This window comes from Aegilops tauschii, chromosome 2 (assembly GCF_002575655.3).
Source record: "Aegilops tauschii subsp. strangulata cultivar AL8/78 chromosome 2, Aet v6.0, whole genome shotgun sequence".
NCBI lineage: Eukaryota > Viridiplantae > Streptophyta > Magnoliopsida > Poales > Poaceae > Aegilops > Aegilops tauschii.
In genome coordinates, this window is record NC_053036.3 from 85,680,598 (window position 1) to 85,752,686 (window position 72,089).

General features: G+C 46.0%; 2 protein-coding genes and 1 long non-coding RNA gene across 3 annotated transcripts; 2 read left to right on the forward strand and 1 right to left on the reverse strand.

Annotated features, from left to right (window-relative positions):
• The first annotated feature begins 25,061 nt into the window (after window positions 1–25,061).
• On the forward strand, window positions 25,062–27,992 carry LOC109744567 (probable glycerol-3-phosphate acyltransferase 3). The gene is made up of 2 exons (XM_020303733.4): window positions 25,062–25,833; window positions 26,863–27,992. Exons 1-2 carry the CDS (start codon window positions 25,081–25,083, stop codon window positions 27,769–27,771), a joined length of 1,662 nt encoding a protein of 553 aa, XP_020159322.2. The 5' UTR covers window positions 25,062–25,080; the 3' UTR covers window positions 27,772–27,992.
• A 20,764-nt stretch (window positions 27,993–48,756) lies between these two features.
• LOC120974972 (uncharacterized) lies at window positions 48,757–52,116 on the reverse strand. Its single transcript, XR_006669466.2, has 3 exons — window positions 51,409–52,116; window positions 49,831–50,825; window positions 48,757–49,681 (listed from the first exon to the last, which is right to left on the reverse strand). It is a non-coding gene; the product is annotated as an uncharacterized lncRNA (long non-coding RNA).
• Window positions 52,117–52,573: 457 nt separating this feature from the next.
• On the forward strand, window positions 52,574–53,401 carry LOC109744583 (uncharacterized). The gene is made up of 2 exons (XM_040399335.1): window positions 52,574–52,603; window positions 52,811–53,401. The coding sequence occupies exons 1-2, from the start codon at window positions 52,574–52,576 to the stop codon at window positions 53,399–53,401; spliced, it is 621 nt and encodes a 206-aa protein (XP_040255269.1).
• Window positions 53,402–72,089: the final 18,688 nt, after the last annotated feature.

The following is a 72,089-nucleotide window of genomic DNA, read 5'->3' on the forward strand; positions in this document are numbered from 1 at the left end:
GTGATCGAGCCGCCGGTCCCCACCTCTTTATATGTAGTGCAGGTGACAGGGACCCGTCACCCATTGTGGGTTGAGCGCCCCCGATCAGGGCGGGGATCTAAGGGCCCGGTGGGCCGTTGGGCCCACATGGTGGAGATCATCCTAACATTCTCCTCCTTGATCTCAACTTTTACTTTTGACCTTATACTTTTAATTTACTCGTTTCATAACAGATCAATGCATAGAACATGTTTCATCGTCACAGCTCAATTGCCGATAGAATCAGACAGCCACAACGTACCTCTCTGTTTTGAAACAAATTCTTTAACCTTGGGCCCTTTTATTGTCCGGAAATGTTACACTATACCATAAAACCCATGTCGACTGTGTGTTCTCCGAACACACTGGGCGGTAAGCCTTTAATAAGCAAATCTGCAAACACTTGTCTGTTGCTTTTATGCTTCAAGCATTTCTACATAATTCCGGATTTTCTCCTTTACAACGCATAACTCTGTGTGAGTGTGTTTGGCATCAACACTTGACTCGTTGTCATAGGAGCGAAAAACTTAACATGGTTATCGCTGTTGTCAACCATTATCAACTCTGGGTACAGGTCTCCTTAACCATTTTTCCTGTCCCTCAGCCTCATATCAAGCTATAAATGTTTTTGCATCACATTGATGATAATTGTTTCATTCTTTGGAGCTTTTCCACACCAAAACTCCAAGTGTGAAAGTTAGCGACAATTGTGGATTTCACTATACATTTCACAAGTCCTGTCTTTGTACTCATAATCTTTTGAGAGCACTTATTTCTTTCAGCATGAGGCCGATATCTTTGACTCCATTCCAGTGGTCTATATATGGACTGGACATTGCCAAAACAACCCGGATATGTGGAATGTGTCAGGGTAATATATTGACCTTCCAATAGCTGAAGCATATGGTACCATATCCGTTTTCAATCTTTTCTCATCAACTTTTGGAACACCATAGTTTTCAGTTCCATTACCCTTGACTATAAGAACAGACATAGGTTATCTCGCATGTACTTTAGAGACCTTTGTTAGCATGTCCATGCGACATTCCTAATATCCCATTTTATTATTTTCTTGGTGAATCTCAATATTTATAACGAGAGACACTCTACTGAGAAATGTAATTTTGAACTTTGAGGACAAGAACTTCTTTTCTCTTCCTGCAGTAGATTGACATCACCACTAGCAAGTAGGACGTCATCCACATGCACAGGATTGGGAAATGAATTTCCCATTCTATAACTTTGCATGAATACAATTGTCCTCCCATTTTCTTTAACCCAAAATAACATCTGATTCTTTTAACTTTAAATGCCATTCTCTAGAGACTTGCTCTAGTCCATAAAAAAACTTCTTGAAGCAGCATCCCTTGTGTTTTTTACTTTCATCTGATGTAACTCAGATCATGATGTCGGCCATGATGTGCCACTAACACTCATTGTAATTTGTTCATTCTCTTTGCACAAAATCTTTCGATTTAAGTCGCGCTTTACACCTTTACATATTTCCTTTGGAGTCACATTGACCTTGTAGACCTTTTACAGCCTACTGTTTATGCTCCATTGGAAATTACTTATGAGTCCCAAACATCGTCGAGATTCACCAATTTTTATTTCCTCTCACATAGTCTCTTATCATTTAGACAAATAGACACTTCTCTAAGCTCGATTGAGCGCTTTAAATGAGGTGGGATCAACCTCCATTTGAATTTCACTAACATAGACTTTATAGTAATCAGAAGTATCTGATTTTCTCATTCCTTGAAACCATCTGTGTCTCAGGTACTGGCACTTCTTTCATATGGGGCTGTTGTTGCTCTATCATTGCCAAGAGGCAAATTAATTGTATAGTCTTTCATTTCCAAGAGGCAATAGGTTTTACAGGGACCTTTATCACAAGATCCATGTTTACTCATTCCTCCTTTATAGAGCTAACAACAGGTGTTGTATAGTTCATACAACATGCTCCCCCAGATACAATCTATTCGAGTCTTAGGTATTTTCATACCATGCTCCCCCAGATTACTCCATCTTCACTAAAATTGGGGTATCTTTAAACTTTATTATTTGGGTTTATTATGTTAAAAACTTTCTTCTTTATGGCACTTTAAGCACTGTCTTAGTATTCCTTAGTCTGCTTTCGGAACTGTAAAAGATCCAGAAATACAACCATTTCTTTTCTTTACGGGTATTATTATGACCGTCGTACTCCCCCAGACGATCACATTCTTCATTAATGTCACTTTAGATGCATAATGTGCATCACATTATCTAAAGTATAGGGGAGTTTTATCGTTCCTAATTTATCTCATATTTCTTTCTCCCCCTCAAAATGTGGCAAGAACTCTTCTGCCACAATTTCGAAAAACCATTCATAACTCTTGTGAATTAAGGAAACTTCGATTATCAACTTCATTTATCTGATTGCTTCATACAAAATGAAGTTATTTGTTAACTGGTATGGGAGTACTTTTTCCTCATTCCATTTCAGAAACTCAACAGAGTTCTTTATCATGAGTACTTTTGCAAGTCACACTTGCATACCATTCTTATCTTTAGGTTCATCTGTAACTTTTATTCTCTTTGGATTTATTGAGTGCTTAATGACCGTTACACATAAGGTGTACATTCGATACTAGGAAAGCATAATAGCTACTCCATACTTTTCTCCTAGAGTGGGACACATTAAAAGCACGTGAGTCATCATGTCTTTCTCCTATCATACAGGATAAGTCCTTTGCCAAAATTTCTCCCGCCATACAGGATTTTTTTTGATATAATACTATGTCAACTTTACCCCGTTACGCAGGTATTTTCCCAGACTTTTCCCGCCATGCGGGTTTTATCATAATCATCTTTTCCCGCTATGCGGGTAATTCCCTGTAAGGGACATAAATGCCAGAAGTGGCTCTTTTGACTGCATATTCAATCATCAAATTCAAAAATAAATCCGAATGCTCTTTGACACACATGCTTGATCCGACGTTGGTCAAATTAAACACGCATGTTGCTTGTGTCATTTCATATCATGTTGACTGAAAAAACCTTCTTCATAGAGAGTACATGAAAGACATTCGTCAACCAAGACTCTCAATGATCTATCTCTTTTCTTTTGAAGCAATTCTTTAGAGAGAACATACTCCCTCATGTTATGACCTTTCTTGGTCATCCTTCGGGTCACAAGTACCCAGCCATTCGCTTTCACGAATGAAACATGGAAAACTTTTAGTTTGGGAAAAATTAGCCAATAATCAACAATAATGAGCATAAAAATAACCCCATGTTGGTCTGGTTAAAAAATATGCACATTAAACTTTAAAATTTTCTTTTATATTCTAAATCATCATTGGGCAGAATTAGAATAAAACATCATCCTTCTACATTAATTCCATATCACCGTTGGGCGGAAATGGAAATAATGCATATAAATCGTAAACAATGTGATGATAGTATTTCTATTAAACAACTTTGCTAAGAAATAATCATCATCGTAAACTTTATTGCATCGGGAACAAGAAATATACATTTCTCTAGTTCAAGAGCATTTCTTGATCTTTATCTGTTCTCTGAAAATTGATCACTTTGATACAAAATTTATTAGAGATTTAAGCTTTGAACATAAGACTCATAGAATTATAGTATTGTTATCATCAACGTTGGTAAGAAAATAACAATACCCTATTTTAACTTTAAAACAAATATCTTTCTTTTGTCATAGCAAAAACTATCTGAATCTGATTTCACCCACAGGGAAAAAACATTGCTAAGAACAGTTCTTCAAATTAAATTTTTCCTGTTGGTTCCAATTTAATTGGAGGATAATTTATTTTTTACTTTGCAGCGGAAACTTTCTCAATCCATCCAGAAACAATTTTGTACTCTTTTACTCTCTAAGTAATTTTAACCGGTTGGTTCAAAATTGCATTAGAGAAGCAACAATTTAATATTTTACTTTAGTTCTATTTTAAAAGAGTACTTTTATTTTTGTTAGTAGCGGAAAAACATGAATAAAAAATTCATGAACTTTATTATTTTCTTTGTAAAAATTCATGAACATTTCTTTTTCTGAAAATTTTCTATTTTCATTTTCAAAAACTTCTATTTTACTTTTCGGAAACTTTTATATTTTCTGAAAAAGCAAAAAATATCATAAACTTTTCTATTTACTTTTCAAGACATTTCTGTTTTTTTAGAAAAATATGGCAGTGCCCAGCGCGCGCGGCAGCAGGCCTCAGCCCAGCGCGCGCAGTTGCGCCCGCGAGGCTGCGCCCGCGCGGCTCTTTCGTCCCAGTGGGCCAGTTGGCCTGATTCCTTTCCGGCCCAGCAGCCTGCAGCGGGTTAGCGCGCGTTTGGATCTGGGTGGTTGATCTGATCGGACGGTCGCCCGATGTTCTCACTGGATCAAAACCAGCTGGCGACGAAACCCTCGTTCATTCCCCTTCCCCCCGCACGCGCCGCTCTCATCCCTCTCTCGCTCTCGGCATCTTTCTCTCCCACCCGGCCACCGCGCTGGGCCAGAGTGCCGGCGTCGGCGTCGACCGGCCACCGCGACTTTTCTTTTACTTTCCCCTCCTGATCTCCCTTCGTCCACCGCATCTAGTGCCATAGAGGCACGCGGCTACGCCCCGGTCGCCGGTGATGGCGGCGAGCCGCGCCAGCGCAAGCCCCCTTCCCTTTCCCCTTCGTTTCCATTCCTCCATCTCCAGAAGGCAGCGAGAGAGAGAGATACGGCGGCTTTCCGATGCGGCGCCCCCGCTGACCCCTTTGCCGGCGTGCGCGAGCACCTCTAGGGTGAACGCGCCGCCGTCAAACGGCTCGGTGGTGGTGCCCTTTGCCCCGTGGGGTTCTTCTTCTTCCCTGCACCTCGGCTTGCCGATGCGTGTGGGGATCGAGAGGAACGGCACGACCATGACGACGGCGCTACTTTCTCCAGTGAGGAAACTTTCTTTGCCCTGTCAATTAGGGTTCTTTGGGGAGGGAAGGATTTCTGTTGCTACCGAAAATCCACAACGCCAACCTAGGCTGACACCATTGATAGAACCTGTTGATCCAGTAGGCATGGGGATTCCAGTAGTGCTGATAGGTATTACCTTCTCCTTGGTCTCGAGGAGGTCCGGTGCCAGCTATGGTGACTGTGGCCGGTGACGGCAGAGAGTAGTGGTGGCGGTGCTTCGCGTCAGCACTGCACTAACCCTAGATCAATAGGGGATGTAGGTGGGGTGTACGGCGTGGCGACGAACCTCGTGATCGAGCCGCCGACCCCCACCTCTTTATATATAGTGCAGGTGACAGGGGCCCGTCACCCATAGTGGGTTGAGCGTCCCCGATCAGGGCGCGGATCTAAGGGCCCGATGGGCCGTTGGGCCCACACGGTGGAGATCATCCTAACACCCCTCTGCATCCAGCAGGTAACCGCGCACCGCCCTAACCAGTGTGTAAAGCTCGGGAAAAGCCTCTGTCAGCATCAGATGGCAGCGCTCGCGCCCCAAAGGTTGAAACGGAGAGCAGGTTTTGCAAAGTGGAAAGAGGAGATGAGATTCATCGGGTGGCTCAGTAGAGCATGGTGATGGTCTCATGGACCGCGTTTCCTGTATCGGGAAAGGCGCGTAAAAAGGTGCTGAGGTTGCAATTTAGCTCAGACTAGCAACTTCTCAAAACAGAAACCGGAGGGTGAAGCATGTGCAATGGGCCGGTAGATGAGAGGGGTAGCACGCGGTAGGAGGAAAAGCATTGTTCTGCCTATGTCGTCGTCCTCCTCGGAGTGGTTCTTCCACCGGCGGAATGGCGAGGGGTCCGATCTCCCTGCCGGCCCACCACATGGCACTCGTGAATGAGCCGCCCGGCTTCCTCCTGCGCCGTACGGAGGGCCACCTCGACCAACGTCAACCCAAGTCGGGAGCCCTGCCCTTCCCCCTGCCGGCAACGACAGAGGTGTTGCTTAGTGACCACTCCTCCTCGATCTTGGTGAGCTCCCCATCGAGAAGGAGCAGTCACCATGCAGACGTCTCCGCGGGGGTCACACACCAGTCAAGGGCCCAGCCTCCGTGAGGTCAGTTTTCATGAAGACCCAAGCAGGCGCAGCACCGTACTTCTCGAATGCCGCCTGGCGCGTGATACGTCTCCAACGTATCTATAATTTTTGATTGCTCCATGCTATATTATATTCTGTTTTGGACATTATTGGGCTTTATTATACACTTTTATATTATTTTTGGGACTAACCTATTAACCGGAGGCCCAGCCCAGAATTGCTGTTTTTTGCCTATTTTAGAGTTTCATAGAAAAAGAATATCAAACGGAGTCCAAACGGAATGAAACCTTCGGGAACGTGATTTTCGGAACGAACATGATCCAGAGGACTTGGACCCAACGTCAAGAAACAAAAGAGGAAGCCACGAGGTAGGGGGCACGCCTACCCCCCCCCCCCCCAGGCGCGCCATCCACCCTCGTGGGCCCCCTGTTGCTCCACCGACGTACTCCTTCCTCCTATATATACCTACGTACCCCCAAACGATCAGATACGGAGCCAAAAACCTAATTCCACCGCCGCAACCTTCTGTACCCACGAGATCCCATCTTGGGGCCTGTTCCGGAGCTCCGCCGGAGGGGCCATCGGTCACGGAGGGCTTCTACATCAACACCATAGCCTCTCCGATGATGTGTGAGTAGTTTACCTCAGACCTTCGGGTCCATAGTTATTAGCTAGATGGCTTCTTCTCTCTTTTTGGATCTCAATACAATGTTCTCCCCCTCTCTCGTGGAGATCTATTCGATGTAATCTTCTTTTGCGGTGTGTTTGTTGAGACCGATGAATTGTGGGTTTATGATCAAGTTTATCTATGAACAATATTTGAATCTTCTCTGAATTCTTTTATGTATGATTGTTTATCTTTGCAAGTCTCTTCGAATTATCAGTTTGGTTTGGCCTACTAGATTGGTTTTTCTTGCAATGGGAGAAGTGCTTAGCTTTGGGTTCAATCTTGCGGTGTCCTTTCCCAGTGACAGTAGGGGCAGCAAGGCACGTATTGTATTGTTGCCATCGAGGATAACAAGATGGTTTTTTTATCATATTGCATGAATTTATCCCTCTACATCATGTCATCTTGCTTATGGCGTTACTCTGTTCTTATGAACTTAATACTCTAGATGCATGCTGGATAGCGGTCGATGTGTGGAGTAATAGTAGTAGATGCAGGCAGGAGTCGGTCTACTTGTCTCGGACATGATGCCTATATACATGATCATACCTAGATATTCTCATAACTATGCTCAATTCTGTCAATTGCTCAACAGTAATTTGTTCACCCACCGTAAAATACTTATGCTCTTGAGAGAAGCCACTAGTGAAACCTATGGCCCCCGGGTCTATCTTCCATCATATTAATCTTTCAATACTTAGTTATTTTCATTGCCTTTTATTTTACTTTGCATCTTTATCATAAAAATACCAAAAATATTATCCTATCATATCTATCAGATCTCACTCTCGTAAGTGACCGTGTAGGGATTGACAACCCCTTATCGCGTTGGTTGCGAGGATTTATTTGTTTTGTGTAGGTGCGAGGGACTCGCGCGTAGCCTCGTACCGGATTGATACCTTGGTTCTAAAAAACTGAGGGAAATACTTACGCTACTTTGCTGCATCACCCTTTCCTCTTCAAGGGAAAACCAACGCAGTGCTCAAGAGGTAGTAGCGCGCCGCTTCGTCCACGTTGTCTTCTCCTACACCGAAACGATGCTTCGTGACAATGTGCCGCGGCCACCGAGGTAGTGGAGGAGGCGCCCACACACCTTCGAGATTGGCTGGGGAAACTCCTCCGTCACGGGCTTGTCGAGACTACAACGAGGCAGCAACGCCGACTCCTTCACGCGGCGTCCGATTTGGACGTCGTGGTTGTGCACACGAGTGGGGGGGGGGGGGGCGGCTCCGCCTTGACGCAGTGGTGACGTGGCAACGCCGACTCCTCCTGGACCCGGGTTTGCGGCAGCAAGGGCGGCATTGGAACACGTTACCAGAGGGACTGCTCGATCATGACGTTCATCTCCACCTTGTACTCCTCGTCTGTGATCGCCACCTCCTCCTCCTCGTCGTCGAAGGAGGCGATCATCGTGGAGTCGATCGACCCAAAGAGTGATGGGTAGAGAGGAGTGCATGTACGATGATCGGAGAGGAGAGGATGTGCGGTGATTGGAGACGAGAGTATGTGGTGTGATGTGGGTGCCGGAGCCATGTTTAAGTAGGCACGACCAAGCGATTAGACGGGCAGCCGGCTTCAACGCGGCAGCGAGGGCTTCTCATTCGCCACGTCGGCATTGAAACGCCCTGATCGACATCAATGCCGTGTGGAGTCACGTCCGTTCTGGAGCGGCCTAACCGCCATGAATGCACAACGTTGCTTCACGGGGAGAAGGTTTGGGGGTGGAGCGTGGAGATCAGGCGCATACGTAACAACAATCGGACATCCACATAGCTCCCCCCGGATTGTGTCCGGTTTGTAGGATTTCGGGGACATGCCTACCGCTCGGTCGGTAGATTAGCAGATAGGAGCTTGTCTCAAGCAGTCTGGGCAATTCCAGAAAAAAGGGAAAAGGGCACATGATGGACATTGTATTACGGTTTGATTTCGCGGATGATTGATTTCATTTGTTTTGAGCAAACAATATATTTATGTTTTGTCTTATGATTGGTTCTAAGTCCAACGACTGTGTTGACAATTGAGGCACACGATTTGTGAACCATGAAGTTTGCACTTTATTCTACAATGGCTTCCGGTTGATATTTAGCTAATTACCTTGACGTGTTTTCTCTCTCTTGCCAATGGTACATCTACTCCTATTGATTTAATATATCGAGGTTAATCATATTTTCACTTCCATAAATAAATTATTTGCATGACCATTGTTACAAAAGAAATTGCCAACAAAAATTATTGATAAATTTGGCATACCAATTATTATGATTCCGTTTGCTTAAAAACAAAATAATGTTAATTGAGCTTATAATTTAGACATACATGATCATGGAAGCATGTAGCGAGAGGAGGAAGTCAACAATTATACTTGCAATTGTGGTAAGTTTCCAATTGAACTACTTGTTTGATTGTTCATTTTATAGGTTCGGCATGCATGTAGGATCGTGAAGGGTTCATGTTTATTTTTTGTCTTACAGTTTTTGAATCTAATGGGTACACGTGCATGCGGTTAATGATTTTATTAGAAGTGAAAACAAAGCATCCAGTTGACCAATGTTTTAGGATGCCAATGAACTTTTGATTTATGAAGTAGTACAAATTTTTAACCTTTAATTCTAACGCATTAAATTTATCTAGGCCGAATCACTTCTCCTGAATATACCACAAAAATTGCCATGACCAAGAAAAGTGATTGTGGTTGATTCATCGACCGTATTCATCTGGGTTATCTCCGACATCGTTTTAAATAAATTTACTGAGCTAGGGACATGGAAGAATTTTTGTCTTGCAACGCACGGACAATTTTTCTAGTTTAACTAAAGGGTAATTTGGGAATTGTAGTCAATATCCGATGTAACTATCCAGAACTCCAGATCCACGGCCACCGTGGGCGTGGCCGGAACTGCAGCCACACGAAGGAGACGTAGGGTCGTAGGTATAGTGGTATACTCCTCCACAGACGATAATTACGGCCTTGTAGAATTCAATTTACATATGCGCTTGCTCGCAGGGGATGGACGCCACGGCGAGATATCATATCTTGACATTAAACACGCAGCAGCAGCAGCAGCAAATGACCAAATTAAACGTAGAGATCATACTATCCTCATCAACGAGTCAACCAAGTCACACGCTGCTTATTAAGTTCATTACAAGTAAACTTCGGTTTCCAAACACACGCGCCACCAACAGAGCCGCACACGCCCGCGATCTCGCAACAAACCCAACAAGGAAACGACGACGTACTGGCTGAACTGATGAACTGATGGAGTCGCTCGCCGGGGAGGTAGCGCGCCGCTCAGACCGCCGCGCCACCTGCGCCCTCCGCCTGGCCGCCGCCGCCGCCGGCGGCTCCGGCCTGCGCCTGCGGGTTCCCGCGCGCCTGGATCTTGGCCAGAATGCACTGGCCGATGTCGTCGATGGCGCCCTTCGCGAACAGGAAAAGGATGATGCTCGCCACACCGTCAAGGAAACCCCATCCGTACTCGTCCATGGACTAGAGGACTAGCTTCGCGTGCGTGCGTGATTGGATGGGCAGAAGAGGGGAGGGTGCGATGGGTCGATGAAGAGCAGAAGAGTGAGGAGTGGTGGAAGAAAGTGACTACACAGGAGGGGTTTAAAAGGAACACGCTCTCTCTGCGCTCTGGCCGGTACATGGGTCATTTTGCTGCAGACGCGGTGCCAAGGCGTAGCAAAGTGCTGTGAGACCCAGCTGGGTCGACGCGGTAGGTCGTCTTGGACGCACACCCGATGTGTCGAAACAAGGTAGGTAGCTGGCCCCTGTGGCCTGTGCTGCATACGGAAATGGTGGCTAGGCGCCCGTCGACCAGCCACGCACCTCAATAATTTCACGGTGCCCGCCAAGACATGACCATCATCTCATGAGCTTTTGTGCCACATACCGTGCCTTTCAGAAATGTGCCGATTTGAAGAGAACACGGAGATTGAAGGGTTTTTTTTTTCTTCGAAAAAGAGGTTGGAACCCTTGGCCTCTGCATCAGTTGATCCCATGAACACACCTAGGTGAGTCTTCTGCTGCGGCGCAGGGAGTCACAACCAGTAGCAATCAAGCAGCCCGAATAACCTAATTTTGGGTTCAATAGCTGCTCATCGCGGCACCATATATATTGCTGAGATCTTCTTCCTCAGTCCCAAGTGAAGTACATAACCAAAGCAATTACGGTAGAAACATTACAATACATGAATGTAATACATAGGACTATGTCGACTTCTTCCGCGGCAACGCTTCAGGAAGGGATGTGCATCGATGCCGTCGTCGTCACCGCGGCAACGTCTTCAATAAGATAACTCCGCAACTTACTGCTACTGTGTTCGACCAATAAAGGCCAGAACGAGGGTTTTCACACCGGACATGAAGTGTGTTCCAAACACCGTCTTGGCAACAAATCTTCCGACCGTCACGCTTACTAGTCCTGCACACTAGGCCAGGGTGTGGCACTAATAGATGAGTGGGATGTAAGGCCAACAAAGACCATCACCATGGCCGTCAGGAGGCCGGCCATGCCATGATGCAGAAGTAGCCGCTGCCACCTCATACCGACGTGATCCCTGAGGTCATTGCCCCAACGTCCTTCGTGTGAACAAAGGAGCCTTCGATCCATCCATGTTCCATCATGGATCGAGAGCCTGCCTGCCGACGGCATTCAAACTTGTACACAGAGAGATTGAAGTGAATGGAGCAATCTATATTGTAGGATTTGTTCAGATATTTATAGATCCTAAATGGGTGCTTACAATGTCGGTGTACAACGTTTGGACAACCCCAAGATTCCAATTGTCAGATAGGATATTCTAAAGAATCAACTAAACTGCCTTGGTTCCTTGACACATGCACTTGGACAACGTTGTTTTCTTAGCTTCATTATCTTGATAATCTTCTTATATCTTGACTGCCAGAAAGTCTTGCATTTTCTTGATAGTCTTTGATCTTGAAACTTTCGATAATCTTTGATCTAGTATTGTTTATGTTCTTCAAAATTCACGCAGGTAAAATATAAGGAGAACTATAGGAATTTAATATACTAATCATTTATCTCATTAAAACCTACGCGAGAAACCAATTTTTGAAGAAAAACTCATAATTAAAGAGTAAAATATTTATTATCGGATGATAATTAGTAAGTTTAGTTCTAGGAAATTGCTCCTGCTAAGCTTTGGAAATTTTGTAATCGTCTTATACCAATGCCCTGAATGCATTTCTGAAATGAAGCTATTGGTAAAGACTTAGTGAACAAATCTGCAAGATTATTACAAGATTTTGTTTGCAAAATATGAATTCCTCCAGAAGAAAATGTAATACATGACGAAAAATAAGTTTTGGAGCAATATGTTTAGCGATATTACTTCAAATCTAGGCATATGCATCTGAGCAACATATGCATCATTATCCTCGTAGATAATGGTTGGTGATTCTAATGAACCAATACCACATGATGTTTGAATATGGCTAATCAGTCTGTCAAGCCATACACACTCTCGTGAGGCTTCATAGCTATTTTAGACTGGTTAGTGGAATTTGCTACTAAAGTTTGCTTTGTTGCTTTCATGGAATAGCAGTTCCATCATATAAAATACAAACCCCGGTTTTGACCTGGCATTACGAGGACCAAAAAGTTATCCAAGGCCAATATAACCAATTAGGGTCATTTCTTGATTTTCTTGATAATATAAACCAAGTTATTTAGTACCATGCAAATATCTTAAGATATTCTTTACTCTTACCCAATAAATCATGTTGGAGTTGCACTATGTCTAGCCAATACATTTATTACAAAGACAATGTCAGCTCCAACAATTTTGTGTTGCAAATCTAATATTCTCGGAACTTCACATTCAGATTCACTCATACGTGGATCTAAGGACCGAATGCCTGTAACATTCCAATGTATTTCCTGTCATTTTTTATGGTTTGTTTTTCCCCCTGATGCCAGGAAATGTTCCTCGTCAAAATTTTAATCAGCATATTGGATTATGAACAGGTCCATGTTAGCGGTTCTAAGTATTTTACAATTGGCATTGAATTGGTACGTATACAACACAATCAAATTTTCCCGGATGAAAAATACTTTGCTGATTGCTACATACTATTTGAAACGTGGAAGTTTCATCATTTGCAGCTTGGTCTTGCTTGTATCAACCCTTGGGCGTGTAAAACCGCATGTCCATAACAGCTAAATTCCAATTCTGCAATAGTGGCCTAGTAATTAGTCTCACTCTTTTAATTAAATATTCAGCCATTTCATTTTGTGTATATGACCATAGGGTGTCGAATGTTCTAGACGGATACCTATAGCTGTAAAACAATCATTAAATGTGCATGAACTAAATTTTGTGGCATTATCCATTCTTACTGTTTTTATTGCATGTTCAAGGTTGACTTGCTGACAATTCGATAATTTGGCAAAGACATGTTGACGAGTGGATAATAAACAGATACGTGACCATCTAATGGATGCATATATTAGCACCATGAAGTACCCAAACTGTCCATAGTGTACTGGACCACATATATCACCTCTAATTCTTTCAAGAAAGCTAAGTGACTCCTTTTAAAATTTGAGGTATGATGGCTTAATATTTAATTTCCCAGTAGCACATGCGGTGCATATAAAATCGGATGATTTGGGAAATCTTCTAATTGGTAAATTATGACGAAAATAATTAATTATAATTGTTCTCATCACACCCTATTCCAGGATGACCAAGGCGATCATGCCATGTTTTGTTATCAAGATTTTGAAAGAAAATAAATTGTACGCAATATAAGGTACGGATTCTTCCTACATTGGATTGTTTCACCTAAAATTTATTTCTTCCTTTATGTAGTCTATTCACTTGGGTTCGACCGGTGCCTGATAATTTGAACAGAATAGACCGGTTGTGAATGAGATAATGTTTATTGCAGGATTCGTTGAAGCATTTATATGTTCTGAAGGGGGTGCTTACAAATTTTCTTTTTAACTCGGTGCTCACATTGTTTTTTTTAAACCGGTGCTTATAAAGACGGTTCGCTATGTACAACGTCAAGATTCTAACTGCCGGAGGTGATTATAGTACGAGTTACCGAGGCCGGCCCTTCTGCAATCCCTCCGGCACGCATGGCTGCCTATAGTTCGGGGACCGAGAGGGGTTAGGGGAAGCCCGTATGTTCTCTCTAATCGCACGAGGAATGTCCCCTTAATAATTTGGTGGAATCAGGGGCATGTGAGTGTGATCGCGCGCAGGAGATGGGCAGTTAGATAGACATCAACCGGTCAATTAACATTGCAGCAGCAGCAGCAGCAGTAGAAACTGCTCCTGTAATTGTCGCCAAAGAAAGCAAGATCAGGGGAGAAACACAAACATAAGTAGGAGTACTGTATTAATTTTAGTCTTTTGATTAAATATTCAGCCATTTCATTTTGAGTATGAACATAGGGTACTGAATGTTCTAGATGGATATCTAAAGTCAAAAAATAATCATTAAATGTTTGCGAACTAAATTTAGCTGCATTATCCATTCTTATTGTTTTTATCGTGTGTTCAGGATGATTTGCTCACAAGTTGATAATTTGAGCAATTAATTTTGCAAAGACATGGTTATGTGTAGATAACAAACGCGGATGCATCTATTAGCACCATGCAGTACCTAAATTGACCATAGAGGTTGTATTGGACCACATATATTTCCTTGAATTATGTCAAGAAAATTAAGTTAGTCATTTGTAAGTTTGAGGCATACAAAATCCATTGATTTGGGAACATCTAATTGGTAAATTATGGCCAAAAAATTACGTACAGTTTTTCTCATCATACGTCTTCCAGAAATGACCAAGGCTTTCATGTCAAGTCTTATCATCATGAAGGAGTCAACGACAACGTTCTGCTATGACTTTTGCCACAACGTAAAAGCGATCATTTTTTTTAGACTAATAACGAATTACCGAGGCAATCTCACTGGCAGTGGCAGGCTTGGCTGACTGCAGTTATGACCATGCATGCCCCTGCTAATGAGTACCAGGCCACCAGCTGCCAATTAACTCCATTATTACAACTAAACTCTGATGCTGATCGAGTGACGAAACGCACGCAAGGCGACACTGAACTTGCATGCCTCTCACCTCTGGGCTATCGAGCATGCGCCAGCTCAGGCTGCCGCGCCTGCGCCTCCCGCCTGGCCGCCGCCGGCTCCACCATGCGCCTGCGGCTTCCGGATCAACGCCAGGATGATCCGGCCGGTGTAGGCGAGGATCCTCACCGCGAGCAGGAAGCCGGCGGTGCACTGTACACCGCCAATGAAACCCGCTTCATACTCCCCCATGACCGCCACCGCCCGCCCACGGGTGTGTTTGTGTGTGAGAGAGCTCGCTGGAAGGGAGAGGAAGTGAGGATGGGGTGAGGAGTGGTGGAAGAAGTAGGCAGGAGCACACACACACGCTCTCTCCGCTCCAGGTTCCGGGGTTTTAATGGCTTCTGCACGCCATTTACTTGAGTAATTTAACTGCACTGACAAGACGCGGTGCCAAGAGCCAGCTGGGTCGACGCGGTAGGCCCTGGACGCACGCCCGATGTGTCCAAGCTAGCTAGCCGGTTGGCTGGCTCCTGTGTTGTGCTGTATACGGAAACGGAAACGGATGCATGCACTTCCCTGGTGACCGTTGAAAAAAGATCAGCCACACACTTCAATAATTTCACTGCCCATCTCGTGAGCTTTTGTGCCACAGAGTGGGTTATGCACCATGACCAATTGCATGAATATGTACCGTTGCATGAACATGTACAGTTGCATGATCGATGCGGTTGGATCGACCTACTTTGTTCCAATTACTCCCAAGGCGAGCTTACAAGCCCTATAATGTGTAGGCTCGCCCACCTACTCATGCAGACCTTCGTCCATGGATCATGAGATGTTTCTCTCAAGCAAAGGACGAAGAGGAAGAAGCACAAAAGCAATGTATGTTTGATGTTGTACATGGCACTTAAACGAGGTCCTGTTTATGTGGTGCATGTTTCTTCTATTGTTATCTTGGAAGTTTTGCAATTTGTAATTATCATGGTTGTTATGTGCACTGATAGGGGGCAGCCAACCATAGCCATTCGAATCAAGGATATACGATCTTATTAGGTAGGAAAATTGGAACTATGATATCGATAAACCAAACAACTAATAAGGAAGTTCTAATACATAATCCATTGTTGTCACCTCTCTGCACCGATTGCCTTTCTATTCTTTCTGTAACCAAGTCCCATCTAGAAGTCAATATCCATAGCCAAATTAAAATGAAAATGGCGAGGAAATATTCAGATTGATTAAAATACAAATGTGGTGTTGATTTTGAAGTAAATCTGGATGTGTAAGTGGATATATCCATATCCCAACAGAATTATGTTATCCAATATAAAAAAATATGGACTCATGGCCCCCATTATCCAATGTAAAAACCTAACAAGTGGTGAAATTTTAATTTTGTGTGATCAAATCTTAGAAAATATTGTGAGTATTATAGTAGTACTTATCTGCTAATTAGTCCATCACTGACTTACTGTCTATCATGAGTCTAATTTTATGTCACATATTTACTGGCTTATTTATTATGCGCAATGTGTCGCTAATAAAATTTTAAGATCTGCTTTGCGTTCATTTCTGATACCATCCAGATTCATATTCATATTCAAGTAACATTCGCTTTGCATTCATATCTGATAACATCTGGGTTCAGATTCATATTTGCTTTGAAAATATGAAAAATGATGTGGGAAGGGCACGGTTCAATTTGCATTTGATTTGTTCCGTCCCTACATCAATCATATGATATAATGACCATCACATACTAGTAAAAGTTTGGTCTTTTACTACACCATGTAACATCATGAGGTATCACTCGTTCATCCTAGAATACTTTCTGTGACAAAGCTATGCTGAAACCGGCCCATCATAATAGGCACGTCATACGGGTGTGTTTGGTTTCAGTCACAAAGTGGAACAACATGGTTCGGACCCGTTCCTAGATGTGGTTCTAGTGTTTGGTGCATAGATGGAATGGAACACACTCGTTCCCATCAAGGGAATATTCGGCCCATATGGTGATACCTCCAAATCAGAGGTATCACGTGGAACGGCCGCTCTCTGCTCTCCCTCCCGAACGGCTCCTCTCCCCCATCTCTTTTCCTCCCGCAATCTGCGCCGCCGGACGTCCTCGCCCGATCTGCGCCGCTAGCCGTCTTCCTTCGATCTGAAGCGTCGGCTACCTCCTCTATTCCTCCTCCAAAGCACAGCCTTCCTCTCCTCCGAAGCGTGGCGGTTGTACAGTCGGCGGCGGACTAGGAGCTCCTTCGGATGAGCGAACGGGTGCGCAGCACCGTCGACCTCCAAAGTTGTTTGGCGAGGGTGCGCCGTCGAGCTCCTCATTGCCGGTCTCCTCGGCTGGGCCTCCCCATGCCAGATCCGAAATCGAGCGTGACCGGCCCGCCGTGGTGTGAGTTCTTTGTCGTGCGGCGACCAGTAGCAGTCAGCTGTGACGAGCAGACAACAACATGAGTTTCTCCGTAAAAGATGATTTGTTTGTGTTCTACTCCCTCCGTCCGAAAAAGCTTGTCCCAAATGTATCTAGCATCAAGTTGTGCTAGATACATCCATTTGAGAAACAAGTTTGGGACAAGCTTTTTCGGACGGATGGACTAGATGGTGCTATGCATGTCGTCCACATACATCCATTTAAGAAACAAGTTTGGGACAAGCTTTTTCGGACGGATGGACTAGATGGTGCTATGCATGTCGTCCACAGATGCATTAATATCCACCGTTTGAATTTTTTAATTTAGCACTCCACTCTGTCATGTTCGTTGTGGTTTTTACTTGTTGCGTGATAGAGCATTAGCAGTAGTTTGATTTTAAAAAATGATTGGAAATTCAGATTTTGGGCAATATGTTCAAAATGTAAAAATCTATATGTCAGAGGTATTCTCAGTTTCTCACCATTCTCAGGGAAGAGGTGAACTGGATAAAATCAATTCCATTTTAGCTTTCTAACCAATCCATTATGTTTTAGTTCTATAAACCAAACACCGAAATGGCACCGTTCCATTCTATCTAATATCACTTACCAAACGCAGGAACTGAACCGACCCATTCTAGTGGAATGATATTCCATTCCACTTCGTTTCTGAACCAAACACACCCCAAGGCTAAAACATATTTGTGTCATAATTCTATGACTGAAATTTGTTTCATAGCAATATGGTAGCCTTCTATACTGAATACTTTAGTTATCGAAGGTAGAAAAAACCTCGTGAAAAGTAGCCAAATCGCCATCCAAATCCAAGGCTCGTGCATAGGTGGGTGATTTTCTTCTCTTGTTTTGCTGGGGGCGGGTGATATTCGTCTCAGATATTTTCTGTTTTATTTCTTTTGTATTCATTTTTCTTATTAATTTACAAGAATATATTTTTTAATTTATAATGGTTAGTTTATTTTATATCATATGTTTTCATTATCTTTTCTTTATTTCTCCTATTTGTTTCCTATTTCCTTTTGTTTTTCTTTTATGAGGAAATGTGCTCATTTTTTGACAAATGCATAATATTTCTATAAGTGGAACTTTATATACGTCAACATTTTACGAATACAAGTTGGACTATTTCTAATACACATTGAGCATTTTTTTAATACATGGCAAAAAAAAATTCAAAACATGTGTACTTTTCTCATAGATCAAGGACACTTTTCAAATACATTTAGAACATTTATTAAATAAATGATAGCAATTTTTTAATAGTGCGGCAGATTTTCTAAATATACATTGAATTTGTTTAGTAACTGATATATTTTTATATACAAGATAACTATTTGTTTAAACAAGGAAACACTTAAACAAATCATATGAACATTTTCAAAATCTATGAACCCTTTCGGAAAACATAGGTGAACATCTTTTAGCAATATATGAATACTTTAGTTCTTTATCTGTGATAATATTTTCTATGTATATATTCTTACTTTTCTTATGGCTATTTTTTAGTTCATCTATATTTTCTTTTTAATATTTCGCATTGTTGTTTCTTTTAATAAGAAATTTATTAAATTTTGTTCACTTTGTAAAAGTTAACATTTTTCAAATACAAGTTGGACATTTTAATACACCTTGAACTTTTTTTCAATACACGAAAAAAAGTCAAAACGATATGTACTTTTTAATACACCATGGTAACATTTTCAATACATGATCCATTTTTAAAATAATTCTAATCATTTTCTAAACATAAATCAAACTTATTAATACATGATAAACATTTTGAACACTATAAAAGATGAATACTGATTAACATGGAAACAAAAATATGTGAACATTTTCAAAATCCGTGAACACTATATAGAAAAATATTAATCTCTTTTAACAATATATGATTATTTAATTTTTCATATGTGATAATATATTTACAACACACAAACATTTTCTTATTATCATTAAGTTGATGATATATTAATTTTTGAGAAAAACCATTTGTGCATATACGTTTATTAAAAGTTTTGATATATATAAATAATTATACTCTACCAAAGAATTAGAGAAAGGGATTCAAAAGTAAAAACAGTAAACCAAAAAAGAGAAAAGAGAAACACTGCTACTTGAGCAGGCCCATTAGAGGCTAAGGATAAATTCTATGGCATATCCTTTGTACCGGCAAAATGCACACCGCCTGACGAGATTGTCTTGTTAGGAGGACAGCCCATTCCAGGTCTTGCTAGAATCTGAACCTGCCACCTTCCCTAAACCAGTTCTTTCCCTTGTCTATGTTACTTATTTTATTTTATTTCATTTTCCTTTTTTTCGTTCTTTTATCCGTCAATTTTGTGAACATTTTAAGAAACCAATTCATTTTGGAATTTCGGAAAGAATTTCCAATTTCTGAACATTTTTAAAATTTGGAATTAGTTTCAGTCTTAGAATTTTCGAGTTGATGAACTGTTTCTTGGGACACCTTTTTTTAATTTTAGAAAATATCTAAATCCGAGAACATTTTAAAAAATCATGAACATTTTTTAAATTAAGGAATAATTTACTATTTTATTAAAAATGTATAAATATTGAAATATTGTTTTAAAACAAGAACAGTTTTCAAATTCATGAAAAGTTTTGAAATCCAGGAAGATTTCCAAAATCGTGAAATTTACTGAATTGAGGAGCATTTCAGAAAATATTGAACATTTTTCATAGGTGAAAATGCAAAAACAGGGAAACAGAAAAGATGAAAGAAAAAACGAAAAAAATCAGGGGGTTCCACGCCCCACTCATTTTTTGGGTCGTTCGGAGGCGCGTGGGGTGAGGGTTTGCTGCACTCCCGCCTAAAGGGGAAGCAAAACAAAACCGCGAGAAATTAAAGTAGCAACCATTTATTTAACACTATATGTGCATCAAATGGAATTTCAGACTGCGTGGTTTTTGTTTTCTTGTATTTTCGATTTATAAATCTATTTTATGTATAGTTAACATTTTTTCCAAGGTGATTGTTTTTTCCATAACGTGGTGAATATGTTTGTAATGCATGATGAAGAGCTTCATACATTGGATATTTTTTTGATGCAAGAACATTTGCCAAATACACCAAGAACATTTTTTAGCACACACCAAACATTATTCAAATCCATGATGAAAATTTTATAAAATTAAAATTTATGTTTTCCATAAGTTTAAATTAGTAAACTTTGTTAACAGTACTTTTTAGAAATATATTTCTATTTTTTACACATTTAAACCAAAAGGACCAAATGTTATTGGGTGGCTTTGGGATGTCCATACAAGGAAGAGAGTGAAATGTTAATTAACTCAAAGTGGTCTAACTCTTTAGTCCACGAAATCGGAAATTGATCAGATTTAGGTCATCAACTCTTTTATGTGATCAATTAAGGCTAAAAATGATCCGGGAGGTAAAAAACTGTTCACGTGACTACCAAGTCAGCGTACCTTGGAATGCTCGTGTTAGAGTTAATCTTTAGTGTCTTTTGTGCAAACCAGCGGCAGTCACAGTGTAGTTGTTAGTGCATTTTTTATACGAAAAATACTATATTCCTTCTTCTTTCGAAAAAAATAATCATTTCTCAAATGCCAGGCTCGCCAGAAGTGAACAAGATTTGCTCCCGCTGCAATCTTGACAGGGGATTTGAACTGCAAGGGAGGGACGACAACGAAGCTGCATCTGGTCGACGGCGAAGCTGTATCTACTGGCGCGGGAGCTGCAGCCGATTTTGAGATAGTTGCGATCGTCGAGGGTGAGCCGGGATGGTGCCGGAGGTCCCTCGTTGGTCGGCTGGGCCGCTCGTGCGCCTAAAGCGGAGATTGACTGTGCGTCGCATTCTAGATGAATTTTTTTGGACGAGAGGCAGATCAAAGGACTGTTTTTGTGTCAATTGGGCACTGCACGCGCTATCGACCGAAAGTTTGGGCCGTTCGGCCGGCGCCTAGCACGCGCCATACCAATCCTATTGTATGTAATCCGCTTCATACACCAAATACTTTGCATTCTCACTAATGCGCAACGACCTGATTTTCTTAAGTGTGTAATCCGCTTCATACATAAAATGCTTTGCATTCTCACCAATGCACAGTGACCTCTTTTTTTTTTTCTAAGAGTGTGGGTAGATCTCAATCCGATGACATTTCCATAGGACAATTTTTTTAAATGTCATGAAAAAAAGATTTTTTTTTTGCACGAATAACCGCATAGACACGATAGTGTTTGCGGGTTGATTGAGAAATACCAATCCCCTTTCTACCCTTAAAAAAAGCAATCCCTTTCTAAAACCGCGTTGATAGCTAAATGTGACAACTGCCGGTTTAGAAAAACACCCATTAAACATTTACCCTAGCATGAAATTTTTTATAGCCGCCGGCGGTTATTTGCCCTCTCCAACAGTTTCTTCTCCAGGGCGGCGATTTGCTACCCGGATCATGGCCGCCAGTCTTCCAGTCTACATCAACGACTTCCGATTACTGAATGTGTAAGCTTATGAGTTTAAACAAGTTTGTTTTTTCGAGACGGTGGCCCAGAGGCAGCAACGAGCATTGCTCATGGTGCGCCGCCGATAGATGTAGGAGAAAGAAGACTTCGACACCCAAATATTTGGGTGTACTTTTCAGCTTCCATAGTGGTGTTTTTGTAAGGTTTTGTTCTACTCAATATATTTCCTTTGTCCTTTTAGCAAAAAAAAAAAGAGATCAAACCGTTATCACTCTTATGCTAAGACTTATATTTACAAAACATTTTTGTTACATGTTGTATCTGTTGGAATTGTAGGCTTGCTCAAGACAAGAGTTTCTACTGTTCATAGGTCGGAAAATCGCAAAGGTACGCAAGGATGGGAACATGCATGCATGCGGCCGTCGAATTGCTTTAAGATTCGTAAACTTGTTTGGTGCTAAGGCCTTTGATTACTGTAGGGCGAGGGTCCAACAATGCATGCTTTTGGCGCAGCTTTCGCCAGAGATGCATGCGTCATCCATCCAACCTCCCATGTATTTTCATTTCATCTTTAAATTTGAATCTACTATATCTTTTGAATCAAAAGTCCAAACTAAATTTTATATGTGTATTTGTGTTTGTTGTGATGAGAACCTTCCAACTAGACCAATCTTGAATGTAGTTCAACAATTTTTTTTGACAAGTTTCAATTTTTCAAACTTGATAGTAATAATATTACTGTTTACCAAGTTTCATTTGCTTTTAGGGTTTTAGGGGTCTGGGTTTAGGACTTATGGTTTATGTCTGAGGGTTTATGGTTTAGTCTTTATATTAAGTCTCAGTTTTAGAAACTTAAGGTTTAGGGTTTGTGTTTACGTTTTAGTTTTGAAGCTAGTGAATTTATCATTCATTCCTATCAAGTTTTAGTAGTTGAAACTTGATCAAGTTTCGACAACTTGCTCGAACGTGTTCAAGAGCGGTCTAGTTTTAAAGCCCTTGTTACAACAAACAAGAATGTGCAAATGGAATAAAAATTGGACTGTCCACTCAAAAGATACAGCAAAATATATTTGAAGTAAAAAAAACATGAGAGCCGTGGTGGTTGGACTGTGCTGTCACTACCAAATGTTTTCTCAGTCAGAAATTCACAAGGGGTTAAGCCCCAAGGCCAGCTCCAATGCGCCAACGCAAATAGATGCGGATTTGGTCTATTTTTTGTCTGTTTGCGTTGGCCAGACGGATGAACATGTCCAGTTTGTCTGCGGGCCGTAGGTGCACCCGACGCGGCTGACACATTCCAGATTTACGGCAGTCATAGGATTTTAAATATATAAAAAAGCCAGCGAAACTCCAGCTCATACATTAAATAAAACTAAAAATATTAAAATAAGAAATACAAATAAAACATCTTTGTCATCGTCTGTGGATTAGGAGGCCACGCATCTCGGTATCGTCTTCGTCCTCATTGGTGAGGTCGACGTACGCCGGCGCCTATGCCCAGGGGAACGCCTGCTGGTAGGCAGCAAGCGCCGGCGGCTGCTGCTACACCGCCTCCTGCTCCAGCTTGCGCTGCTTGGCCTCCAGTTCGCCTTCCACATCCATCTCGCGCTCCGCCGCCGCCCGCGTCCCCCACTCATGCACATGTTGTTGCTCCTCCTCCTCGGTCGCGCTCATCCAAACAAGCGGGCACGACGCGTAGATGGGCACCTTGCTCGTTAACGAATAGATGTGTTGCCACTCGCCCCGTCAGTTGCAGACGCGGGTGGTGGCGGCACAATTGGCCCCCACGCCAGCCATGGAGTCTGCCACTGCCTGCGCGAGCATAGGCCACGGGCCATCTCTTGGATCTCCGACTCCTCGTAGGCTCGCCTGTTGGCCTCCTCGAGCGCCACAAGGTAGGCTTTGTCCTCCTCCTACACCACCACCGACGGCGGTGGAGCGTGCATAGCCCGCGCGCCAAGCTCTGCCGACGAAAGACATCGTGCTTGCTGGAGAACCAAGTATCCCAGTTTGGCGAGTCCGCCGCGTAGTCTGGATGGCCGCGCAGCTCGACCGGGAGTGCAGCAGGCAGCGGCAGATCTCATCCATCCGCGCGCGGGCAGATTGTGGCACCGCTGAAATGGTCACCCTGTCGTGGTTGGGGTGCCAGCCGTGCGGCAAATTAACATTTGACCACGGTGCCAGGATGCGATGCTGCCGGTGGTAGCAGCACCGATGGACGGGGCGGTAGAGGCGCGCGCATGCCGGCCTTGGAGCAATGGTGAAGTTGGCCTGCTGACGACCAGACTGGTGCGCTTGGTGAAGAAGCCCATGGTGGCGGCTAGGGCTTGCTTGTCGGGCGAATGGGGGGCAAGAGAAGATGAAGACTGGGAGGAATAAGTAGACTGGACTGCCCCCCCCCCCCCCCCCCCGACATCATCATTAAAAAGGACGTGCGTGGACTACATTGTCTCATAGCGGTGTGGCCCAGGCACACGCCTGCTATTTGATAAGATCGGCAGTGGTATTTTGACGGGCGTGTGGCCCAGGCACACGGGCCCAAGACCGACACTGAGCGGACGTGTGGCGCATCCGTCTCGTGTCCATGTAGACGCAAACACGCTTAAATTTGGGGGCAGAAAAATGCGCCCAGATAGACGACACATGGACAATTTTTGCGGTTGGGTCAACGTATTAAACTGTGGTTTTCGGCCTCGCGAACCCAAACGGACCAACAAGGACGAAATGGGTCATCGCGTTGGAGTTGGCTTAAGCAATGTATGGCACCAATCTGTTGAGTATCATGATTGATTAGAAAACATAGAACAGCGTACGATTTACTCTATCTTGTCTTGTACTTAAAGAAAATCATATACTTATTATATATACGCCCGCGAGGCTTAAGCAATAAATCAAGAATTCAATCAATCTCCTCTCTATTCCACTACACGGACCATGACACAATCATGTGGCGCAAAATCAAATCGGCGCCAGTTTATATATATGTTTGCCTTCTTGTTCTATGTACATACTGTTACTATCGTGTGTGGCATGGTCGATAACTTCATTTGGGTATGCTAGCCGTTGTTCGAGCCCCCTTTTTTTTTTCTGTGTCCTCTGCTTGCTGTACGTACGTGGCGCCGTGGCGGGGCGATAACGTTGGAGGCTCGCGTTTGTCTGGCAGAGGATTAGCCCACGTGGTATGGTTTCAGTTATCCTACAGTTATTACGTGGACGCTTGTTTGTATATTTAGGTACGTTGTCCATTTGAAAAACTATGCAGTTTGTCAACGTACAGCTGCAACCATACTGCCCCAAAGCGAGGCTCGAGCACTCTCCTAGCTGTTCCGCTAACCCCACCCAACAAAGACCGGTCAAACTTCAGATGCTTCCTGCCGAGTGCTCGCATAGCCGCCTTCCCTATAAGTACACCACCCGAATGCACTCCGAGTTTCATCATCACAAGCAAAAACCACCACGACGGCACGCAAGAGCACACCGCGCGCGCCCAAGCATGGTGAAGAAGCCGTATCCCTTCCACAAGCCCTTCAGCCCCATCCGCCGCCTCCTCCGGCGAACCCTCTCCGGCCGGCACCACCGCCGCTCGAGCACGGCAAAAGGTGCGGCCGTACCGCCAACGGAGAAGCTACAGGGCCAGACGGTGATAGTCGACGTGGAGGCCTGGCTCCTGATGTCGCGGCTATCCACCTTCCCTTACTTCATGCTCGTGGCCGTCGAGGCCGGCGGCTTCCTCCGCGGCCTCCTTCTCCTGCTCACCTATCCTCTCATGTGCCTCTTCGGCCATGACATGCGCCTCAAGGCCATGGTCATGGTGTCCTTCTTCGGGCTGCGTGAGAAGGAGGTCCTTAGGGTTAGCAAGGCCGTCCTGCCAAAGCTCTTCTTGGAAGACGTGGCCAGCCAGGGGCTCGAGGCGGTGAAGAAGGCGAGGACGGTGGTGGCGGTGAGCACGGTCTTCCCGAGGGTGATGGTCGAGGGGTTCTTGAAGGAGTACCTTGGTGTAGACACTGTAGTTGGAAGGGAGGTCATGGTGGTCGCCGGGCGTTACATCGGAGTTATCGCAGATGATGCGGTGGCCGCAGAGGAGATGATGAACAAGGGCAAGCATGACGAAGGGGTTGGGCTTGTCGGAGTTGGCGGCAAGATGCACCATTTATTTTCCCGTAATTGCAAGGTGAGTCTTATTATCTTTCCAGGCAAGTAGGGAATATGTTATTGCAGTAAGGAAACTAAACTTAGGAAATGAAAGGACAAAGGACTAATTACAGAAATGATATCAGGGTGTTTCAAAATAAAATAACACACAAGCTATATAGGATTAACCTTATTTGTGCACATAACCTCATATGCAAGACATTCTCTATCTTTTTTGCTTACAAGGAAATACAGAATATTCAGATAGTAGAGCACACATTATAGGTAGACAGATGCACATCCCAGTGATATTCTCAGTAAGAAATTTAAAGGTCAGAATAGAGAACAATCCATGGTTACTTAGGTGAAATTTGGTAATGTTAGGTAGGAATTTTCACAAGAAAACACTATTCACGTAGCAGCCAGGATGTGTATGCTTATGTATGTGCAAGTTAGCCATGTTAGATCAACCACATTATTGTAATGATAAAATATTGTTCTCTAAACAGTGTAACAAAGAAGTTTGAGATTCAAGATATAACTATATATACATATGCACAAATCAGAAATTACCTAGTTAAGTTGAATCATGAATTTACAAAGTACGAGTAGCACCCAGACATATGCATGCATGCTTGCCATGTACTATATGGTTCTATAGTACGGTGGAGTACATGCACGTCGTCAGTACTACTACCAATTACGAAGGATGTAGAAGGAAAATAAATAAATTAAACTTCATGTTGCCAATATTTTGACTTCGTAGATGACTTGTAGAAAGGAATGAGAGTAGGCGGCGTTTGGTGTGAAACTTGGGGCAGATGAGCATATTTCACGCTCCAGAAATGAGGCATGCTTATCCTCCTCTTAGTTGAAGTTTGGTGGCAAAGAGAACCTACCAAAGTGTCGTGCTGAGAACATGTTATTTAGGTTCCTAAGTAAAAGATATTAGCGAGATAAAATATTGATGGTTATGTTCATGGTACAGTTGAAGTAGTTGACCAGAGATTTACACTTCACGTAATATATGAACTATGCACTACTAAATTAGAGCACCTTGGAACTGCAGGAAACCTATGCTGTGAGCGAGGCCGACAAGGCGGCATGGCAGGCACTGCCGAGGGACAAGTACCCCAAGCCCCTCGTCTTCCACGACGGCCGCCTCGCCTTCGCGCCGACGTTCTCCGCCGCGATCGCCATGTACACGTACATCCCCTTCGGCATCTTCCTGGCCATCGTCCGCAGCATGGCATACAGCCTCCTCCCCTACCGCGTCTCCGTCCCCATCGGGGCCCTCACCGGCATGCGCTCCCGCATCATCGCCGGACCGCCCGCCGACGCCATGGACGAAAACAAAGCCGGCGGCCGCCTCTACGTGTGCAACCACCGCACCCTCCTAGACCCGATCACCGTCGCGGCTGGGCTCCGCAAGCCCGTCACCGCGGTCACCTACAGCGTGAGCCCCGTCTCCGAGCTGATGGCGCCCATCCGCACGGCGCGGCTCACCCGGGACCGGGACGAGGACCGGCGGCGCATGGCGGGCCTGCTGGCGCGCGGAAACCTTGTGGTGTGCCCCGAGGGGACCACCTGCCGGGAGCCCTACCTGCTCCGCTTCAGCCCCTTGTTCGCCGAGCTCGCCGCGGAGGTCACCCCCGTCGCGCTCGAGACGCGCGTCGACATGTTCTACGGTACGTCCACCAAGCCGGCGTCCAAAGTGCTCGACCCGCTCTACTTCATGATGAACCCGCGGCCCGAGTACCGCGTCGAGTTCCTGGAGCCGGTCGACACCACGACCATGGCCGACGGCGAGGAGGACGGCCACGGCCGCGACAAAAGCCACAGCATCCACGTGGCCAACCGGGTGCAGCGTGTGCTGGGCGAGGCGCTTGCCTTCGAGCTCACCGAGCAGACGAGGAGAGACAAATACATGATGCTGGCCGGGAACGAAGGCATCGTCAAAGTGAAGGCCAACAAGTAGCTAGGTGTGCACCTAATTTTTTTATGCATGCATCTGTTATCATGTGATGTACGAGTAATTCTTTATTACTTTGATTTCTTTTCACCAGTATTTGTAAATGGACTTATTGTTGGCCTGGGTGTATGAACATCTACCTATACTCTATGTCTCTATGTTTTTCACTTGATATATGTCTGAAAATTCATGTACATACTGAAAAAAGGACTAAAGAGAGCAGATTTGAAAAATTATTGTGAAGCATGAGAAGGCGTGGTCGGCTCGCTCCAGTGATAGTAGCCGTCGCTAGGTGATCTACATATATGGATGTAGTTATCGTTATTTATTCTTGATGTTCTTTGTACTGCCATGATAGTTGAAGAATAGATCTAAAGTTTCCCCCAAAAAAGGGAGAGCCAGCCGACACGACCTCTCTAAACTCTCCTATACCTCTCTTCCCGTTGAGAGTCATTGTATACATTGCCCGATTCAATCCCCTTCCATCTCCGACGGTGTATCATGTCGAAGTAGAGGTTGGACTGGTGCATGAGAATCAGAAGTTTACCCTTCGGCAATAAGAAGTAGTGGCCCCCTCAAACATCTAAGAAAGAGCCCTACATCGCCTGCTAGGGTGACTCTGGCGACCACCCATCTCCCTAAAGAGTATGGATTCGTTGCATTTTCAATAGCTCTTGGCTTATACTCAAATTTGTGTGTAGGATGGATGCAAGATTTGTATTGGAAAGAAGAATACATCAATCTATTGATAGGACAAATTTTGATAGATGCCCGTGCATTCCTTACTAAAATAGAGGCTAGAGATGAGATTGGATGCGAAGCAACGTCTACTTCTTTAGAATCGAAGAAGAAAGAAGTAAGCAAGATCGAGAAACCGCTGATCAACAATGAAGGCACCGAGAAGATATTAATCCAACTCGTGGGAGTAATATGGAAGTTGGATTTCTTTTAGAATGTCTAATTGTGGTTCTTATTTTCTTTGGTCTTGCTTTTGTAGTCAAGAATTGGTGTATGCAGTCCAATGTATCAAAATGTCGTTGATGAACTAATAAAAGAGATGCGACCAAACAAATGTACACATAGTGCCTCTAGGATGCCGTGGTGGACCAGATGCGACCGCGAGTTGGACGCACGACCGACGCATCCAGAAAAACAGCCAGACGCCGCCCCATTGCCCTACCCAAATGGATGAAATCTGGACAAAACAGACGTCCGTTTGGGGTCGTGCGTTGGAGTTGGCCCAATCGTGGTGCTGCAAGTGCTAGGGCAAAATTAGGGAGCTACCCCACAAGTGAAGAAAGGGAGGGGCCATTGGGGGAATGCAGTGTCTTGAATTGCAATTGGAATCAATCCAGATTTGAAGAGGAGAGAAGAGAGAGGTGGTTTCCTGCTAGGTGAGGCCATCGAGGGAATGGAATTCCTTCAACTGCAAGCAAATGTTGAACTGAAGAGGGGAAGATAACAGAAGAGACACCTTCATCAAGAAGATAGAACAAGAAGGGAAATTGGTTTCACCCACCCACCAGTGCATAAGAAAGAAAGAAAGAAAGAAAGAAAGAAAGAAAGAAAGAAAGAGGGAAGTGAACAAACATAAATAGGAAAAAGGGGAAGCAAATGAATTGAAGGTGCAAGCAAAGGAAGAGACGAAGGAGATGGGTTGCGTTGCACCGCGCCTAGCCTATTAATACGAACTCAAGGTACTGTACAACCACAAAATATTCAAGCTGGCCATCATATCAACATGGCTTTTCTTGTGTGGGTCATAGTTCTTGCCCTTGTGCTCGGGACCGGCTCAACTGAGGAGTGGGTGAGGGGGACAGGCTTGACAGGAGCTACCTGGAGCGGCGCCCCAAAAGGATCCGGGAGCCAAGGTGTGGTGGGCGGCAACTAGTTGTCGGCCTACCGCGTCAACACATCATCCACAACCTTTGACTTCACCGTGACCCGATGTTTGTCAAGGGCTAACAGACTCAAAGCCTGGCCATCACGGACAACATGATTCCCAGATACGGAGCAGGGCAGGCCATGACGCGGACTCATGGTGCGGTCTGCACCTATTGCGCCCAAGCCCCTGCAAGGTCCTCTCTAAAAAACGAGACCAGAGGGCCCTGCAAGCTCCACTCTAAAAGAAAGAGACATTGCGGGGGGGGGGGGGGGGGGGGGGGAGATTTTATGCCCTCCCGAAGGAAAACGTTTGGGCCGGCTGGAGCTCGACACGGAGCAAAATGTAGATGATCTCCGCAAATGGGCGAGGTAGGAGGACGTGGTTGGAAGTTTTTTGACACGAGGCCTTGCGCAAAAGACGAGTACTTCAGAGCCCACCAGGAAAAGGATATTGGTTCGCATCTCTATATTGATCCGCGGCGCTTCTATGAAGTTTTCCTTGTCTCCGATTTCAAAGCTGAATGGATGACTGAATCTGTCGAAGCATCATTCGACCCCCCCCCCCCCCCCCCCCCCCCCCCCCCCCAATATTTTTTATAGAACGAGCGAGAAAATGGTTGAAATATCCGCTCCGTGTGGGGATCGAACCCGACTGGCACAATACTGTGTGTGTGCTCAGCTCTCGCAAGCTCAACTCTATATCACGGTTGAATACACCGACACTTTCAGATGCTCTTAGCCCGCGAACTTCATGCTGTACGAGGGCTACATTCCTGTCGGGTGGGAGCCCGTCAGGACGTACAAAACTCCGTGGTACACATGTTGTTAGTTCTAGTAACAATCTAGTATGTTGTGATGAGAGAGAGCTCACAACTTGTATCCATCCGAAAGAGTGAATAAATAAAATAAACGACAAGTTGTTTCTATTGTTTGTGATGCAATTAATTATTTCTTTTAGCGCCCTCACACTCCAATCTCACAAAATGCTCTTCCCTTTCCTTAACATAATGACCAGCAATTACAATCAGAATTAGAAGAGGTGAATCTTTTTTCTTTCAGCGCAGCGCCCTCACTCTCCAATCTCACGAAATCGAGTAAAAACCACAGAACCACCACATTTGCGACGCGACTAGCAAAAAATCACAACTTTAGAAATCAGTGCACTTCTCACCACGTTGAAAAATTGATAGTGGTAGAAAACACTGATGGTGAATGCTAAGTGTTTTGCTGACATCACTACACTACAACAAAATAGCCGCGCATGACCGCTTTTTTTGGGACGTTATTCGTATTCGTCTCTGCCACTATGAATACTAACAATCCGAAGACGTTTTCTGAGACGTTTCCATGGCGCCACAAATTTATTATGAAAATCAGACATTTATAATTAAATTAACTTAGCGACGATTTTTGAGACGTTTTAATATGCGGCTTTATCACAGTTCCATTTACTATGGAAATTGACGCTAGCAAGCATGGAGTTAGGGCCGTTCTTATGCAACGTGGCCATCCAATTGCCTATCTCAGCAAGGCTCCACATATGAAAAGGAATGCCTCGTTATCCTTCTTGCAATAGACGAGGGGCGCGCCTATCTACAAAATGCTCCATTCACTACTAGGTGTTGGGGCGCGCCACGGGCGCGCCTCTTGAGGGGGAGCTGGGCGGTGGCTGGTTGTACTCGCCCCTTTAAAACTCTTTTTTATTCTAATTAGCATTTGAGATGATTGCTTTAATTAAGAAACTTAACAGCAGAAATAGAAATATATACTCTACATAGAAAGCCCATTATGGATCTGAACATGAAACATCTGACTGACAATAGTGCACTTAACATAAGCAGCACCATAGGTTATCACAGGATATAGCATAATTAGGAGTACTTAATGCTACATTATATTAGATTATATTGACACAGGGGCTGCAGCGTCTTCGATGGTGCATCTAGTGGCGGTGCACGGTAACAACCAGGCGGCGATTTGAAGTGATCCTGAAACGAAATGCACAAATGTCTCCTTCGCGAATGTTGGCGCGGCGACGAAACTTAGACCAGTTGATGGTTATAGCGGCCCTCTTTCAAGGAGAGTCCGATGGCTACATTTAGAAATAGAGAAGACATACAGGTACATTGTTCTAAGTAAAAGGTATCCAGGCTTAAAATTAGCCCTGATTTGAAGTGTCTTTTCATGTCAGATGTTACTCCGATTAAATAATTACCATGCATAGTAAGCATGTCACAATTTCTTCACTAATGGGTGCAATATAAGAAGCAATAGACTCCCAGGCACATACAGCTTGATGCAAGATACATGGATAAGACAGATGGATTAGAAAAAGATTCGAATTAATGGATACAGGTACTACACAATTTTATATGTTGACAAGTATGCATAATGTAATGAACTGTCAACAAACATCAAGAGGTCTTCTGGTGTTACTAATTTTAAATGAGATCATCCATGTTTTCAGCAGCATAAACATTCCGGGATCTACTAAAGAAATCCATGACACGTACTGAACCCAGTATTCACCCCAAAAGCATGACTTGGACAATTGGACATGGATGGTAAGAACATGACCTAGATTCACACATACCCACGCTCAACTCTAACGTTCCGAATAACCACATGGAAAAGGAAACTACCCACAAAATTAAGAGACAGCTTCACTGAATCAACGCTAGCTCTGACATATTCTACAAGGTGTCGTGGCTAGTGATTGATGTGTAAAGTATTATCGAATCGTCTCAACCCCCTGGACGGGAGCCCGCGTGCTTATATATTGACAGCGAGAGAAAACCTCTCGAGGAGATTACACATGCGTACAGTTAGAGGACTAACCGGAAGAGTTTACAGAAGATTGGGAATAGAGATAGATGTAACTTAAACAGGAAAGAAAAACTATCTCTATCTCCTAGAAGTGGCGCCCAAGAATAACTCTTGGCTGCCCATAATATTGGATGTTTAACACCCTCCCTTAATCTAAACTCCTCAAGTTGAGATTACGTTTAAACTCTTCAAACGGTCTTGTGGCCAAAGCTTTCGTGAAACCATCCACAACTTGATCTCTTGAGGGTACAAAATGAATATCCAGTTCCTTGTTGGCAACTCGTTCTCTAACAAAATGATAATCTATCTCAATATGCTTAGCTGTTGCATGAAACACATGATTAGCAGATAAGTATGTGGCACCAAGGTTGTTGCACCAAAGACAAGGAGTTTGTGTGTGATGAAGACCAAGTTCCTTAAGAACAACTTTCACCCAAATAACTTCTGATGTTGCATTTGCCAATGCCTTATACTCCGCCTCAGTACTTGACCTTGAAACTGTAGCCTGTTTCTTTGCACACCATGAGATCAAATTAGGACCAAGGAAAACTGCAAACCCTCCTGTTGACCGTCTGTCATCCAAACAGCCTGCCCAGTCAGAGTCTGAAAAAGCATTCACAAGCGTGGATGAGGACTTGCTGAAGGTCAATCCAACACTCAAAGTGTGTTTCACATATCTCAATATACGTTTTGCTGCAGTCCAATGGGCAGTAGTGGGTGCATGAAGAAACTGACAGACTTTATTGACTGAAAAAGCAATGTCAGGTCTAGTAAGGGTCAAATACTGTAGTGCACCTACCAAGCTTCGATAGTTGGTGCCATCCTCCTGACTCAAAGGTTCACCTTCAGTAAGAGAGAGCTTTTCTGAACTGGACAATGGTGTTGGTGAAGGTTTACAATTCTGCAACCCAACTCTCCTCAAAAGATCAGTTGCATATTTTTCCTGAGAAAGATGAAGACCACCTTCCTTGTTTTTCTTGACCTCAATACCAAGGAAGAAGTGCAAATCTCCTAGATCCTTGAGAGCAAATTCTGAATTCAAATCTGACAAAAGAGCTGTCACTGCTTCATTGGAAGAACTTGTAACAATGATATCATCCACATAAATAAGCACAAAGATTGATGTATGAGACTTGTTGTAGATGAACAGTGAAGTATCAGACTTTGAAGGAAAAAAACCAAGTTGCTGCAATTTTGTACTTAAACGAGAGTACCATGCTCTAGGAGCTTGCTTCAGCCCATAGAGAGACTTGTCAAGCCTGCACACATGATACGGTTTGTTCTTGTCTTCAAACCCAGGAGGTTGCTTCATATATACTTCCTCTTCCAGAACACCATGAAGAAACGCATTCTGCACATCTAGCTGCCTGAGACTCCATCCTCTAGATACAACAATAGACAATACAAGACGAATAGCAGCAGCTTTAACAACTGGACTGAAAGTATCCTCGTAGTCTATGCCATACCTTTGCTTGAAGCCCTTAGCAACAAGCCTAGCTTTATAACGATCTATTGTACCATCAGACTTCTGTTTTATTCGGAATACCCACTTGCAATCAATCACATTTTTACCTTGTCGTGAAGGAACCAAATGCCAAGTACGATTTTTCTGAAGAGCTTGAAATTCATCATCCATGGCTGCCTTCCACTTCGGATCAACAAGAGCCTCAAGATGTGTGTGTGTTTCTCCTGTGGATGCAGCCAAACCAAATTTTGTTTTGTAATTTACAGGCTGAATAACACTTGCTTGGAGACGTGTGCGTGGCGGTGTAGCAGTTTGCGGCACAGAAGATCCAGTGGCCGCAGGTGAAGAAAAATCAGCTGCAGGGCTCGGAAGCGATCCCGAGAAGGCGGCTGCATCGTCCACCGTAACCTCCACTACCACCGGATCGTCTGTGGCCGAACGAAGTATAGGAGATGAGGAAGGAGCCACAGAAGATCCCCGGGAAGCAGGAGGATCGGGGTCGGATCCCACACGGACGCACGCGCCGGGCGCAGTTGACAGGAGTGGACCCGTCCTGATGTAGACGCGGGGCTCAGGGGCAAACCGCGTTGGCCCAGCGCCGGAGGGGCCTGACGTGGCAGCGGACGAGTGGGTCGGGCCGGGTGGAGGCGAGCGCCCAGCAGCAGGTGGATGCGGGCCAGGCGTAGGGCGTGGGGCCGCCTGGCAGATCGGCAATCCCGAGGCCGATGTTGTCGGCCCTGGCGCGATCAGAGGCGCAGATCCCGAAGGCGATCGCGTCGGATCGTCCGTGGCAGCTACAGAACGTGTAGAAGCACCGTTTGCTGCCGTTTTTGCACCATTGTGTACACCGTTTTCACCACTGTTGGCACCTGTAGCAGCACACTCAGATGCAGAATTAGAAGAATTAGTCGTAATTGAATCAATACAATCATCATTGCCCACACAATCAACTCCGGATAGATGAGAAGGAAGGAGAAGAATCTCCTTTCGTAGAAGGGCACCGGCATTGGGATGTAGTTTTTCAAAGGGAAATTGGGTTTCATCAAAAACAACATCGCGAGAAATATACACACGACCAGTTGGAATATCTAGACATTTGACACCCTTGTGTTGAGCACTATAGCCATGAAAAACGCATTGTTGTGAGCGGAACATGAGTTTGCGAGCATTGTAGGGACGAAGATTAGGCCAACACGCACACCCAAAAACACGAAGTGTAGTATAATCAGGGGTGACATGAAGAAGACGTTCAGTAGGAGTTTCATTTGCAATAGTGCGACTAGGCCACATGTTGATAAGATGGATGGCAGTAAGAAAGGCTTCGTCCCAAAATTTTAAAGGCATGGAGGCCGCAGCTAGGAGAGCTAGGCCTACCTCAACAATGTGTCTATGTTTCCGTTCTGTGGAACCATTTTGCTGATGGGCGTGGGGGCAGGACACATGATGAGAAATACCTATCTTTTGAAAAAAAAGAATTCAACTTCTCATACTCCCCACCCCAATCAGATTGCACGGCAATGATTTTGCAATCAAACTTGCGTTCTACTAGAGCTTGGAAATTGTGAAAGACTTCAAAAACATCCGACCATTTTTTAAGAAGATAAATCCAGGTATACTTGCTAAAATCATCAACGAAGCTTACATAGTAAGAATGTCTACCAACCGAAGTGGGTGCAGGACCCCATACATCAGAAAAAATAAGTTGTAAAGGTTTAGTAGATACACTAGTGGAAACAGGGTACGGTAATTGGTGACTTTTTGCTCTTTGACATGAATCACAAATAGTTTCTGAATATCTCTCACCAACAACTGGGAGTTTATTTCTACTAAGAATTTGATGAACAGTGGAAAAAGACGGATGACCTAAACGACTGTGCCACCTTTCAGCGGAGAGTTTGATGGCACCATAGACTTGTTTATTAAACTTGCAGTATTGAGGAAGCAACGCATACAGCCCTTGAATACATACACCCCTATGGAGAACTCTCTTCGTGGCCTGGTCCTTGATCAAAAAGAAATAGGGGTGAAATTCTAGAAAGACATTATTATCAAGAGCAATGCGATGGACTGAAAGAAGAGTTTTGGAAGCATTAGGAACATGCAAAATTTCTTTTAGGACAAGATCTTTATGTGGAGTTTTGATGATTGATCAATACGATTAATCTCCATACCTGCACCATTAGCGGCGGTGTAGATTTGATCGTGGCCACGATATTTGTCATGCATGGTCAGCTTCTCCAATTCTCCAGTAATGTGGTTTGTTGCACCCGTGTCCACGTACCAATTGGTATCGACACCATATGATCCTTCTGCTGCAGCTGCAATTTTCTTTTTCTGGGAGTTGTCATCGGCGTAGCGCCAATCACAATCCTTAGCAATGTGGTTTGTTTTCTTACATATTTGGCACTTGCCTTCATAGCCCTCATAGCCTTGGAAGGGGCGCCAGTTGTTGTTGGAGGGGGGTCGTCGATTGTTGTTGCTGCCATTGTTGTTGGAGGAGTGATAGTAGCCGCCGCCACCACCACCCTGATAGCCGCCACCACCATTGTTATGGTGATAGCCGCTGCTGTAGCTGATACGTCTTCGTCGTATCTACTTTTCCAAACACGTTTGCCCTTGTTTTGGACTCTAACTTGCATGATTTGAATGGAACTAATCCGGACTGACGCTGTTTTCAGCAGAATTGCCATGGTGTTATTTATGTGCAGAAACAAAAGTTCTCGGAATGACCTGAAACTCCACAGAGATTATTTTTGGAAATAATAAAAAATACTGGCGAAAGAATCAAGGCTAGGGGGCCCACACCCTTGCCACGAGGGTGGGGGGCGCGCCTGCCCCCCCTGGGCGCACCCCCCTGCCTCGTGGGCCCCCTGGAGCCCCACAAACCTCAACTCCAACTCCATATATTCGTGTTCGGGGAGAAAAAAATCAGAGAGAAGGATTCATCCCGTTTTACGATACGGAGCCACCGCCAAGCCCTAAACTCTCTCGAGAGGGCTGACCTGGAGTCCATTCGGGGCTCCGGAGAGGGGAATCCTTCGCCGTCGTCATCATCAACCATCCTCCATCACCAATTTCATGATGCTCACCGTCGTGCGTGAGTAATTCCATCATAGGCTTGCTGGACGGTGATGGGTTGGATAATATTTATCATGTAATCGAGTTAGTTTTGTTAGGGTTTGATCCCTAGTATCCACTATGTTCTGAGATTGATGTTGCTATGACTTTGCTATGCTTAATGCTTGTCACTAGGGCCCGAGTGCCATGATTTCAGATCTGAACCTATTATGTTTTCATGAATATATGTGAGTTCTTGATCCTATCTTGCAAGTCTATAGTCACCTACTATGTGTTATGATCCGGCAACCCCGAAGTGACAATAATCGGGACCACTCCCGGTGATGACCATAGTTTGAGGAGTTCATGTATTCACTATGTGTTAATGCTTTGGTCCGGTACTCTATTAAAAGGAGGCCTTAATATCCCTTAGTTTTCGTTAGGACCCCGCTGCCACGGGAGGGTAGGACAAAAGATGTCATGCAAGTTCTTTTCCATAAGCACGTATGACTATATTCGGAATACATGCCTACATTACATTGATCAATTGGAGCTAGTTCTGTGTCACCCTATGTTATGACTGTTACATGATGAACCGCATCCGGCATAATTCTCCATCACCGATCCAATGCCTACGAGCTTTTCACATATTGTTCTTCGCTTATTTACTTTTCCGTTGCTACTGTTACAATCACTACAAAACCCAAAAATATTACTTTTGCTACCCTTACCGTTACTTCCATATTACCTTGCTACTAAATACTTTGCTGCAGATATTAAGTTATCCAGGTGTGGTTGAATTGACAACTCAACTGCTAATACTTGAGAATATTCTTTGGCTCCCCTTGTGTCGAATCAATAAATTTGGGTTGAATACTCTACCCTCGAAAACTGTTGCGATCCCCTATACTTGTGGGTTATCAAGACTATTTTCTGGTGCCGTCGCTGGGGAGCATAGCTCTATTCTTTGAGTCACTTGGGATTTATATCTGCTGGTCACTGTGAGGAACTTCAAAGACGAGAAAACAAAAATTTATGCTCAACTACGAGGGGAGGTAAGGAACTGCCATCTAGCTCTGCACTTGATTCACCTTCTGTTTTGAGTAAGCTTGCGACACCTAAACCTGCTTCTGCTATTAATTCTAATATGTCGCATGTTATTGATGATTCCAGTTCTGCTATGCATGATACTTATGATGAAACTACTTCTACGCTTGATACTACTGTGCCACTTGGTGAATTTATTGATGAACAACTTGCTAGGGCTAGAGAGAATGAAATTATTGAAACTGATAATATTGATGAAAGTGATGATGAAGACTCTCCCAATAAATATGAATTACCTGTTGTGCCTGAGGGCTATGTTATGGATGAAGAAACTGCTAGAGACTTTCTTGCTTGCAATGATAGGAGTGATCTTAAGAAATTATTAGCTAAGCTTAAACAAAAAACTCTGAATGCTAGAATAAAATATGATCCTGCTTATGCTACTTCACCTATCTTTGTTACTGATAAGGATTATGAATTCTCTATTGATCCTGATATAATTACTTTGGTTGAATCTGATCCTTTCTATGGCTATGAATCTGAAACTATTGTGGCACATCTTACTAAATTAAATGATATAGCCACCCTGTTCACTAATGATGAGAGAACTCGCTACTTTTATATCCTTAAAATATTTCCGTTCTCATTAAAGGGTGATGCTAAGATATGGTTCAATTCTCTTGATCCTGGTTGTGTGCGTAGTCCCCAGGATATGATTTATTACTTCTCTGCTAAATATTTCCCTGCTCATAAGAAACAAGCTGCTTTAAGATAAATATATAATTCTGTGCAAATTGAAGAAGAGAGTCTCCCACAAGCTTGGGGGAGGCTTCTCCAATTACTTAATGCTTTTCCTGATCATCCTCTTAAGAAAAATGAAATACTTGATATCTTTTATAATGGACTAACCGATGCTTCCAGAGAAAGCATTAAGTATCCTGAAAATGACTCGGGAACCTTTGTATCCTGAAGGCCATCCTAAGAGAATTGAGCAAGATCATCAGAAATATATGTTGGGGATCGTAGCAGAAATTTAAAATTTTCTACGTATCACCAAGATCAATCTATGGAGTCATCTAGCAACGAGAGAGAGGGGAGTGTATCTACATACCCTTGTAGATCGCGCGCGAAAGCGTTCAAGAGAACGGGGTTGATGGAGTCGTACTCGTCGTGATCCAAATCACCGATGATCCTAGCGCCGAACGGACGGCACCTCCGCGTTGAACACACGTACGGAGCGGGGACGTCTCCTCCTTCTTGATCCAGCAGGGGGGGAGAAGTTGATGGAGATCCAGCAGCACGACGGCGTGGTGGTGGAAGTAGCGGGATCCCGGCAGGGCTTTGCCAAGCGCAAGCGGGGAGGAAGAGGTGTCACGGGAGGGAGGGAGGCGCCAGGGCTTGGGGTGCTGCTCCCATGCGCCTCCCCACTATATATAGGGGTGGAGGGGGCTGGTTTCTTGCCCTCCAAGTCCATTGGGGCGTTGGCAAAGGTGGGGGAAAGAAATCCCATCATTTCCCTTCCCCACCGATTGTTATCCCCCTTTTTTAGGGATCTTGATCTTATCCCTTCGGGATATGATCTTATTCCTTCTAAGGTGGGATCTTGGTGCGCCTTGACCAGGGGTGTGGGGCCTTGCCCCCACTACCCACGTTCATGTGGGTCCCCCATGCAGGTGGGTCCCACTTCAGAACCTTCTAGAACCTCCCCGGTACAATATCGAAAAATCCCAAACATTTTCCGGTGGCCAAAATAGGACTTCCCATATATAAATCTTTACCTCCGGACCATTCCGGAACTCCTCGTGACGTCCGAGATCTCATCCGGGACTCCGAACAACTTTCGGTTAACCGCATACTAATATCTCTACAACTCTAGCGTCACCGAACCTTAAGTGTGTAGACCCTACAGGTTCGGGAGACATGCAGACATGACCGAGACGACTGTCCGGTCAATAACCAACAGCGCGATCTGGATACCCATGTTGGCTCCCACATGTTCCACGATGATCTCATCGGATGAACCACGATGTCGAGGATTCAATCAATCCCGTATACAATTCCCTTTGTCAATCGGTACGTTACTTGCCCGAGATTTGATCGTCGGTATCCCAATACCTTGTTCAATCTCGTTACCGGCAAGCCACTTTACTCGTACCGTAATGCATGATCCCGTGACCAAACACTTGGTCACATTGAGCTCATTATGATGATGCATTACCGAGTGGGCCCAGAGATACCTCTCCGTCATACGGAGTGACAAATCCCAGTCTAGATTCGTGCCAACCCAACAGACACTTTCGGAGATAGCCGTAGTGCACCTTTATAGCCACCCAGTTACGTTGTGACGTTTGGCACACCCAAAGCACTCCTATGGTATCCGGGAGTTGCACAATCTCATGGTCTAAGGAAATGATACTTGACATTTGGAAAAGCTCTAGCAAACGAACTACACGATCTTGTGCTATGCTTAGGATTGGGTCTTGTCCATCACATCATTCTCCTAATGACGTGATCCCGTTATCAATGACATCCAATGTCCATAGTCAGGAAACCATGACTATCTGTTGATCAACGAGCTAGTCAACTAGAGGCTCACTAGGGACATGTTGTGGTCTATGTATTCACACATGTATTACGATTTCCGGATAACACAATTATAGCATGAACAATAGACAATTATCATGAACAAGGAAATATAATAATAACCATTTTATTATTGCCTCTAGGGCATATTTCCAACAATATATTCGTTGAGCAATTCGTTCTAGGACCTGGATAGTTGTGTTGGTTCTGTTTTCAGGGAAAGAACACCAGATGAAGCTGAAATCCTATTGAATAATATGTTGACCAATGAAAATAATTGGACACTTCCTGAACCAACTCCTAAGCCAACTCCGAAGAAAAGGGGTGTTCTATTTCTCTGTCCTGAAGATATGCAAGAGGCAAATAAATCTATGAAGGAAAAAGGTATAAAAGCTGAAGATGTTAAGAATTTACCTCCTATTGAATAAATACATGATCTTAATTCATCACCTATTGAAGAAACTCATGGCCTTGATAACCCAAACACAGGTAGTAAAGGTAAATTCTCTCTATAGATATGATATAGCTGAAATTCCTCCTACTAAGTTTGCTAGCCAATGTTTGGATGAGTTTGATAATTTTATGGTTAAGCACGAAGATTTTAATGCTTATGTTGGTAGACAATTAAAACACAATGCTTATATGATTGAACACTTGGGTGATTATATGTCTAGAGTTAAAGGTGAACTTAAACTCATTAGTAAACATGCTTGTATGGTTACCACTCAAGTAGAACAAGTACTTAAAGCTCAGAATGATTTGCTCAACGAATTGAATAGTAAGAATAATGATAATGCTGTTAGAGTGGCTACTAGAACTGGTAAAATGACTCAGGAACCTTTGTATCCTGAAGGCCATCCTAAGAGAATTGAGCAAGATTCTCAGAGAAATAATATTGATGCACCTAGTCCTTCTAAAAAGAAGAAAAAGAAAACTGATAGGACTTTGCATGCTTCTAGTGAACCTGTTGTAGACACACCTGAGAATCCCAATGATATTTCTATTTCTGATGCTGAAACACAATCTGGTAATGAACATGAACCTAGTGATAATATTGATGATAATGTTCATGTTGATGCTCAACCTAGCAATGATAATGATGTAGAAATTGAACCTGCTGTTGATCTTGATAACCCACAATCAAAGAACCAACGTTATGATAAGAGAGACTTTGTTGCTAGGAAGCACGGTAAAGAAAGAGAACCATGGGTTCAGAAACCCATGCCTTTTCCTCCTAAACCATCCAAGAAAAAGGAGGATGAGGATTTTGAGCGCTTTGCTGAAATGATTAGACCTATCTTCTTGCGCATGCGTTTGACTGATATGCTCAAAATGAATCCTTATGCTAAGTATATGAAAGAAATTATTACTAATAAAAGAAAGATACCGAAAGCTGAAATTTCCACCATGCTTGCTAATTATACTTTTAAGGATGGAATACCTAAGAAACTAGGAGATCTAGGAGTACCAACTATACCATGCTCCATTAAAAGAAACTATGTTAAAACTGCTTTATGTGATCTTGGAGCCGGTGTTAGTGTTATGCCTCTCTCTTTATATCGTAGACTTGACTTGAATTAGTTGACACCTACTGAAATATCCTTGCAAATGGCTGATAAATCAACTGCTATACCTGTCGGTATTTGTGAGGATGTGCCTGTTGTGGTTGCAAATGTTACCATTTTAACGGACTTTCTTATTCTTGATATTCCCGAGGACGATAGTATGTCTATTATTCTTGGAAGACCCTTTTTGAATACTGCAGGGGCTGTTATCGATTGCAACAAAGGCAATGTCAATTTTCATGTTAATGGAAATGAGCATACGGTACACTTTCCGAGGAAACAACCTCAAGTGCATAGTATAAACTCTATTGGAAAAATTCCATCGATTATTTTCGGAGGTTTTGAATTTCCTCTTCCTACTGTCAAAAAGAAATATGATATTCTTATTATTGGGGATGTGCATATCCCCGTTGAGGTAACATAGTGTTATTCGAAATTTCTCCGGTTTCATGCGATTCGGAATGAGTTTGTTAACAAGACCTGATCAACCTTGTTAGTGGATTCCTTTTGATGAGCATGAGATGGATCAAGTTAGAAAGCACAACCTTCTGTACCCTCTCTTTACTTTCTGTTATTTAGTTGAAATAAAGTAAAAATAGTATTTTTTTTGTGTGTTTTCTGAATTATCCGTGCAATAAAAAAATACCCCGAAAATAAAAGTTCTCCAAATGCCCCGAAATTGAAATATGATTTTTTTTCTGGAATATTTGAGAATATCTGGCACTGAGAACATATCAGGGGGAGCTGGCACCTGGCCACGAGGGTCCAGGGCGTGCCCACCCCCCAGGGCGCGCCCCCCTGCCTCATGGGCCCACGGTAGCTCCCCTCCACTTATTCCTGCACCCACACACTCCTTCCTCCCCAAAAAATCACCAAGCAGCTCAAGCACGATTTCTAGCTCATTTTGCTGCGGTTTTCGATCTCCTTGCTCAAAGCACCTCTCACAAAACTGCTTTGGGGGATTGTTCCTTCGTATGTGACTCCTCCGTTTGTCCAATTAGTTTCTGCTCTAGTGCTTTATTCATTGCAAATTTGTGTTGCCTAGGTGACAATGTTCTTGAGCTTGCATGTCAAATTTATTTGGTTCCAAGTAGTTCTAATGCATGATATAGGCTCTAGGCACTTGTAGGAGTAGTTGCTATCAATTTTGTTGAGCTTGGTTCACTTTTATTTGAAGTTACTAAAATTTTCAGAAATTTTTCAGAGGAAGAAATATGTTTAGGAAAATGTACCAAGGTGGTTCTTCAAGGAAGCAAGGACCCAGGCTTGCAATGCGCGATGCTGACGATGAACCACCAAGAGACGCTCCAGTGCGGGCTTGTGAATGGCCTTCAGAGGACTTCATGGATCAAGCAGGAATCAAGGAAGAATTTAACGCATATTTGCGTAACGCTGATCTTGTGAGCTTCGAGGCAGATAAGTGCCGCCAGTACCACTATCTCACTAGTTCCTTCGTGAGGAGGTTTGAATTTTTATCTTCACGCAATTCTCAAATGGTCCTATTTGATCTTTATGAAAATTCTTATACTATGGACTTAGAGGATTTTACCACTGCTTGCAAACTTCCACAATGGGGTAGTACTAGTGAGCCTCGCAAATCTGAGTTTAGAGATTTTCTTGCTAGTATAACTGTGGGTGAATCTAGAGACATAGCACAAGCTACCATAGGGAGCATTCACTATCCTGCTATACATTATTTTGCTCTCTTCATAGGTAGGTGCATAAATGGTAAGGATGAAGCATGTCACATATGTGTCCCTGATCTCAGTGTTCTCAGGAGTGCTGTATTAGGAGATAAACATTATAATTTGGGAGCCACTGTTGCACGTAGGTTGCATAATAATAGATTTAATGGAGATTTCTTTGATGGAATTTATGCAACCCGTTTAGCTAATTTTCTTGGTGTAACCATATGTGAGGATGATATTGAGTTGCCTCCTGTTTATTTGGATTATGAGGCTATGGTTCACCATCATTTTGTTGAGAGGAACGATCAGTTCCTCCAGTACCGACTAATCTTTGACAGACGATGCACCTATCACGTCGCTCTCCCTGCTTCTACTTTCTTTGACTTTCAGGCAAAAGGGAGATATTTTATAACCAGAGAGGAGGCGGAAGAGTATAAGAGGAGGGCTGAGATAGCTCGCCTCCAAGCTGCAGCCCACGATGCAATGACTGCTGCATCACAGTATGACTCCAACTATAACTTTGGATATCCGCCAGGCCAGCCGTGGCAATAGACCAACTTAGGCCAAAAGCCTAAGCTTGGGGGAGTACGTATTTCTCACCGACATTACATTTATGTTCACACACTCATTGCTAGTTGTCGGTGCTCATACTTTTTCATTGTACTATCCATGCTAGTTTATTTTCCTTTTTCTTGCTTTCTTCTTGTGTGTTTGATAAACTTTAAGAAAATCCAAAAAAATAGTTGTAGCTTTTAGCTAGTTTACTTTCTTGCTGTAGTAGTAATAATTAAAAAGAAAACCCAAAAAGATTTCCTGTTCTTCTTTTGCTTGTTGGGAGCTTTCCCTTGTAAATAGTTTTATTTCTTTTCTTTGGGGGTCGATAGGAGAAGACCATAATGAAATTGTTGAAGTGGCTCTATTATGCATTAGTGTTGATTTAACCAAGAGCCCATATTACCTTGTCTTCTCCTGTTTATTGAATGCTCGCAGATTTCAGCTTAGTCCAATGCACGTGCACTATTATTATTATCCACATCGTTCGGTCGTGCAAGTGAATGGCAATTATGACGATATATGATGGACTGATTGAGATGAGAGAAGCTGATATGAACTCGACCTCTCTTGTTTTTGTAAATATGATTAGTTCATCGTTCCTGATTCAGCTTATTATGAATAAACATGTTTGCAATGACAATTAGAGATTATAGTTGCTTATGCCATGCTTAATTAGCTAGGAGTTTATAATGGTTTACCTTGCGTACCAACATGCTATTAAAATGGTTGTGATGTGGTATGATAGGGTGGTATCCTCCTTTGAATGATTCAAGTGACTTGACTTGGCACATGTTCACACATGTAGTTGAAACAAATCAACATAGCCTTCATGATATTTATGTTCATGGTGGATTATATCCTACTCATGCTTGCACCCAATGTTTATTAATTTTAATGCATTTTCATGACTGTTGTCACTCTCTAGTTGGTCGCTTCCCAGTCTTTTGCTAGCCTTCACTTGTACTAAGCGGGAATACTGCTTGTGCATCCAATTCCTTAAACCCCAAAGTTATGCCATATGAGTCCACTATACCTTCCTATATGCGGTATCTAAACCTTCAAATGAAATCCTGTTTTGTATGCTCGAATAGCTCATGTATCAACTAGGGTTGTCCGTATCTTCCATGCTAGGCGGGTTATTCTCAAGAGGAGTGGACTCCGCTCCTCACTCACGAGAAAATGGCTGGTCACCGGGATGCCTAGTCCCATGCTTTATGCAAATCAAATCAAAAAAATTGCAAACAAAACTCCCCTGGAACTATTGTTAGTTGAAGGCACTCGTTGTTTCGAGCAAGCCATGGATTGATGCTTGTTGGTGGAGGGGGAGTATAAACTTTATCATTCTGTTTGGGAACCGCCTATAATGTGTGTAGCATGGAAGATATGGCCATCTCTGGGTTGTTATGTTGACAATGAAAGTATACCGCTCAAAATATTATTTATCTCTGCTTTAAAATCGAGCTCTGGCACCTCTACAAATCCCTGCTTCCCTCTGCGAAGGGCCTATCTATTTACTTTTATGTTGAGTCATCACCCTCTTATTAAAAAGCACTAGCTGGAGAGCGCTGCTGTCATTTGCATCCATTATTATTAATTTATATTGGGTATGACTGGATCTCTTTTACCATGAATTACAATGTTTAGTCAGTCCTTGATCTTTAAAGGTGCTCTGCATTTATGTTTTGTGGTCTCAGAAAGGGCTAGCGAGATACCATCTTGTTACATCATATCATGATTGTTTTGAGAAAGTGTTGTCATCCAAGATTTATTATTATTGCTCACTAGTTGATTCTGCCATTGACATGAGTAAACATGAGACCTAAGTGTTATTGTGAATATGGTTAGTTATAATCTTTGCTGAAAACTTGAATGCTGGCCTTACATATTTACAACAAAAAGAGTAAACAGAGTTTGTATAAGTTTTTCTTTATCACTTTCAGTTTATCAACTGAATTGCTTGAGGACAAGCAAAGGTTTAAGCTTGGGGGAGTTGATACGTCTTCGTCGTATCTACTTTAACAAAAACTTTTGCCCTTGTTTTGGACTCTAACTTGCATGATTTGAATGGAACTAACCCGGACTGACGCTGTTTTCAGCAGAATTGCCATGGTGTTATTTATGTGCAGAAACAAAAGTTCTCGGAATGACCTGAAACTCCACGGAGATTATTTTTGGAAATAATAAAAAATACTGGCGAAAGAATCAAGGCCAGGGGGCCCACACCCTTGCCACGAGGGTGGGGGGCGCGCCTGCCCCCCTGGGCGCACCCCCCTGCCTCGTGGGCCCCCTGGAGCTCCAAAACCTCAACTCCAACTCCATATATTCGTGTTCGGGGAGAAAAAAATCAGAGAGAAGGATTCATCGCGTTTTACGATACGGAGCCACCGCCAAGCCCTAAACTCTCCCGGGAGGGCTGATCTGGAGTCCATTCGGGGCTCCGGAGAGGGGAATCCTTCGCCGTCGTCATCATCAACCATCCTCCATCACCAATTTCGTGATGCTCACCGTCGTGCGTGAGTAATTCCATCATAGGCTTGCTGGACAGTGATGGGTTGGATGATATTTATCATGTAATTGAGTTAGTTTTGTTAGGGTTTGATCCCTAGTATCCACTATGTTCTGAGATTGATGTTGCTATGACTTTGCTATGCTTAATGCTTGTCACTAGGGCCCGAGTGCCATGATTTCAGATCTGAACCTATTATGTTTTCATGAATATATGTGAGTTCTTGATCCTATCTTGCAAGTCTATAGTCACCTACTATGTGTTATGATCCGGCAACCCCGAAGTGACAATAATCGGGACCACTCCCGGTGATGACCATAGTTTGAGGAGTTCATGTATTCACTATGTGTTAATGCTTTGGTCCGGTACTCTATTAAAAGGAGGCCTTAATATCCCTTAGTTTCCGTTAGGACCCCGCTGCCACGGGAGGGTAGGACAAAAGATGTCATGCAAGTTCTTTTCCATAAGCACGTATGACTATATTCGGAATACATGCCTACATTACATTGATCAATTGGAGCTAGTTCTGTGTCACCCTATGTTATGACTGTTACATGATGAACCGCATCCGGCATAATTCTCCATCACCGATCCAATGCCTACGAGCTTTTCACATATTGTTCTTCGCTTATTTACTTTTCCGTTGCTACTGTTACAATCACTACAAAACCCAAAAATATTACTTTTGCTACCATTACCGTTACTTCCATATTACCTTGCTACTAAATACTTTGCTGCAGATATTAAGATATCCAGGTGTGGTTGAATTGACAACTCAACTGCTAATACTTGAGAATATTCTTTGGCTCCCCTTGTGTCGAATCAATAAATTTGGGTTGAATGCTCTACCCTCGAAAACTGTTGCGATCCCCTATACTTGTGGGTTATCAGTAGCCTCCGCCACCACCATTGTTGTGGTAGCCGCCACCACCACCACTCCCTTGGTAGCCGCCGCCACCACCAGTAGGGCCACCACCGCCACCAGTAGGGCCACCACCGCCACCAGAATGGCCGCCGCTGCCAGGGCCTCCGCGGGATCCGTTGCCAGGGCCGTTCTTCTGGTTGCGATAGCCACCTCTGCCTCCCTGCCTGCCTCGGGAAGCAGAGTTCGCTGAGGATTTGAACCAGCCTCCGTTGTTGCCGTGGTATAGTTCGACCCGCTGATCAAAATTGGCCACCAGAGAGAAAAGGAGATCGACCGTGATGGGCTCGGTGCTGACATCAAGCGCGGAGATAAGTGGCTGGTAATCCATATCAAGGCCGGCGACGATGAACGAGATGAGTTCCGGCTCTCCAAGAGGTCTGCCCGCCGTCGCGAGCTCGTCAGAGAGGGAACGCATATAGCCGAAGTATGTTGAGGCAGATTGTGTGCCCTTTTGGGCATTGGTGAGGGCAGCACGAAGATTGTTGACGCGAGAGAGGGAGACCGCAGCAAACATGTTGGAGAGCGTCGTCCATATTGCATGTGAGGTCTCCAGCGAAGCCACCTGGACGAGGACCTCCTTGGAGAGGTTTCGGAGAAGGTAGGCAACGATTTGTTGATCCTGGACTAGCCAGGGGGCATAGGCAGGGTTTGGCATCTCCTGATCCTTGCCATCTTTATCCTTGGCGATGATTGTCTTGGGAGGCTCCGCTATGGTTTTGTCGACATAGCCATACAAGCCGGCGCCCAGTATTTGGGATCGGGCTTGAGCTCTCCAAAGGACATAGTTCGTCCTGGTGAGAGGCTCGGAGATGTTGTAGTTTAGGCCGGAGGAGGGAACAGCAGAGGAGGAGGACATGGCGGCGATGGAGTTGATCGATGAAGGTGGATGGGGATGATCGATGGAGGTAGATGAGCTAGATGCGATGGAAAAGGCCTGCTCTGTATACCATGTAAAGTATTGCCGAAGCGTCTCAACCCCCTGGACGGGAGCCCGCGTGCTTATATATTGATAGCGAGAGAAAACCTCTCGAGGAGATTACACATGCGTACAGTTAGAGGACTAACCGGAAGAGTTTACAGAAGATTGGGAATAGAGATAGATGTAACTTAAACAGAAAAGAAAAACTATCTCTATCTCCTAGAAGTGGCGCCCAAGAATAACTCTTGGCGGCCCATAATATTGGATATTTAACATGATGCACACCTATTTAACTCACCTAGCATTTTGAAAAGTACACCGAAGAGATCATTGAGCAGGTCGTGCTAATGCTTCTCCCTCTTGGCTTTGTGCATTTTTCTCGGGGCTTTCTTCTTGCACTTGCCAACGGTGACATGCCTGCGAATTGAAAGCTACTACATCAACAACAATGGAACACAGACACAACTCTCACACACATCCATTTAATCCCTGCGTACGTTCAGCCAATGAAAATAAACAGTAGAAGAATCCATTCACTGAAACCCGGCCCGGAACAAAACGAGATCTAGAACCGCTCCAACACGCCGAAAAAAGATAAGCTTGGCAGGCAATTCTAGGCACTCATCAACACATTAAGGTACATATAAATGAAAAGCCAAAAAGAAAAATAAGGCCCTGCCCACAAAAATGACGAAAAAAAACTTGCTAAAGATATCAAATATACTTTTATAGCTATAGATATCACAAATAAAAACAGGAAGATGAGGTAATCATATTAGTCAGCTCCTGAAAATCCTGTGGCGATCTGATCCTCCAAAGGAACCCTCTGCCATCTTTACCTCCAGAAATGTCAAGTGATGTATCTACAGGACTGCACGCAGCAGCAAAGACCTCATCTGTACACAAGATATGAAGACCAACTATTACCAGAATTGTTTTTCAGTGCAAAGGTATTATGCATAATGAATCTAACTAACTTATTAGTGGCAAACAACGAATCATGGTCACAAGATGTAGTAAGTTAATTTTCTCGATGAGAACTTACCTTTGTGCCCATGAAAAGCATAAGCTCAGGGCCTCATCCTCATCTGAAACAACAACACAATAAAGCAAATTCAGTGATGCAACCATCATCCCCCGCATCAATCCGCCACTGCCGCCAGGGTTTCGTGCCCTTCACAACTCAGGGCCTCAAAGGTGGAGGAAGGGGGAATGGAAGAGGGAGAAAGAAGGGACGAGTAAGGAAGAAAAATCTAAGATATGCCCACACCCAATTATTAGTAAGTTAACTTACAACTGTTGGCAAAAAAAGAAGCAACTTAATAACCGAAGAGCCTAAATTATCCGCTTTTTATGAAGAAATCAATTAGTTTTGAAATACATGGGAAAAGCTGATGTTAATAACTAATGTTTGTGCTGAAATAAAGTAGTCTGCACTATCAAAAGCAAAAAAGGGCCTGAAGTAACATCTACCGCTTTCCCACCCATGAAGTCTAAGATATGTTTTGCATAGAAAACAAGCAGTAAAGTTTTAAACAGACCAAGCGCGCCACCAAGTAATGTTGTAGAAACCGATGGAATACTTTTCTACTTATGATCAATAATGAGTAGATCAACGAGGTGAGAAGCCATGGATGACTTGAAATTGGTTATATCCAAAGAATAGTACTGCATGAAAATACAGTTAGAACAAAACTAAACCAAGCGTTTTGAACAAAAAAGAATACATAAATAAGAGAATTGCATTGGTCGCGTTACCAGTTTGCAGTGAACACCAAAATCTTATGTCTTGTTGAGTGGTATTGGCTGATACTTCACAGGCTCATCTGGTGGCTTGTAATCTTTCGGGTATGTCCTAGCTAAAAGCTCCAATGTCCACTTTACCAGCAGAAACAGTCTTTGTAGGGTCAATCACAAAGCCAAGAATAGTTCTGTAAACTGCTGATTAAGCATCTGAGTTGAAACATCAATGGCGTTCAGGCAGCATGCGTAACCCAGATGTGAGTGGTACCAGCCAACCACATCTTCCAACATTCTAGCCTATTCATATGAAAAAGATATGAAAGTTAGTTTGATCATTGTTTAACAGCAAACATTCAACACACACACCTGCACGTGCATATTACTTCATAAGTTCACATACACAGTTGCAATATTCCCTAAATTATTCTTTGCCAAAACAGATTCAACGAGCACAAATGCACAATCAAGTATAAACACGATTTGCCGGAAGTGGCATTAGTATCTGTTAATAAATTCAAAGTTCAAAAAATATGCATCGGTTGACCATATAACTTTCCAAAATAAGAACCAGATGATTTGCTCCTCTGAAGTGACGCTGTTGCGACATAATGGATATGTCCCCACACAAGAATTCATCATATCGGAAGTTAAATAGACACCCATGTCGGGTTTATAAACTGTGATGCTTGCTTGTGGCTTATTGTTTCAGGAGCACGATTATTGGGTTGTTGTAGCATATTATTTAGAGGGTAAGTAAAATCATAGTTGCCATTCTTTTCATCCGAACAACCATAAGTGTTGTTTGAAACCTGAAACAGTAAGGTAAAGAATTGAATGGAACAAACTTGGAGAATAAAACACGAATTAGAAGATACGCTACCTTATTTGTTGATAAAATCAGCAGATCAGTTGGTTTCTTCATCAACACTGTAATGGTTGGTTTCACAAGATGAAACAGAAGTGCCATTTGCTCTTGAAAGAATATTTTGCTTTCATTCATTCATGTAGTTGTGATGCATAATAATAGATCAGTATCCTAGGAAAAGAGGGGCAGAAAATGGAAACAAATCAATCCGTCCGGCCAGTGAGCCAGCCAACCGGTGCATTCAAAGCACACGAACGGAGGAAGGTGGGAACGGAGGGAGGTGGGAGCAGGGCATACCCGTACTTGTCGCAGAGGACGGCGAAGCCGCCAGATCACAGCGGCCAGCCCTTACTCCACTCCCTTGCCCCCGCCATAGGACGGCTGGCGTGAAGGGGGTTGTTGGGCGGGCCGAGTCCTGCTCGGGGCGAGGCAGAGATGGGCAGAGCAGCTCCAGGCAATGGTGGAGAGGAGGATCGATGGCTGACGGAGCGGAGGTGGCTCCGGCCGGCTGTGCGTGTGGCAGCGGCTAGGAACCCTAGCGTCGCGGACTCGCGGTCGATGGCGTCCCTGCCGCCCACCTCCATGAATCTGGATTGAGAAGAGAAAGGGGAAGGAGATGAGGCCATAGAGAGGGAGGATGGGGCTGGGATGGGGAGATGAGGCGGCGGCGGTGGCGGCGGCGTGATTGCGTCGAGGGGAGTCGTGGAGCGGAGGAATCGGTGTGGGCTGTGGAGTTCCTTCGTAGGGAAGGAAACGAGACGAAGACGTTTCCCTTCCTGTTTTTTTCCTCTCCTTAACACATTTTCATCTGGGCACAGTAAAATCGACGTGTACATCGCCAACGCTCGACCTTCGCGCGTACCTTAATGTGTTGGATTGTCGCCGATTGCCGAAGTTTAGTGCACCGTCTGATCAGAAATATACAAGTGTGATGCAGCAAAAAGCTTTTCTGAAACTTATGGGCCTGCAATATAAGTTGGTGTATCGGAAGGGTAAAGATAACACCGCAGCAGATGCACCATCTCGACAACCTTCTGAGAAAGAATTGTTTCTTATTTCCCTCTGCGACTGGTTCCAGCGTCCGGCGCGGCCACACCCCGCGCGTCCGTCTAACCAACCCACACACACGCGCACATACACGTGCAGTCACACACACCCGTGCACTCCCGCCACGGACCCGATGCAGCTCAGACTGCACCCGACGCGTCCGGTGCGCGCAAGCACACGCACCTGACGTGGTCGCCACCGTGACGGCCATGGCTTTATTCCTAACATTCACCCCCTCCCCTAAGCCGTGGCTCAGAGCAGTCCACCGTCTTCAACGCCGGCGTCCGCCATCAGAGCGCGCTCCGCCATCGGCTCCCTAAGCAGCTTGGGGCAGTCGCGCTTGAAGTGTCCGCGCTCGCCGCACTTGTAGCAGCGCCCGCGTCGGTTGCCGCAGTTGCCCGACGCCACGCATCAGCTGATCACCGCCACGCCCGCCGCCGTCTTGTCCACGGCGCCGAACCCGTTCATCAAATGCGCGCAGCCGCCCGAGCGCCTCGTCGAACGTCATCTTGTCGAGGTTGGAGAACTGCTCGATGCCGGCGACGACCGGGAACAGCCGGTCAGGGACGGTGTCAAGAAGCTTTTTCACCAGCACCGCGCCGCCAAGCGTCTCCCGAGGTTCGCGAACCGCGCCGTCATCCCCGCCAGCCTCCCGGCGTACGCGTCCAGCGCCTCGCCGTCCGCCATCTTCATGCGATCGAGCTCCCCGTGCAGAGTCGCCCGCCTCGCCGTGCGCACCCGATCGGCGCCGACGAACCTCACCTTCAGGGAGTCCCATATCTCCCTGGCGGTGAGCTTCATTGTCACCTGCAGCAGCACGTCCTCCAGCAGCCCGCCGAGGATCATCGCGCGCGCCGTCTTGCACGTTTTCCCGTTCACCGCCGCGTTGCCCGGTGCCACCGCCTCCCACAGAGTGTGGGCGTCAAGAATCGCCTACGCCTTGATCGCCCACACCGTGTAGTTGTCCGGCATGAGCATCGGCATTGCCATCGACACCGATCCACCCGCGCCGCCGCCGTGTGGGTCGAACGCCATGGTCGCCGGTGATCGCCCGAACGGAAGCTCTGTATATCAATTGTTGTTGCCGAAGCCTCGCCTTGCCTCTCACCAAAGCTCTCTCTCTCACGCACGTATGTAGAAGAAAGAAGGTTGGAACATAGACGCTAGGAGCGTCCGGCTTTAAATTAATAAAGCCACCAGGCAGGATCCACACAAATAAAGTCTTACAAACCGAATAAAACAGTCATCGATCCCATGGCTCAGGATAAAGCTAAGAAGGTCACAGCCACAAGTTCAATAGCGCAAAAGCGGAGCATCAAGACAAAAGCTAGCTGAAAGTAGAGGTCTCATGATCAAGCCGCCATCCCTTGTCGTGCCTTCACCATGGTCGTCTTGATCAGCTCCATAATCTCGTTCATGCGTTCGACGTCACGCTTCTTCCCCAGCAGTGCCCATACCTGAAGGAAAATATGACATTTGAAGATGATATCAGCGGGGTGGACCGGGAACTTGTGTTCTATCGTAATTTTGTTCCGAACCGTCCAAAGGGACCAAAGTAGCGCCCCAACGCATCTCCAAACAATCCTAGCATTGGCCCCTCTTTGCGACGTTAAGATAGAAAGAACATTGTGACTAGACTGTGGATTCCAATTTGTTTGAAGGCGTCTCTAACCGCACTCCACGCAAATCTAGCGAGCACACAGCCAAAGAACACATGGTTCGCGTTTTCCCCTAAACCGCTAGTGGTGCACGTTCCGTCCGCCGGCCCATTGCGTTTGGCCACGTTATCCGAAGTAGGTAAGCGGTTGCGAAACATTTGCCACAGGAAAATCTTGATTTTGAGAGGAATGCCAGCCTTCCATAGCCCCCTAGCTATATCCAGCGTAGTACCCTCGGAGAGCTTGTCGTATAGGGACTTGACCGTAAATCTATTGGAGGAGGTCAACTTCCACGTAATCGTATCCGCCCCATTACTACGAGTCAGCCCTCCCAAGTTAGCCGTCAAAGCGTCCCAGCTAGCGGCCTCCGTTGTCTCTAGAGTCCTAATAAAAGAGATGGCTGGAGGCTGGACTCGCATAGCATCGGCCACCATAATGTTGGTGTCCGTTGCCAATTGGTACAGTTCCGGGTGGGATTGCCACAACGGTTCCTGACCCCACCAATGGTCGAGCCAGAAGCGTGTGGACTTGCCATCGTTTACCCGGAACTGCGCACCCACTGTAAAAGCCGTTTGAACCGCTTGGACCCCGTTCCAAAAGGCCGAACCGTTGCTTTTAGCCTTGAACAAATTCCCATCCGGGAAATATTTAGCCCGGAGGATGTCTGCCCAGAGTCCCGACTCGTTTTGGGCGAGACGCCACCACCACTTAGTAAGCAGGGCCACGTTCATGAGTTTAGAGTTCATAATACCTAGGCCGCCAAATTTTTTTGGCCTACAAACCACTGCCCATTTCACTAAGTGGTACTTGCGCTTGGTCCCAGCTCCTTCCCAAAAGAACCGGGAGTGCGGAGTATCGAGTCTAGCGTGGATCCCATCCGCAAGTAGGAACATTCCCATTGTGAATATAGGTAGGGAGGATAAGCTCGAGTTGGTGAGGATCAACCTCGCCGCCGAGGACATAAACCTGCCCCTCCAAGGGCTCACTCTGTTAGCAACTTTCCCATACAGCGGCTCCCATTCCGCTATGGTTAGTTTCTTGGTCGAGATCGGGAGGCCCAAGTATTTAATCGGGAAGCTCCCTAGCTTGCAATTAAGTAGATTCGCAATCCGAGTGCTTTCTAGATCATCCATCCCAATGGTGATCACTTCGCTCTTCAGAAAGTTGATCATAAGCCCCGATAAAATCTCGAAAGCAAGCAGTAGTAACTTGATGGTAGCTATGCTGTGGTCGTCGGGTTCGAATAAGAGCATCGTATCATCTGCGTATTGCAGATGCGTAACCCCACCAGGAATAAGGTGGGCTACCAGCCCTTTAATGTGCCCCGCTGCCCTCGCTTTATTAATCATGGCCGCCAGGGCATCCGCAACAAAGTTAAAAATGAGCGGCTAGCTTGGGTCTCCCTGACGGAGGCCACGTTTGTTACGGAAGAACTTGCCCATTGTGCCATTGACATTAACCGCCGTGTGCCCACTACACACGAGGTGCATGATGCGATGTAGGAATCCTGCCTCAAAACCCTTTTTGAGGAAGACCTCTCTCACGAACTCCCAGTTCACGCGATCGTACGCTTTTTCGAAGTCTAATTTCAGCAGCACTCCCTGTGCCTTGGTCCGTTTCAACTCGTGAACGATCTCTTGTAACGCAATTGGTCCCTCGAGGATGTTACGATGTTTGAGAAAACCCGTTTGACTAGAGCTAATAACTCGTTGAGCGACCGGAGCCAAACGCGAGGCATAAGCTTTCGCACAAATTTTGAACGGAACGTTAATCAAGGTAATGGGTCTAAAAAGCTTAATGTTATCCGCCCCTTTCACCTTAGGAATAAGGCTAATGGCTCCATAGTTCAAACGGGATAGGTCAACCGTGCCTAAAGCGAAGCCGTTGACAATATCATAGAACAAGTGCTTAAGGCAGGGCCAAAACTTCTTAAAGAACTCGACAGGCCATCCGTCCGGCCCAGGCGCCGTGCTCGTTTTCATGTCGTGTAAGGCCTGGTCTATTTCCTCAGGTAGGAAAGCAAGGACCAGCCTATCGATCTCCTCCTGCGAGACACGTTCCACGGAATCCCACAGATCATCGCGTAAGCATAACGGTTTTTCAACGGCCGTCCCCAAAAGACCTATGAAAAACTCGTAGATATGAGCCATGATTTGTTCCTGCGTCAACAGGATACCGTGATCTGTTTGGAGACGCAGAATGGAGCACTTCCTTTTCCGCCCGTTCGCATAGGCATGGAAATATCCTGTGTTTGCGTCTCCTTTCGTGACCCATTTGACTCCGCCCCTGCGTCGCCAATATTCATCTTCCGCGCGCAATATCGCCGTGACTTGATTTTCCAATGCGTACCTATGGGCCCACTCGGCCTCCGAGAAGGGACGGCGATCTGCCTCAGCATCTAACAACGCAATTGTCTCTACAATGCGCGCGCGCTCTTTCTTGGACTCGCTACCGTGGTTAGCGCCCCACCCGCGAAGGAAGGCACGAAGCTTGCCGGCAGCCGCGTTCCAGCTCTCTGCTGGCCCGCGTTGGGGCCCCAGATGGGTACAAATCTCACCCCAACGATCTACCACCATCTGGGCAAATCCCTCCGCTTCGAACCAAGCCGTTTCGAAGTAAAACCTAGGGTTACGACGGATGAGATCCTCCCCTGAGGAAAAAATCAGCGGAACATGGTCTGATCCGATGCGCGTCTCCGCCACGAGAGCACATGGGAAACAACACCTCCCATTCAGGCGTAAAAAAGACCCTATCCAGCACGCTACGGACCGGTTGCGTTTGTTTGTTAGTCCAGGTATATCTGGCACCAGTCCGTGCTGCTTCCCGCAATGCTGCTGCCACAATGGCATTATTGAATAAGGACACCCTGGTCCAATCAATATTAGCATTATTCTTATCCGCCCCTGAGCGAATCAAGTTAAAATCACCCCCCACCACCACAGGGAGGTTGATTGCCCTTTTGGCCCCGACCAGGTTGGTCAGTTCGAGCAGGAACGCCGGCGATCTGGAGTGGTCGGCAGGTCCATAAAACACACGACCACCCACGACAAACCAGATACACGATGTTTAATAGTAGCGGATAAAAGGAAAACGCCAACATCCCAATGCAAAACATCACATACATCCTTATTACAACCCAACAAAATGCCACCAGAAAGCCCAACAGAGGGGACCCAATGCCAATCAAAACGTTGTAGGGGGTCGTAAGCGAGCAGTTCTCTGAAGGTAAAATCAGTTTTAATCGTCTCTTGAAGCGCAACCACGTCAATACGTTCTTTGGCCATGTATTCTTTAAGTTGCGTGCGCCGGCCACCGTGGCCACAGCCACGGATATTCCAGAACATGTACCTCATCTAAATAACCCTGTTACGTAGGCGCACACCCCGAGAGGTCACCGCCTTCGCCACTCTCTTCCTAGCCGCCACTCGGCCATTAGAAGGAAGGACACCAGCTTCCCTAGCTTGTGTCACCTCGTCGGGCACTCTCTCGTCACCAGCCTCTACTGGAACAATGGCTAACTCGTTGCTGTTAGCACAGCACGGCGGCAGCCGCCAGCGCAGCCTGCGCCTCTTCCCTAGCACGCACGAGCGATATAATTTCGGACTAAGACCCTCGGGTCTCCACACCGCAATCGTCTAAAATGCTCGTCAGGTGATCATCCGAGAAGGCATTTCGAATGCGGAAAGATGGCAAGGGGTTACCTGCGGCGTCCATGTTCTTGTCGGCGATGCGGAGTTTGGCGCTCTCCATAAAAGAGAGATCACCGAGCTTGACCTTGCCCGAACGCTAGGAGCCCGCTGCACGAAGGTGGAAGAACAAGACACACACAGCAAGCTTTACCCAGCGCACCGCCGGCCGCACGAACAGCGGCTTGGTTTCTTTTCTGAGCACGAACTCAGCCACACAAGACTACAACGAGTACACGGAGGGCCTTTTATACCCAAGCTACACACACCAGACTAGCTACCACACGCAAGCACCCACGCACTGACTTGGCTTGCCGCTACACTCGGCCACCACTAACAGCACTACTCACACGAGCTGACTAGTGCCCACGCACCGCCCGCCCCGCGCTCCTCAGCTCCCGCGCCCGCCGCGCACGCATGTCAACAGGACGCGACTGGTTCCAGCGCCCGGCGCGGCCACACCCTGCACGTCCGTCTAACCAACCCACACATACGTGCACTTACACGTGCAGTCACACACACATCCGTGCACTCCCGCCACGGACCCGATGCAGCTTGGACTGCACCCGACGCGTCCAGTGCACGCACGCACACGCACCCGACGTGGTCTCCACCGTGACGGCCATGGCTTTATTCCTAACAAGGAGCAATGCCGCCGACGACGAAAGGAGCCAGCCCGACGTCCCACCTCGCTGCTCCACGCCGAGGGATCTAACGCCGCGTGCGGCCGGTAGGACGGCCGCGACGCTCGTCGACAGGTGCGAGCCAGCGCGTCCCGACAGTGACTGGGACGGGAAGGGGGAGGCGGCTGCTGCTGGCTAGAAGGAGGAGTTGAGAAAGCAGCAGTGGGGGATGGGTGGTGCGATGGCACGGCGGAGGGCCTGCTGCGCGAGGAGAGGGAGGGGCTGTAGGTGCAGGAGCCTTCTTCCCTGCAGGGCCGCCCTTCAGGCTTCCTGCAACGACACCAGGTACCAGGCGTCGTCGACTGAGAGATATACGGAGGTCCATCCGTCCATGGGCCGTCGATTATCTTCAAGAGTCCAGAATGTATCTTCTTATGACCGGACGCGGAGGAATTGATTCCGAGCTCATATGCTCCCGCATGAACAGTAAAATCAAAAAAATATCGAAAAAATTCAAAAAATTTCAATTTTTTTTGGGAGAAACATCGACAAAAGTTTTAAGTGCCTGCAAAAATTCGTTGTGAAATCACATTCCTAGAAGGCATGGCAAAAAAACAAAAACAATACTCTGAAAAAGCTATTTTCAAAAGCATTTTGAAGCACTGAATTTTTTTTGCCACGCCTTACAGGAATGTGATTTCATGATGAATTTTTGCAGGCACTTAGAACTTTTGTCAATGTTTCTCTCAAAAAAAATTTGAAATTTTTTGAATTTTTTTGATATTTTTTTGATTTTACTGTTCATGCGGGAGCATATGAGCTCGGGATCAAAAGATGACTTTCGCTTATGACCTACTTGTTGTTCTTCCCCTTTCTCCAAACAGAGACATAAAAATTCTCTGTAATATCGCTGGACTGGATCCAACTGCCTGTGCGTGACGCAAGGATTGTGATCAAGGTCTTAGCAAGTGGTATCAGTCGCAGTTCGATCCCGGGGAATGTTCCCGATCTCCACCCCAAACCCTCTTGAATCAGATCCCGCAACGAGTTGCAAACGTGAAATCGGGCAAGCCTACCCTCAGCGACCACATGGCGAGTGTCGAACTCACGCTCGCGGAGCTGCAGGGCCTGTTGACCACTGCCGTGAAAGCGAACACGACGACCGCGGAAGTAGGGCAAGTGAATGCTGCTCGCTTCACAGAGATCACCACCAAATTGGACATGCTCACCTCCATCACCATCGAGCTGTCCATGGCGTCCAAGTAGGAGGGTATTATCGCAAATTCATCCAATATTACGGTCTCACCAGTCGGGTGCTCTCGGACTTACTCAAGAAGAACAATGTCTTCCGGTGGATTTTGAGCGAACAAGAAGCTTTTGATCATCTAACACAACGTTTTTTGGAAGCACCTGTGTTAGCCTTGCCGGATTTCACAGTTCCATTTACTATGGAAATTGACGCTAGCAAGCGTGGAGTTGGGGCCGTTTTTATGCAGCGTGGCCATCCAATTGCCTATCTCAGCCAGGCTCTAGGACCCACTGCTCAAACAATGTCCACATATGAAAAGGAATGCCTCGCTATCCTTCTTGCAATAGACAAGCAGCGCGCCTATCTACAAACTGCTTCATTCACTATTGTCGCCGATCGCCGAAGCTTTGCACCTGTCTGATCAGAAATTGACAAGTGTGATGTAGCAAAAATCTTTTGTGAAACTCATGGTCCTGCAATATAAGTTGGTTTATCGGAAGGGCAAAGATAACACCGCAGCAGATGCACCATCTCGACAACCTTCCGAGAATGAACTGTTTGTTATTTCCCTCTGCTGCCCTCGCTGGTTGGAGTCCATCGTGGATGGATATGCGGAGGATGCCAAGGCTAAAGCTCTGCTGCAAGAACTGAGCATCACTAGTCCTAACCCACGATGTACAAAAGATGTGTGCGCATTTCATGAGGAAAATTCGGCTCTAAGGAAAACCGGTTGCCAGTATTTTTGGGAGATTTTAAAAACGTAATACCACAAAAAGAAAAGTGTTTGTGGGTTTTACAAAACTATGTGAATTTTATGAAATGTCAACTTTAAATTTTTCTATTTTTTGTAAAAACTATGAACTAAAAAATATTAACATTTTTAAAAATATTTATAATTTAAAGAAATGTTCACAGATATTTAAAAAGTGTTTACGAATTTAAAGATAAAAACAGAAGAAAACACATAGAAGAAAACTAAAAAACCAAAGCTCCCTCGCGTCGCCCTCGCCCTGGGCGACTCGGGGGCTCTCCAACCCTAGGCACCGCCGCCGCCCTCTCCTTCTCCCCTCCTCGCGCCGCCGCCGGGTGACGCCGCTGGGTGAAACCCGCGTGGCAGACGGCGGTGGCGGGGGGACTCCCTCTCCCGACTCCCCTTCCTCTGCGGGCGGCAGGCGACGGTCTCCTGCGGCGCTCGCGGTTTGGCGCGAGGTGGCAGGCCTCGGCGAGCGGTGGCGGGGCGCGGGGCACGCGGCGGCGAGCCTCGGCAGGCGGTGGCGGCTGCGCGCGGGGCTAACTCCGGGGCGGCGGCGCGGGCATGGATCCATCGCGGATCTGATCCTGTGGGCGCGGTCTCGGCCTCCCCTGCTCGGCCGGCGGGTCTCGTGGGGGGGGGGATTCTCCTTGCTGAGATCTGGCAAGCGGGATCATCCAGATCCCGGCAAGGATGGCGGCGACCCGTGCACGAGAGATGGAGGTCTTCGATCAGATCTGGGTGAAAACCTGCTATTGGCTATTGCCAAGGCCGGCGATGGTGACGCTGTGTGCGTCGTTTCCTTCCTGAAGGCATCGCCGTGGAGAAGTTCAAGGCCACTCTCTGCTACCTCTGGGGGAAACCCTAAATCAGTAGATCGGATGACGGCGGCTCTCTGGTGTCGTTTCCCCCCTGGGGGCGTCATTCTTGGAGGTGCACACGGGCTCGAGGGACTAGAGGACGGCGACTTTGGTGGAGCGGTGCTTCATCTTACACATTGATGGTGGCGGATCTCGGCGGCGTGGTGCTGTGGAGACTCGGTGTCTGATGCGCGGAGATGGACTCGTCCAGGAGGAGAAAGCTGTCTGGCGTCATGGTGGCGTTGATGGCGGATAGGCCTGGCAAAGTCGGTGCTTCAGTTCTGCTCTGAGGATGGACTGAGGGATGATGGAGGTGACGGCCCTTGCAGCGTGCGGTGCTCACGGTGAGTGTGCCAGACCGGTGTGGGACCCAATCCAGGTAGTGTCTTGGATGGGACACCCGGCTTTAGATGTTAGGCTTTGATGCAATGTCTGTTTGATATTAGGCCCGGACATTCGGCACGCCTTCATCAAGGGGATAGGAGTAGCAACGGTGTTGCCAAGATGGTGGCTTCAGGCTTATTGATGTATCACCTTGTATGGTCTTTGTGAATAATTAATAATATGGCTGCATACATCGTCCAGATGCAGAGGCCGGGGGTATATCCTCCTTTAAAAAAAAAAAGTCTCCCCAGAAACTGCCTGAGACCATGTCCCTACCCTGCTGTTTAATTGGGGAGGTCCATGGATGGTTGCTCATTGCGATCAGGCGATGTATTGTCGCTCCCTGTTATATGTGCGAAAGGATTGAAGAGGTCAATTAAGGGGACGTGGTGAATAGAAAACTACAATTTTTTAGTCTTAACTTCGAACATTAGGGATGTCCTGATAAAGTAAGTTCTCTAGATATGCAATCTAGTGGAAAAAACCTATATGGCGAGCAAGTTAACACACTAGGTAAGCACGAGCAAACAAGCTAGTAAGCAAACAACAAAAATAAAGGTGTAGGAATGGACAAACCACAAAAGTTAAAGATGTGGATGTATCCCCAAGTTCACATTTCTTTGGGGAGTGCTAATCTACACGTTGGAGAGGTGCAGAAGACAAAGCTCTCGAACGCCACCAAATAGTTCACTCTCATCTCCCTTTAACTTATGTCCAACGGATTAGCCACAAATCACTTGTGGTTAGTTTTGAAGGCGACCACCGAATCTTGACAAACTCTTTGGAGCACAAAACACACAAGGAAGCTTCCAGTGTTTGACTCCTACCATCTAGGAGTCCTAGCACTACTAGGAAAAGGCCTACTAGTGGTCCATCAGTTTTGCCTACTAATGGCGCACCACTGATGCGCCACTAGTACCACGCCACTAGTATTTTTTACTAATGGCGCATCACTGGTGCGCCATTAGTATCTGGTATACTAATGGCGCACCAGGCAGTGCGCCATTAGTATAGGCCACGGTGCGCCAAAGTATACCCATGTGCTTTGCCATACTAATGGCGCACTGCGGGGTGATGCGCCATTAGTATCCTTTGGCATACTAATTGCGCACTGCGGGGTGATGCGCCATTAGTATCCTTTGGCATACTAATGGCGCACAGCGGTGTGATGCGCCATTAGTATCCTTTGGCATACTAATGGCGCAAGTTGGTGTGATGCGCCATTAGTATGTATATTAGGGATTATTTTTTTTTCTTTTCTGATTTTTGCACAGATTACAAAATATATTATTGGACAGAATATAAGCAGCACCACACAGCAACAACAGATTCATCGAATACAATAGAAGATTAGTCTCCGAATACAATTTATCATATTAGTCTCCGAATTCAAAAGACCGAACAAAGATAGAACATTACAAGTCTCGAGACCGCGAGTAGCGAGTTTGTCTTCACATTACAAGTCGATATCGATCATCTAAACTACCATCACATAGATGAGAGCTGCGGTCATCACGATGAAACTGGTCTTCATCCGGTTCCTCCAACGCTCCCTCCTCTCTCCCACTAGATAGCGCGCGTATCACGATGAAACTGGTCTTCATCCGGTTCCTCCGACACTCCTCCCAGTCGTCGTAGACTCCGGGAACCTTACCCTTGTACACGACATACGACGGCATCTCTATGCACTAGCCAAACAACAGACATTACATAAGCAATATATAAGTATGCAACAAAAGGATCGGAAGAGAAAAGCAAGACATTAATAGCACGATTCATGGTCCTACTAATAAATAGCATCGATTACATCTAAGTTGAACGACTGTCCAAACCAAACAGACATACAAGTTCATTAAAGTTTAATTACAACATGAGCTAATCAATGTTTCAGAACTACACATAGCATCACTACTTTCGACTCGACTCATGGGACCGGAGCGTGGATGAAGCCGCCGTCTGTCGTGATGGTCATGAAGTCGCGGGCGTTGTCAGCCTGCATTTGTAGCGTTGTGTCTATCTCACTTTTGGACGGTTGAAATTTGAGGTAGAACTGCCCCGAGGTACGAAGGACATCTTGATGGATGATTTCTGCAAACTCCGACTGGATGCGAAAGTATTCTTGTCGGATGTCCGCGTCCTGGATTGCCGCCAAGCTTGCGGCCCAATCTTTGAGATTATTTGGTAGCAGAAGGTGATTATGGTCCCGTACGATCGCCCGCATGTGATGGAGGGCGTAGTAGGCATCCTTCTGACCGCCAGGCGGCTGCTTGACGCAGGGGAACGTCGTATTGTGGGTGAACACGTGCCTGCCGTACCTACGAACTGGCCTCTTAAAGGTGCCTCCAGATGCGTCGTAGCCGGGGAGAGCATCATCAAGAACTTTCTTGATATTTGTGTAGTCTATCTTGGAGTCACGGTCCGGGTCGAAATACGTGGCCATGGAATATTTCGGGCTTAAGAGGATGAGTGTGCAATGTGTGTCACTGCACAGAACACGGAATGTTAGAAAAAAAAGAACGATCGAAATCTAAGAAATCATATGTTACGGGGCGGTTAGGAGATGACTTACTCGGGAAAGTAAGGCACGAGGAAGTTATCCTTATCTGGGTTTGCCAGAATGACGCCTTCGAGGTGTGAACTCGCGACTTGCCAGTCCCCAACGCTGCCCAAGATCTTGGCACGCATGTAGAAGGGGTCGACTATCACAATGTCCGGGGTCTTGTCTCTAATGATCCGCATCTCCATACTCAGCGAAAACAACCGAACGAAGGTGTAGTGCAGCGGATGAAGGTTAAGCATAGCAAAGATGTCATCAAACCGCAGGACGATCGTACCCCCGACGGCGCTATCCACAAAGCCCTTGCCCTTTGGCACCTTGGCCTCGAAAACCGGGTATGCCACATCATTCTCTCTGAGCTTCTCCAAAGAAAGAACACTGTCATGCAGACTCCGAATAGCACCGGTTGCAGCATTGAGCATATTTGTCGGTAGCATCGCCCTACCCGCCACATGCACCCTCCTCGAGATATCCTTAGGTGAAGGTGGCCCGTCCTGAGCACGGATCGTGCTCGGTGCCGGCTGGCTCGCACTGGCGCCCTTGTTAGTCTTTCGTTTCCATCGCTTCTTCCTGATTTGCTGTAATGGGATCGAGTTCTGCTCACAGACCGCCATCTTGAGTGTGTTGGGGCTGATAATATTTGGCACCTCAGCTATCTGAGGCTCGGTGAAGGCGGCAGCTGGAGGCGTCTCCTGAGAACTGAACGCCAGACGACGCCTGTTGCAATTGGCTTTCTCCGCCGTACCAGCTAGATCGTGGTCGTCTTTTTCAGAGTTGGGTTCTTGAGAAGGAGGCCCGCAGAACTCGTCACCGTACCCATGTTCGGCAAAGTACTTATCGACGTTGGAAAATGTACCGCCGTCGTTGTCGTCGTCGTCCGGATCCTGTGCCATATGCATGTCCGGATCCTGTGCCATAGGGATGTCCGGCATGTCCGGTAGCGTTGTGGCGTTCTTGCCATGGCTTGGCGCTGGCACGACTGGCGGTCTTGTCTGTGGGGTGGTGTCCCCCGCCCCCAAACGAATCTGGCTCTTCGGCCAAAGCAGGGGCCAGCTTACACAGGCGCTGAGGGTCATCACATCATCTTCGTCGGCCCCAGCGGGTCGAATCGGAGGTAACAACTCGTCGCAGCCTTGCAGCACCCGAACCAGTTCAACCCTATACAAGGTGGGTGGCATCGGATTACCGTGGAACACGCGGTTGCCCGGTTGAACGATTCTGCCCTTGGCGACATCGACCAACTCGCCGCCCACGAAGTGCAGGAGAGTGCAAGGAACATCGGTGGCGCCCTGCGAAAACATGTAGGGCGTCAGGGATGCCTAGTCAAAGGCAAGGAGATGAAGTCATCGGCCGAGAGGCTTAGTTACCGTGATGCCGTCGAGCTCGGCTAATGTCAAGGCACCGCCAACGGCGGGCGTGCGCGTGCAACTGACGGAGGGGCCGCTTGCTGGCGAGGTGCCGACCGGCGTACACCCGGGTGCATTAAGCTCCAATGCCCGTGCCAGCGCCGGAGACACGAATACCGCCTCCGCCGGAGACACCAATGGCGCCGCCTGCGCATTGTGCGAGTTGCTGGCCGTGAAGCTGGGAACCGGGGGAGGCCCCTATTGGCCGCCCGCAATGCACGTCGTCAGCCCCTGAATCAAGGTAGGCACAATGGCGGTGAGCGTCGTTCCCAGTTGCTGTTGCACTTGCTCTTGGACAATCTCCGGAATCCGCGCCACTTGTGCCTTGAGTTCTTGAACCTCGCGCGACTGGCTTTCCGAGCTGGTCTTTTTCTCCTTTCGCCCACCAGTGGTATAGTATGACGACCATTTTGTGGACAAGCCTTTGCCGGCCACACGACCAGCTGACGACGGCTTACTGAGCTTATCCTTGTTTTTCATTGCGTTCAATGCCCTATTTAAAGGGGTGTCAAAAGGGGAGCTCTGAGACGACCCCGCACTACTGCATTCAGCCTCCTGCGGAAGGAATGTGAACCATTTAGAAATTTGGCTTCATTAATTAGAATGCAACCATATGGAGCTAATTACGCGGGGGTGTATTCCTTACCAGAACAAACTCAAGCGCCCTGGTCTTCGGATCCGTGGTAAGCTCCTTTGTTACCGGGTCCTCCTTGTACCGGGCCCTGACAAAGTTCCTGGTCTGCTTGTCACGTAATTTCTCGAAGCGGGGCGGTAGGCCTTGCTCGGCACGCTCCGCGTCCTCCTTGTCCCATATAGGCTCCGCCACTCTGTAACTGCCGGGACCGAGTTGGTGGACCCCTAAGTTCAACTCCCGCATTTCTTTCCCCCACTGACTTGATTAGAATGCTTTTTATATAGCAATGGCGCACCCACGATCGGTGCGCCATTAGTAAACTTTTTTTTATATAGCAATGGCGCACCAGCCAGAGGTGCGCCATTAGTAATATTTTTTTTGTTGCATCTAATAATTTTTTAGAAAATGCATATGAATATGAAACAGTAATAATTTTTTATAAAAACAGTAATAATATTTATGAATATGAAAAAAATCATCAAATTTATTATTTGAAAATATAATCAAATTTGTTTTTTTTTTGCAATTTTAGTTGCATTCATTTGTGACGGTGGAGCGGGCCGGGGAGCGTGCGGGGGAGGGTGCAGGGGGCCGTCGGTGGCGGTGGAGCGGGGGAGGGTGCGGGGGGTCGCCGACGGCGGCCGGTGGAGCGGGGTAGAGGGTGCGGGGGGTGCTCGGCGGCGAGGGGGACCGGATCTGGCGAGGTGGGATAGCGATCGAGATGGAGTGGGATCGAGATCGAGTGTCCATGAAATTTAAAAATATTCATGAGTTCAAAAAGTGCCCATGAAATACAATCGAGAAATGAAGGCTACAATTTAAATACAATCGATCTTAGCTAGCTATCTATTCACAATCTTCTTGCCCTTATTTTTCGTAAATGGAGTTCTTCTCTTGAACGGACGTCCTTTAGGTAGGGTGGTCCTGCTTCTTCTTGTGGTGTATGCTGATACTTCATCGTCGTCGTCATATGTTCCATCTTCGGGTCGCCGTACTTGTCGAAGTCTTGCTCATTGGCAACTCCATCCATTCCGATGATCTTCCTTTTGCCTCCCCTCAAGACAACACGACTGGGCTTTGACGGGTCGGTAATGAAGAAGCATTGGTCCACTTGGGAAGCCAGTACCCATGGCTTATTTTTCGCGGTGACGTTCGCGCCTGCTGTCAGGACCCTGATTCTAAATCACACCGATCTAGCCTGTAACACCTCATATCACTTTGCGGCCTCACGCACGGTATTCCCACGGGTGTCGCCTTACCATGGCCCGGGACCGTTTGCGCCTTTTGGCTCACGTATATGATAGTGTCGCTAGCATCCATATGACAGAGAACCCGGGCCGACATGACTAGTCGTGAACCCAAAGTGGCACTAACTTACGGGGACAGGCATACGTGAATCAACATCGAGCAGGTTGGTCAGCAGCGTGCGAATCCGGGCTGTAGCACTGGGCTAACAGGACTCCGGGAACCCGGGCTGTAGCAGGCTAGGCAGGAATCCGGATGTCACCGCGTGACATTTCCCCGAAGGGACAGACACAGGAACGAAGTGAATCACATGCCGGCCAATCAGGTGTCCGGAGCAGTAGTGCTGGGCTAGCAGGACTCCGGTGAACCGGGCTGTAGCGGACTACTATGGCTCATGGAAGCACAAGACTACATTTCCCCATAAGAGAGGCTACCAAGGAAAAACAACTAGGTTGTCGGATCCCACACATACCAAGCATTTCAATCATACACGCAATATGCTCGACATGTGTAAATACAACATGGCATCACAACATAACTCTACGACTCGAGTATTTATTCAATAGGCTCCGAGGAGCGAGATATTACAAACATAGGTCTCATGACCCAACATTCAGAACATACAAGTCAAACACATGCGGAAGCTTAACATGTCTGAGTACAGACATCTACAAATGAAAAAGGCTGAGAAGCCTGACTATTTACTAGATCCTGCCGAGGGCACAAGATCGTAGCTGAGGTAACAAGCTAAACGTCGAAGTCCACGCGGAACTACTAGCGAGACTGAAGTCTCTCTGCATAACATAAAATAAGCAAACATGAGTACAAATGTACCCAGCAAGACTTACATCAGAACTATCTACATATGAATCGGTACCAACAAAGGGGGTGGTGGAGTTTAACTGCAGCAAGCCAGCTTTGACTCGGTGGCTATCCTAACTACGACTGCAAGTAACTCTTTTGAGGTGGCGCACACGAGTCCACATATTCACCATATCAATACTCCACTATGGATCCGCTCCCGTCTCCCTACGAGAACGCCATCCATAGCACTCACGCTTATCTTGCGCATTTTAGAATATCCACTTTCACTTGTCTATGAACTGTTATAGGCAACCCAGAAGTCCTTTACCGCGGACACGGCTATTCGAATAGATGATGTTAACCCTGCAGGGGTGTACTTCGACACACACGCTCTCACCACTTACTGCCATTTACACAGCATGTACTCGGCAACCTTCAAGCGGAAGCCCAACGTGGGTGTCGGCCACAGCCTACCTAAACACTCAAGTCTCTAGTCCAGGTTTATCGCCTATCCAGGTTCCATCCGCAGGGAGTCCGGCCGAGGTTTCCACATACGGCCCCGAACGATGTGTACAGGGTTCCGCGACACCAAACGGGCGCCCGGCATGCCCGGCCGCGTGGCTACCGCATCACAGCCCACCGCTCGGGTCAGCGCTGCCCACGGCCTCCAGCATACTACAAACACCAGAAACTACTTGCAACTCCTGGACAGAGGACAAGGGTGATTAAGAAGCCAAGAGGGTCCATTGGTTTCGGGCCCAATGCGTGGTAGTAACTGTATCATGGATCACAAACACAGAACTCAGTTCCTGAGGACGGCTTCAACGAGACAACCCACCATGTACTCCTACATGGCCTCTCACCGCTACCTTTACCAAATCGTGTTCACACACTTAGCTCACACACCGTAGGACATGTTCATCACCATTCCAATTCATCCTCGATGAATCAGACCCGACTCAACTCGAAGCAGTAGCAGGCATGACAAACAAGCATGAATGAGTAGGCACATCAGGCCTCAAACAACTCCTACTCATGCTACTGGGTTTCATCTATTTACTGTGGCAATGACAGGTCATGCAGAGGATAAGGGGTTCAACTACCGCAGTAAGTAACAGATGAATCGTTGTTGTCCTAATGCAGTAAAAGAGAGCAGGAGCGAGAGAGTGGGATTGTATCGGAATGAACAAGGGGGTTTTGCTTGCCTGGCACTTCTGAAGATATTATAGCTCTTCATCGGTGTCATCGAACTCATCGTCGGAATCACGGCTATCGAGAGGGGACAATTACCGGCAACAGAGAAGGACACAATCAATGCAATGCGACAATATGATGCATGGTCATGATATGTCAAGAATGTTATGATTTACACTAATGTATCTAGCAACAGTTTAAATGAGGTCCATATGAACTAAGGGTTCATATGCAAACTCCATATTTAGCATTTATAATGTCATTATCATGTTTTCACCTATACAGCAGGTATAACTTAGTTTGACATGCATGAAAATGATACAGATGGATAGATTGCATTTTTCTGATAATTTATCATATATAAATTATTTTGGTCTGAGCTACGGTTGATTTTATATGATTTTTAGAAGTTTATACTATTTTCTGGAATTTTCTGAATTATTTTAAATCCAGAAAACCAATACTGCGTTAGCATGACATCATGCTGACGTCAGCAGGTCAACGGGCCACGGTCCAGGTCAAACCTGACCAGTGGGGTCCGCATGTCAGTGACACAGGGCTAATCCCGGTCAAACCCATCATTGGCTGGGGTTTGACCAGTGGTTGGGCCCACTGTCAGTGCCTATAACGGGTGCTTAGCTTGTAGCGGTTAGCACTAATGACGTCCACGTCGCCTCGCCGGAGTTTGACCGGCGACGACCATCCAACGCGGCGGAGGCGCGCCGGAATCGCGCTGCGGTTGTCGGCTGAGCCTGCGGCTTGGTCCTACGGCGAGCTGGAAGTGTGCCGCATCCAGTGGTGCAGGCGGTTGGGTGCGGGGAGGCCGGAAACGACGCCGGCGAGCTTGACAGCGGCGGCCGGAGTTCGGACACGCACGAGTTTGATGTTTCGGTGCGCGGCAGGACCAGCTGTTGGTCGGGATCGTCTCCTAGGAGCAACCCGAGCACGATGACGCGCCCAGGCGCAGGCTACGGCGTCGGTAGCCATGACGGCGATGAAGCACGGCGCCGGCGAGCTTCGGAGCTCATGGGGACGACGTCTACGGTGAGGGATAGACCACGGGGTCAGGGGGAAACGGTGGTAGAGCTCACCGCGGTTCCGACGAGCAAGCTAGCTAGGTCGGGGAAGCACAGACGGCGGCGAATCAACGATGAAGTTGCCGGCGACCGAATATTGAAGATGAGCTCGGGGACGGCGCTGCGGGGCTTCTGGCGGGGCGTGGCTCGGTGAGGGGATCGAGGACGACGTCGCGGAGCTCGGGGATGCGTCGGAGAGGCGAGGGGGTGGCTCTGGCTATGGGTACGGCGATTGGCGGCGACGGGCTCCGCTCGGTGGTGCTCAGGAGAGAGGGCAGGCGAGGAAGAGACACGGGAGAGAGGGGAAGAGGCAGAGGGGTCGAGGGGAGTGCGTGGCGCCCTCGGGTGCCTCCAGCGGCGAGCAGGTAAGCAGGAGGTGGCCGGTGCGTGGCCGTGCGCGGCGGCCACACGCCCTCGTCCTACTGGCGAGAGGTGGGAGATGACTGGCAGCGGCGCTGGGCTGGGCCGGCCAGGTGGGCTGGCCAGCTGGGCTGCGACAGGTGAGGCCAGGTAGGTTTCCTTTCTCTCTCTTTTTTTATTTGTTTCTGTTTTCTAATATTCTGTAGTCTTTAGGGCTTTATTAAAAATACTTAGACACTTCCAAAAATCATGAAACTACTCATGATCACTGTTGGGAATATATCCTACAGTAAACATTTTAGTTTATGATTATTTGAGCATTTAAAATATTTAAAAGCATTTAAATGCCCAAATCCAAATAGAGTATGATTTAATCCAGAGCCCAAATATGTCATGGAAAAATGTGCATCACCTCTGGTTACTGTTTCCAGCATTTTCCAAGAATGATGAACATTTTTGAAAGCCATTTGGATTTACTGGAAATATTTTGGTTGAACCTAGTGAATTCCTTTAATGCTAGGGTTTAGGCAATCCCCATTTCAAGTTTCTTTCAAAGTTTAAACATGATGCACACATGAAGTTAGCCTAGTGCAATGTCAGAAGCTAGGGATGTGACAACTCACCCCCACTAAACAAGAATTTCGTCCCGAGATTCAAGTCATGAGGTAAGAAGACAGAGGGACACAAGCTAACACAATCTTCACGATCCAGATGTATTTCTCGAGGATGTTGACTCATTGCATCACCTTGATCTCAACATCCTCGCTTTTGAGATCTTCATCCACGCGATGACAACGGAAATAAACTCTACTAGGATTGATCTTCTCGAAGATCGAGCCATACAAGATCAACTCGCGGAATGAGGTGTTGAAACATCTCGAGTTGAGACACAAAACACATCGAGAGGGATGGAAGAACAAACGACAAGGTTTGATTTGGTGGGCAACAAGTCCACGCTTAGGGAGGTGGTGGATGGTGTCAAGGTGGCGAGGAAATAATTGCCATGATCCCATAACGGGGCACCTTGGGGGAGGTGACTCGTAGATTTATTCCCTTAAATGGCAAAAAGAATTACTTTTGATATCTAGATCATTGAAACTCTTTATACCAGCCCAAGGCAATCACAATCTATCGTTTGGCGGAGTTCGGGAGAGCGACACAC

What these genes read in the sequence shown, in the direction of transcription:
- LOC109744567 (XM_020303733.4), top strand. Translation starts at nt 25,081, where the DNA reads ATGCACTCCGAGTTTCATCATCACAAGCAAAAACCACCACGACGGCAC. An exon ending in TATTTTCCCGTAATTGCAAG is followed by an intron (nt 25,834 to 26,862) that starts GTGAGTCTTATT and finishes TTGGAACTGCAG; the next exon opens with GAAACCTATGCTGTGAGCGA.
- LOC109744583 (XM_040399335.1), top strand. Translation starts at nt 52,574, where the DNA reads ATGCAGCTCAGACTGCACCCGACGCGTCCG. An exon ending in GACTGCACCCGACGCGTCCG is followed by an intron (nt 52,604 to 52,810) that starts GTGCGCGCAAGC and finishes CCGCACTTGTAG; the next exon opens with CAGCGCCCGCGTCGGTTGCC.